This window comes from Piliocolobus tephrosceles, chromosome 10 (genome assembly GCF_002776525.5).
Source record: "Piliocolobus tephrosceles isolate RC106 chromosome 10, ASM277652v3, whole genome shotgun sequence".
NCBI lineage: Eukaryota > Metazoa > Chordata > Mammalia > Primates > Cercopithecidae > Piliocolobus > Piliocolobus tephrosceles.
The window spans coordinates 66,864,688-66,936,078 of NC_045443.1; the positions used below are offsets into that span (position 1 = coordinate 66,864,688).

Sequence of the window (71,391 nt, forward strand, 5' to 3'; positions counted from 1 at the left end):
GGCCTGTTACATGGCAAATGATCACCTTGGAGTAGTGAGTTGGGCTCCCCCTGCTGTTTAGAAACAGACAAGCCTTAAGTGTGCAGGTCTTGATTTCATCAGCTTTGTTTTGGGCCATCTCCCTTAGACAAATGAAAATTATTCTGTGAACTTTTGGCGGGGGCTTGTTTTGAAACAGGGAATAACCATTAATTTATCAGATATTTATTTTAAAGGGATTTCTTACTCTTGGCACATAGAATGCTTACGTTGCAATTCTGCTCTTTGTCAAATGTTCCCATAGTTTTTCCAAAGGTATGTTAACTATTTTTCCCTTTTGGTTTATATTTGTAGGAATCTTTGCCTTTAAGTGTGCCCGTGCAGAAGAATTATTTAACATGTTGCAAGAGATTATGCAAAATAATAGTATAAATGTGGTGGAAGAGCCAGTTGTAGAAAGGAATAATCATCAGACAGAATTGGAAGTCCCTAGAACACCTCGAACACCTACAAGTAGGTACCCATTTTCCCTCTCACATTTTGAATAACAGACATTTAGTTGTAAGATACAGATTATGGATATTTAGTCAATAACACACTATAAATCACCGTTGGATAACAGAAGTATAATGGTTGTCAGTTTTTAAAAACAGCTATAGGTCGGGCACGGTGGTTCACGCCTGTAATCCCAGCACTTTGGGAGGCTGAGGTGGGTGGATCACAAGGTCAGGAGATCGAGACCATCCTGGCTAACACAGTGAAACCCCATCTCTACTAAAAAAATACAAAAAAATTAGCCGGGCATGGCGACAGATGCCTGTAGTCCCAGCTACTCGGGAGGCTGAGGCAGGAGAATGGCATGAACCCGGGAGGTGGAGCTTGCAGTGAGCCGAGATTGTGCCACTGCACTCCAGCCTGGGCGACAGAGTGAGACTCCATCTCAAAAAAAAAAAAAAGCTGTAGTTCTATGTACTTCAAATATTTTAAAAATGAAAACATGCAGTATTTCATATTATCTAAAATATGGAGTGGGAGTAATACTATTTGTGCTCTGATTTCTGCTGTCTTGGCAGAAAGACCTCTTATAATCCTCTCAGTACAGATTCGATTCTTAATCGTTTTTATTCTCTCTGCCCCCGCCCCCCTTTTCCTTAAACCAATAAACAAAAACTCAGCTCCAGGATTTGCTGCTCAGAGCTTACCTAATGGATATCCCCGATATCCCTCATTTGGAGATGCTTCATCCCATCCTTCAAGCAGACATCCTTCTGTGGGAAGTGCTCGCCTGCCTTCAGTAGGGGAAGAATCTACACATCCTTTGCTTGTGGCTGAGGAACAAGTAAGCATATGCTACAGTGTAACAGCAATAATGATTGTTCAGAGTCAGGGTATCACTGTGCTAAAACTAGACGATTTTATTCAGCTTGAAGTTTATCTGTTTGTAAATTACTTTTGTAGTGAACAATCAGAGGAAATAGCATATATTTGCTGGCTTATGCTCAAATATATGCGGGCATTCAGGGAAACTTAGCATTACAGTAGCTTGTGGGTTCACAGAAGAGGTACATCTATAGATTAAGAAAGGCATAACTAATGGTCAGTTCCCATTATAAGAATGTCCAGTGGATTAAGAGTTTATTCTGCTTTTCATATTTTAGCCATTATAGTCAGTGAACTACTAGTAGGAAGGTAGATTTTGCTGTTAATGTTACAGAGTTATTTAGTGTTCCCGACTATTCTAGTTTTCATGTGTGGAATGAAGTATCTGGTTGGAACCTCTGTATTAATTAGTTATACTTATGTTTTGTAAACCATATGTCATATTAAAAAGTTTTTAGTGTTTTTAAAATCAGTTTCTTTGTGTTCTGTACATAATGAGTTCTTATATTATTTACCGTAATTATGTGACTCTTTATGTGTCGCGCAAGCTGGAGTGCAGTGGCGTGATCTCAGCTCACTGCAATCTCCACCTCCCGGGTTCAAGCAGTTCTTCTGCCTCAGCCTCCCAGGTAGCTGGGATTACAGGCACAGGCCACCACACCCGGCTAATTGTTTCGTATTTTTAGTAGAGACAGGGTTTCACTATGTTGGCCAGGCTGGTTTTGAACTCCTGACCTCAAGTGATCCACCTGCTCCAGCCTCCTGCTCCAGCCTCCCAAAGTGTTGAGATTACAGGCGTGAGCCACTGCCCCCGGCCCTTCTAAATATTTTTATATTATCTTCCCAAAATACCATTAAGCTTTTCTAAATAGTGATAATTTCTTACTAGGTGGCATTTATTTTATATCTATGCATTTTACAGAACTCTGATTAAATCTAGTAGAGTTTATCTTATATAGTCAGATCATCAGTAAATAAGGATAAATTTATCTCTTTTCAAAGTTGTTATTTATTTCTGGATCATATTTTAATGTTTTGAGAACCTCTACAACAGCAGCAAAATGATAAGCCCTATTTTGTTCCTGATTTTTATTTTTTGCATAATTATCATGTTTAACAATCAAATATAATGCTGCATGTTATTTTATTTTTTGAGATGAAGCTTCACTCTGTGCCCAGGCTGATATGTAGTGGTGCAATCTCGGCTCACTGCAACCTCTGCCTCCCGAGTTCAAGTGATTTGCGTGCCTCGGCCTCCAGAGTAGCTGGGATTACAGGCGCTCACCACCATGCCCAGCTAATTTTTGTATTTTTGGTAGGGACGGGGTTTCACCATGTTGGCCAGGCTGGTCTCGAACTCCTAACCTCAAGTGATCCACCCGCTTCAGTGTCCCAGAGTGCTGGGATTACAGGCGTGGGCCACCACACCCAGCCTGCATGTTATTTTAAAGTCATTATTCTTTTATCAAATTAGGAAGACATTTCTACATTTCTTCTCTCTACCTTTCTATTAATAAAAAAATAGTTGCAAAAGTTTTGAAGTAAGAGTACATTTGAGAAAGTTAATAAAATTAACTGATGTGGTCAGGCTTTTTTTCAGTTTTGTTTTTTTAAGTAAGTTAACTAATTCACTTTCTGTTTTGTTTTAGGTACATACCTATGTCAACACTACAGGTGTGCAAGAAGAGCGGAAAAACCGCACAAGTGTGCATGTTCCATTGGAGGCGAGGGTTTCTAATGCTGAAAGCAACACACCAAAAGAAGAACCAAGTAGTATTGAGGACAGGGATCCTCAGATTCTTCTTGAACCTGAAGGAGTCAAATTTGTTTTAGGGCCAACCCCTGTTCAAAAGCAATTAATGGAAAAAGAGAAATTGGAGCAACTTGGAAGAGATCAAGTTAGTGGAAGTGGAGCAAATAACACAGAATGGGACACTGGCTATGACAGTGATGAACGAAGAGATGCACCCTCTGTTAACAAACTGGTGTATGAAAATATAAATGGGCTATCTATCCCTAGTGCCTCAGGGGTCAGGAGAGGTCGTCTGACATCCACCAGTACCTCAGATACCCAGAATATCAACAACTCAGCTCAGAGAAGAACTGCATTATTAAACTATGAAAATCTACCATCTTTGCCTCCTGTTTGGGAAGCCCGCAAGCTAAGTAGGGATGAAGATGACAATTTAGGACCAAAGACCCCATCTCTAAATGGCTACCATAATAATCTAGATCCAATGCATAACTATGTAAATACAGAGAATGTAACAGTGCCGGCAAGTGCTCACAAAATAGAATATTCAAGGCGTCGGGACTGTACGCCTACAGTCTTTAACTTTGATATCAGACGCCCAAGTTTAGAACACAGGCAGCTTAATTACATACAGGTTGACTTGGAAGGTGGCAGTGACTCGGACAACCCTCAGACTCCAAAAACGCCTACGACTCCCCTTCCACAAACCCCTACCAGGCGCACAGAGCTGTATGCCGTGATAGACATCGAGAGAACTGCTGCTATGTCAAATTTGCAGAAAGCACTGCCACGAGATGATGGTACATCTAGGAAAACTAGACACAATAGTACTGATCTGCCCATGTGAGCCTGGAAAGCATTATGTTGTTTGCACCTTTGTGAAGTTTTTAAAAATGAAGATGCAAGTGCTTCATTTTCATTTCTAAATACTAACTCCTTTTATAGACTGATAAAATTTTTTTCTGAGTATTTCATGTGCATCTTTAACTAAAGGGAATTAATGTAGAGCAGGTACTCCTTAAAGAACACTAATTTCATTATATACTACTCGTTGTACAGCAGCATTCCTGTTTTCACAGTGCCTATTTAAAATGAGAGTTGAAGTGAATGACATGCTGGTTGATTTTTATCAATATTCTGGACTTAACACGTATCTTTCATGTCTAAGTCATAGTTGGCTTTTAAAACTTTTTATAAAGCCTCTTGACAATGTGCATTGCTAACAGATAACTATAGGCTTTGAAAGTAATGCTCGTAGATTCAGTGTTCACAGTATGTGGCCTCCAGCATGTAACATGAGGAATCCTTTATTTCATTAATTAAAGGCTTTTTTACTTGAGCCAAAACATATGTTAAGGAAACAAGTACCACACCTCCTCTTATACCAGTCAGCTCCTTTGCCTTCAGTGTTACTAGAAAGCAGCCTGTGTCCACGAGTATGGTTTGCTGTTGGTGCACTGAAAGGCAAGAAGGAGACAAGATTTTCTATTTACTCATCTCATGATGTCATTTGAAGGGCATGTCCACATATCTTACTCAGAATTATAATAGGCTCAAGAATCAGTCTCAGGTCACTTTCCCCAAAAACATTTGAAAATCTGAACCACAATCTCTTGAAAGTTTTTCTCCTATAGATTATTGACAAAACATTGTTTTCTGGAGGCATTTGTGCCATTAGGTTTCCATTTATCTTCAGTTTTTTCTTTGGTGTTTGGGATGTCTTATTTTGTTGCCTTACGTCCTTTTCAATTTAAAATGTTTGAGATTGTATATAGTTTTGAAATTGCATTATGTGTTCATTGTTGTTTAGTTTGCATTTTTGTCAAATTATGGTTTTGAAGGTTCATTTGGAACTTACTGTTATTCTATAACAGGGTTGCCCTTGTCCAGTATTTATTTATATGCTGTTTACTTTTCAAGTTGATAAAAACATTCTCTCACTTCTAAATTTACTTGTGTCCACAGGTGATCTCTTTAGCAACTGAGAATAAAAGGAAGATACTTTTAATATGCAAAGTTCCCTCAAGGTGTACCGTGTTTTCTCTGTGGGCACTCTTCCCCAGCACTTTAGCAGTTATTCCCCCAGCTACACGCTGCAGTTGTACTCTGCCCACTCTAGTGTTCCTCAGCTCTGCTGTCCTTTTACTTGTAGCTGGATCTTTGATTATCCTTTGATTTCCATGAAATACTAATATTGTTGCCAGCATAGCAGGTACAGTGGAAGTCTTGTAGCAATGAGATTGTATTATAATTTAGGATTTAAAATGAATTAAAGTTTATATAAACTGAAGAGTCTCCATATGTCAAACTCTTGGAAAATCAAAAGATGTTCCAATTTTCTAAACACTAGAGAATATGAGAGAAGGTAGAGAGGAAGAAGGTTAGGTAACCTTGCAAAATATTTTACTATTTTCTCTAAATATGAGGAAGTTTGAGATTATGATCTGGATCTACCAGATATAACTAAGGTTAATTTAGCATGAAAAAGTTTTAGTCATATTAGCATCCAACCTATTCAGTAAATAACCAAATCATAGGACAGTGATGGATTAGGAGAACAGTAGAGTGGGATCATTATAAAGAAAATAAATTATTAAAGGTGTCTTTATCGTTTTCAGTGCCATTTTAGTGTCTTTATTATAAATCAATATCAGTGTATTTTATCATTCTATGTGCATAGCAGAATTTTCTTTCCCCCCTTTTGTTCCCCTGTGAACTTGGTGCTTATTAAAGTGTTCACTGTTCCCTTAAAAGAGAGCAGTGGTATAGGTGTGCAGTTTCCGTGATGCAGGTTCCGTTTTTAATACATTGTTCCACTATACTTTCTTCTGAGTAAATTGCTAATTGTGCCAAATTTATGTAATAGTTTTTGTAATGTGGAATAAGAATTATGATGGAACCAATGCACATAGTTTTTTCTGAAACAACCAGTCAAGGCAGAACATTAATCTCCAAATGAAAGGGCTGATCTATTTATTCATTTTGGAGGTTGGATACTTTATTCTTTCCGTCATCCTTTTCATTGTTTCCTCCGGATTCTAATTAGTTTTTATTTTTTTAGATAACTCCAATATAATCATTACAGTTTATGCTTTAAATACTGTGTGCTTTAAAAATGAAAATGGGACCAATTTGCTAAGAATTTGATTTTAGGTACTATAAGAGTATTAGGAAGATATATACAACTGGTGTTAATTTCTAGATGTCTTCTAGAAATCACTTGTGTTCCTATTTAATAAAAGGTAATTTAGAATACTACTTGTCCTTTGCAGTAGTTTAGTAATGGGCATTAAGCTGTGTCCTGGAAGGATGTACCTATTACTAGGTGCATTTTAGAATGAAATATTAATATTTTATTAGCATATAATTATGGCCATATATCTCAGATTTTCTGAGGCAGATCTAATTTTAGATAATTCTGTTGGTAGACCATGTGATCCTTCTTTTTGGTTTTGGAAATATAATCATTGTTAATGTTTTCCCTCCAAATAGAATACTGTTTTATCCATATAAATCATAACAGCATCTATCCCATGCCAGGGTTGGAAACTGATATTGGTATTACCTGTGTTTTTTCTTAGTATGTTTTATTTCCCAGTTTCATCTTATTTTAAAAATGAAAATATGGTGCCTTCCCTCCCTCCAGGAAGACTGGCAAATAGTTCCTTTTATTTACTGCTGCTGTGGAGTGATGAGATATGCACTTTACTCTTGAAGATTCAGCAAAAAGCTTTTCACTTCCCAGTGTATCCAGAATACATCACATCTGGGACTTAGGAAAATTTGCCAAGCAATCTTTGTTTTTATAGATACTAATGTTGACCCTCTCCACCGTTCAATGTTATAAATAGAACAAGTCAAGCTAGTGTTTGTTAATCTCCTTCCCCTCCCCAAAACTGTGGCACAGCATATAAAAATGTACCTCAATAATGTTCTATTAAAAATGGGACAGGGGCCTTATGTTTTCATAATTTCCCAACAATGTGCCGCCATATTTTTGCCTCAAGGTAAAGGTTTTAACAGATGAAAAAGTACTTCCCAATTCCCCCTGTGCTATTCCTAACCTGTAATGCCCAAATGTTTTGTGCAATGTGTAGTGTGTGTGTATAAATACATATATTCTTGAAGTAGACATACCATCAGAGACATCATTCACAAGTAACTGATGTATTGGCATCTCATTCATATTTCTGATGTGTGAGGTATATGGTACTAATTACCTTTTCCTTGATGTTTGCCAAATTTGAATAAAGGCATTGGTACGAAATTACAGAATGTAAAGAAAATGTTTTTGGCTGGAAAAATTAACAAATATTTTATGACATACCACAGTATACTCTGCCCAAACCAGCCCCCTATCTATCTTTCCTGTTCTTTACATCCCTGTTCCCCATCCCTTCTTCCTCATTTTTTGGGGGTATAACACAGTTCTTTTGTAGCATCATTATAATTGCAGCTCTATGGCAATTGGACAATTATAGCATGGAAACAGACTGGTATTAATAGTACAGTAGTCACCAGTGTGCCACATTTGCATTAGTAATGCAAAATATACATTTTATAAAGGACAAACTTTGTGTTATGTTTTATTTTCATTACATTGTATAATATTGTAAGATTGTATGTCCTCATTTGCATTATAAATGTTTTTTTCCTACGTAAAGGCATAAATATAGCAACTTTGTATAAAGGTAGCTTATTAGATTTTTAATTTTTTCTTTTATAAAAAATTGTCTAACAGTGGGACTACCATTGCCAAATTGTATATGAAATATGAATTTTACCCCCATGGTTAATTTCTTTTATAAACATTCCATATTTCTCTAATAAAGGACATAAGTGATACTGTACTATGCATAAATTGTATCAATGCTGTTTCAGATCAGCATTTTAAATTTTGGTTTGCATTTTTAATATTGGCAAAACGTAACCACTGTTAATTAAAATAAAACCTTGTATATGTAACAACATAATTTGCCCTCTATCCCTTCCCACCCTTTGTTCTCTATTTCTCCCTATCAGTGCCAACTTCATACATTTTGTAGCATGGCAATAAAATATAACTTTTACACTGAGGCCGAGTGTGGCTTTTTGGAGGAAGTGGGGATGGGACAATTGCCCTCTAGCTGTCTTTTGCATATGACTGTTTTTGCATATAAGCCATGTCATCAGGCATGAAAAGTTCTCTCATATATGATGTAAACATGCTTTTAAGGACAAGTGTGAATGTGCTTTTTAAGCTTAATTTTTGTCAAGACAACTAATTTTTTTATCTTTGGAGAAGTCAGAGTTCTTTAAGTACAATCAAACGTTTATTAACTGGAGTACTTAGAATAAGCTAGTAATTGAATTTAGTTCAACAAGGGCTAAGCAACACATTTTTTAAAATCCTTATTGTAGAGTATTATACTGTCCTACAAATTATGTAAAATATGGTTTAATATTAGATGACTTTGGATTTTGCAATGCCTTACTGTTGTCATTCTAGCATAAATATCCATGATGAGGTACTCAAGTTGATACTGGAAGCTGAGCTGATCATACACTGACCTGAAGCATTCATGAAAAGCTGCTTTGTTGAATAAAGTCTGATTGGAGTTCTTTTCATGCTCACTTTCCCCTTACTGCCGAAAGTAGATTGCAATAAAACCCCAATAAAACATGTGGTTGGATATCTACTTAAAGTTTTATTGTATTTATATTTCACATACTACTTGAAACTTCATGACATTTTCTTTCCTAGTCTCATATCAGTGCCTCCGTTTTCAAAATGAACATATCATCAAAATGAAATTGTAACTATTTGACAGGCTCTCTCACAGTTTTATCTGTGGGATCATTCCAAATAGTGGTTCTCAGCTCTGGGACTTCAAAACTGTTTTTAGCCACTGAGTGACATTGCAAAGCCTTAGTTGAGTACAGGTCAAGATGGAAATTATTTAAACAATGAAGGAGATGGACATGTCCCAAATGATCAATGTAACTGGCATGATAAAGACACAAAGGAAGGGCATCCAACTCAGCCTAGGGGTGGAGGTTTTCAAGCAAAGCTTCTTGGAGGGGGTGATCCCTGAGGTGTTTTGTTTAAAGTCTTTGTAGCTTAGAGAGGATGTCTTAGGGAGAAGGGATGGCATGTGCAAAGGCACAGAGGTATAGAAAGATCATGACATTCAGTGGTTGCAAGATGTTCCAAGTGACTAAGCGCATGGAGAGCAAAGGCAGGCTTGGGGGATACAGAAGAAAGGACAAATGAGAAACAGATCACAGAATCCATAGGAGCTTTTGTTTAGGTGAGAGAATTTGAAGGATTTTAAACACCAGAAAGATAATAGTTTAGACAGATTACTCTGACAACATGGATATCTGAAGGGCACAGTATTTTATTTTTATTTTTATTTTTTATTTTTTGAGACAGAGTCTCGCTCTGTTGCCCAGGTTGGATGGAGTGCAGTGGCGCAGTCTCGGCTCACTGCAAGCTCCGCCTCCCAGGTTCATGCCATTCTCCTGGCTCTGCCTCCCAAGTAACTGGAACTACGATATTTTAATAAAGCAGGGAGACTGGTTAAGAGGCTTTTTCAGAAATGGAGCCAGATCTGATAAATGCGTATTCAAAGGCATTGTTAAAGGACTGTTGTTTACTGCTGTGCAACAAAGCACCCTAAAATTTAGTGGCTTAAAGCAGCAATCATTTTATATCTCAAGTTGCTATAGATCGGGATGTGCAGGGCACAGCAGAGATGACTCATCTCATATGATGATGTCTGGAGGCCTGGCTTCCTCACATGTTTTGTGCCTCAGCTAGTATGGTTCAAGCAGCTGAGGGCTGGCTGGACCAGTTCCACTAGGTCATGTCTGGAACTTCTAGCTGTCAGCTGTGCTCCTTAGTTTTCCTCCATGTCGTCTTGGGTTTTTCTTCATGTCATCTTCTTACATGGCAGCTTAGGGTTCCCAAGAGCACAAAAGTAGAAGCTGCTAGGCTTTCTTGAGGCCTAGGCCCAGAACTGGCACAATGTCAATTCTGTTCTATTTTGTTGAATTACAGTGGCTCATATAAAACCATGAACATCAAAAGTGTAGTTTATTCAGGGCCACCAATGTAACAGAGGACCTAAAGGAGGAAGAATTAACACCTCTGATTGATAAGGGGAATGACAGAAATGGAGGGGTCAAAGATGACCCCAGTTGTCTGGTTTGGGTGACTGAGATGGTTGATGGTGTCAGTTCACTGAGATTTAAAATATATTTGGGGGCTAGGCATGGTGGCTCACTCCTGTAACCCCAACACTTTGGGAGGCTGAGGAGGGTGGATCACTTCAGCCCAGAAGTTTGAGACCAGCCTGGGCAACATGGTGAAAACCTGTTACTATGAAAAAATACAAGAATCAACTGGCATGGTGGTGTGTGCTTGTAGTCCCAGCTACTCAAGAGACTGAGGCAGGAGGGCAGATTAAGCCTGGGAGGTTGAGGCTGCAATGAACTGTGATCGTGCCACTGTGGTCCAGCCTGGGCAACATAATGAGACCCTGTTTTGTTTTTGTTTTTTTAAGTGCTACTTTAAGTGTGCTCCACAGACTGGTTCCTGTGTACAAATTATCATGGTCTGCAACACGAGAATTATCAAATCTTCTAACCTCCCTACTACCCAAACACTAGGTGTCTGGATCAACCCAACTCAATGCGACTCTGGATTCCTGGTCCTTTATTTGGTTTCCTTCCAGGTATTCTAAGTGTTCCTGAGGAATGTTGACAAGTCCCATAACTGTTCTGGTGGTTGTTTGCCTCTTCGGCTAGTTATTTCACTCCAGATAATGCATCTCCCCTTGCTCCCAAATCACCTCTAGCCATCAAATCATGGTATGCTACAGTGCTTTCCTACTTCCATATCATGCCAAGCATACCCACCCTCGGCTACTATACTTAACAAAGTCTATTAGAAGACTTGGGACATAATGATAACAATAGCTAAGCTAAACAGGCAGGCACTGTTCTAAGCGATTTAATCTTTGTGATGATCATCTCCATTTTACACAAAAGGAAACTGAGGCACAGAGAGATTATATAACTGGAAGCTGACCAGTTAACAAAAAGCCAACTCACAGAAAGCCAAATTATACCAAGGGGAAGAGAGAGGAGGACACAGGGTCATAGAGAGGAGAGGGTCACAAAGACTTTGAGGGAGGAAGAAGGGTTAACTAAAATAAGCCAAGATCAAGGGACTTGCGAGTAGAGGACAGAAGAAGAGCCAGGGGAAAGTTGCACAACGTGTTTAACCACAGAAACATGGATTCCCAAGGTCTCACTACCTCCATAGGCCCTGTAACCTATCTAATACAAATTACTATAAAATGTATAAATAGACTGGGCGCAGTGGCTTCCACCTGTAATTCCAGCACTTTGAGAGGCCAAGGTGGGCAGACTGCATGAACACAGGAGTTCAAGACCAGCCTGAGAAACATGGCAAAACCCCATCTCCACCAAAAATACAAAAAAATTAGCCGGTGTGGTGGCGCATGCCTGTATTCCCAACTACTCGCGAGACAGGTGGGAGGATCGCTTGAAGCCAGGAGGCAGAGGCTGCAGTGAGTGGAAATCGTGCCACTGCACTCTAGCCTGGGTGACAGAGTAAGACCCTGTCTCAATTAAAAAAAAAAAAATTGGTCAGGCGTGGTGGCTCATGCCTGTAATCCCAGCACTTTGAGAGGCTGAGGTGGGCAGATTACTTGAGGTCAGAAGTTTGAGACCAGCCTCGCCAACGTGGTTAAACCCTGTCTATACTAAAAATACAAAAATTAGCCAGCCGTGGTGGTGCATGCCTGTAGCCCCAGTTATTTGGGAGGCTGAGGCAGGAGAATTGCTTGAACCTGGGAGGTGGAGGTTGCAGTGAACTGAGATCATGCCACTGCACTCCAGCCTGAGCAACAGAGTGAAACTCTGTCTCAAAAAAAAAAAGTATAAACAGCTAAAAGAGACAGTTTTTGGTAAGGTAGCACATTGATCATGCTCTGAATGGCCTTCAATGAACTGATTTAAAGAGCCTGTGAAACCCACCCAAGGCTACAAAGCCAGCACGTAAAATGGTTGAAATTCAAACTCATATAACCTGGGTCTAGAAGCTGAGTGTTTAGCCTCTGGGTGTAGAGGTGTCATCAAAGGAGGGGGAAGTAGGAAAGGAGGAAGGATCAAAAGATGCAATGGAGAAAGGACACATTTCCAGGGGTCCCATCATAGGGTCTCTTCCTGGCTGCCTCTAGCCTCAGTTCCACAAGGTGGCAGGGCCTGCCTCCTTCTCCCCATCCAAATGCCTCTGTCTACATTCAAAGCCCAGCAGGGAGCAGTCATTGGTTTCCCCATCACACAGTCTCAGGCTTGCCTACTAGAGGACATAGTAAATATCTCCAGGTATGTCATTTTGTCCACAATAAAAACAACCTTTTTCAATACTGTGCAGGCATCTTAGTTTTTCACTGTGAAATCTTCTCATTCTAGAAGGCGATTTGGGATTGGCCTAGGAAAGTACATTTCCTGAAAGAAGGCCAAGTTTTCCTACAAAGAACAGAAAATTCTTGGGAGATTTAAAAAAACAATTTGTTCAGCCTGAACTCCCCCTTTTCACGTTGGACCTGAGGAATACTGTAAACCAGTGTCAGCAAACTTTTTCTGTAAAGAATTAGATAATAAATGTTTTAGCTTTTGTGGGCCCACACAACCTGTTGTGACTACTCAACTCTGCCACATAACTCTGCTCTTGTATTGTGACAGAGTAAATATGCATGGGTATGCCCATGGAGTCCAACGAAGCTTTACGGACACTGAAATATTAATTTCACAGAATTTTCATGTGTCAGGAAATTTTTTATATCTTTCAACCACTTAAAAATGTAAAAACTATTCTTAGCTCTCAGGCCATACAAAAACAGTTGGCAGGCTGGGTTTGACTCCTCACAGCTTGCCAACCCCTGGTGGAAATCAACCCACTTAAAGGAAATCTGAAGGGTAGAAACAACTAAAAATTGAAAATTCCGGTTAATGTTAGCAATGTCAAAAATCCAGGAGACCCCAGCTATTCAGGAGACTGAGGCAGGAAGATTGCTTGAGTCCAGGAGTTCCAGGCCAGCCTGGGCAACATGTGAGACCCCGTCTCTAAAACAAAACAAAACAGAAAAAGAAAAATCCAGGAGCTTGGGTTTTTTTTATGTGTTTATTTTTTAGACAGAGTCTCGCTCTGTTGCCCAGGCTGGAGTGCAGTGGTGTGATCTCGGCTCACTGCAACCTCTGCCTCCCGGGTTCAAGCAATTCTCCTGCCTCAGCCCCCTGAGTAGTTGGGATTATGGGCATGCGCACACCACGCCCAGTTAATTTTTTTGTTTGTTTGTTTGTTTGTTTTTTTGAGGCGGAGTCTTGCTCTGTCGCCCGGACTGGAGTGCAGTGGCCGGATCTCAGCTCACTGCAAGCTCCGCCTCCCGGGTTTACACCATTCTCCTGCCTCAGCCTCCCGAGTAGCTGGGACGACAGGCGCCCGCCACCTCGCCCGGCTAGTTTTTGTATTTTTAGTAGAGACGGGGTTTCACCGTGTTAGCCAGGATGGTCTCGAACTCCTGACCTCGTGATCCGCCCGTCTTGGCCTCCCAAAGTGCTGGGATTACAGGCTTGAGCCACCGCGCCCGGCCAATTTTTGTATTTTCAGTAGAGATGGGGTTTCACCTTGTTGGCCAGGCTGGTCTCCAACTTCTGACCTCAGGTGATCTGCCCGCCTCGGCCTCCCGAAGTGCTGGGATTACAGGCGTGAGCCACCGCGACTTGCCGAGGAGCTTGTTAAGTGATCAAAGGGAGAAGACAGGGTATCAGTAGATGACAGAAAAATTTTTTAGAGAACAAATTTTGCTTTAGACATCCGTCAACTTAAAGAAAGTAGAAAACTGTCTATAATAAACTGAAATATTTGGGACTGATCTTGATGTCTGCCAAAACATGTAAGAGTGTCAAGATCAGTCCCAAATATTTCAGTTTATTATAAACAAAGACTAGCAAGTCGTCTCTACTACTGGAGGAAAAAAAAAAAAAGACTGAAATGCAAACATTCCTGAAAATGAGTAAATAGGGCAAAGATAAAATACTATAAATGTCTCTGTCAATTCACAAGACCTTAGCCTGGGCAGTCAACGTCCAGTTAGAAATAACGTTTGAAAATTCAGTAAGAGAAAAGTAAGTCTTCTTCTGTAATACTCAGTAAATAATGTTTACAATTAACATAGCAATATTATTATCTGGGAATATGATAGTAAATAGCTCCCCCAAAAAACTGAAAAAGTTGAAAGCAGTTTTCCTGGAGACAGGAAGTGGTGAGGTAGGTAAATTACGGTTTCATTATTGGCACATAACACTTTGAACTGCGTACCTGTGTGATTTTAATACAAATGTTTAAAGATTAAATTTAAGAAAACAAAGTGTGAACAAGAACTCCATTGCTATGGTAACCCGTGCGGCAGCCGCCTCTTTGTTCTTCGGTTGTTCCTCTCTCAACCGCCCCATTCCTAGTCCTCGACCGGCGGCCACGCCCCCTCCAGTGTGAAAGGCTGCGTTTCCGGCCCGTGGGGCTCCAATCAAAATGCCGGAGGGAGGTGAAGGCCGGGGCCCCGCCCCCGACAGCAGGGTGTGTGACGTCACTTCCGGCTTCCTTCTGTCTGCTGGTCGTGAGCACGAGCTGTGAGAGGATTCACTTGTGTGCGGAACTCCTCGGAACTATGGTGAGCCTGACCCCCCTGTCTCTTGTCCTGCTCCTGCTCCGCCGTGCTCTTGCCACCCCACTGCTTCCTCTCTCCTGCTGGGGTTGTAGGCTCCGTTTCTGGCTCTCCGGCCCGCCGCACATGGTGCGAGCCGTGGGGCGTGCGGCCTGTGCCAGGCCAGCCGGTGGAGCCCACACGAGGGGGAGGAGACGACCGCAAAGCCACCGTCTCCTTCTGCCCAGGCCTTTGCATAGTCCCGGGAGCCCAGGCCCGCGCCTCACCCCGAGCGAAGAAATTTCTAGTGTGGGACCCGCTCCGCCCTCCCTCTAGGGGCGGAGCCTGGAGCGGCGGGGCCGGAGGCACCCGAGGGTGGAAGATGGAGGCCGCGTTCCCTCGCCCGCATGGCAAAAAACCCCTCCCTGCTTCATTTTTAGTTCAAGATCGTCTTTAGTCTAGCCGTAGGTAACTGTCAGTCTCGCTGGTGTATAGTTTATACTCCTGGGGCCTTGTAAATCCGAAAAGCCATGTTGCTCTCCTACAAGTCCCTCTCTCCCACTTAAATGCCTTCTCCGATCGTGGAAGCTTCATTTGTTTGAAAACATTATTGTAAATGAATTTTCTCTTAGATATCCACTTGTAAAACAAGTGGAAGGCACCTCAGTGTATGTGTTAGAGTATTGGTACTTAAACGAAATGCCTCTTGGTTTTCTTTTTTAGGCGTCCCTTTCCCTTGCACCTGTTAACATCTTCAAGGCAGGAGCTGATGAAGAGAGAGCAGAGACAGCTCGCCTGGTAAGCCTTGTTCTAACCTTTGTTTTAAAGATAAAACTGGAGGCCAGGTGCGGTGGCTCACTCCTGTAATCCCAGTACTTTGGGAGGCCGAGGTAGGCAGATGAACTCAGGCCAGGAGTTCGAGACCACCCTGGCCAACATGGTGAAATCCCGTTTCTACTAAAAATACAAAAATTGGCCGGGCGTGGTGACGGGCGCCTGTAATCCCAGCTACTTGAGAGCCTCAGGTAGGAAGATCGCTTGAACCCAGGAGGCAGAGGTTGCAGTGGACTGAGATCGCACCATTGCACTCCAGCCTGGGCGACAGAGCGAGACTCTGCCTCAAAAAAAAAAAAAGTAAATAAAGATAAAACTGTACTTGAAGACGGTAAAGTTGATTCTGATAATCTCCTTGGTTTTTACTCCAGACTTCTTTTATTGGTGCCATCGCCATTGGAGACTTGGTAAAGAGCACCTTGGGGCCCAAAGGCATGGTAAGAAAAATAGAAAAGTTTTATGTTTTAATATTGTTTTAGAGTCCTTAGTGGAAATATAATTAATAACAAACATTTTAGAATGCTTTTTAATCTTTAGAATGTTTAATTATAAAAGACAAGTATGTTCTTAGTAAAAATCAGAGTCCCCAGAATCACCATCCCCAATCCCATGCGCCTCCTCAGTGACAAGTAGTGTTATAATTTGCATGTACTACTACTAATTTTCTGTTTATGTTGAATTATGTGTACTTTATTATGTATTTTATACTCATGTAACAGATACTGTTTTATAAAACATAGATACTATTTATCAGTACTGTTTTGTAGCTTGGTCTTTTAAATTCCTTTCAGTGTAAGTAGATAATACTGCCTCCTCTTCAACTGTCAAATATTATCCTGTACCTTAATTATTTTATAATTTAATTATGGCTGTACTGATAGTTTCTTTCCATTGTTTTTGCAGTTAACAGTGTTGAAACAAAAAACTAGTGTCTCCCTGTGCTTCTGATGTTTCTAGGGGTAGATACCACGGTTTGGTTAACATGGTGTTTGTATTGAAAACATTTGATGAATGGATACCACAAAATAGCCATCCGGGGTATTAATACACTAGCACTGTATGAGAATACTGATTGATCCATGCATTCTTCAAGATGTACTTATATCTTAACTTGAACCAATTATGTTCCCTTTAGGACAAAATTCTTCTAAGCAGTGGACGAGATGCCTCTCTTATGGTAACCAATGATGGTGCCACTATTCTAAAAAACATTGGTGTTGACAATCCAGCAGCTAAAGTTTTAGTTGGTAAGTCTGAATATACTTTTTCACCAACCTAATAATACTATTGGTTAACATTTTTGAAATAACTTTATAAATAGGCTGTGTTGACCAATTGTACTGTCAATTGATGTCCACTGGGTTTTAATTATCATTGTTAAAATACAAGCTTCAGGAGTGCTGTATATTGGTGGTAAAACTGTTGCATTTCAGACCTCAGAGTTCCAAAGAATTTGTTGTATGAGGAACCGTGATAAGTTTAGATTGGTAGTGAATATTTTTGGAGAATTTAGTAAGCAAAGAAGCAATTTTGAGTTAATTTATTTCTTTTTCTAGATATGTCAAGGGTTCAAGATGATGAAGTTGGTGATGGCACTACCTCTGTTACCGTTTTAGCAGCAGAATTATTAAGGGTAAGAGCAACTGAGCAACTCTGTTTTTCCTACTGTTTTTGAGTATCAGAGGTAATCAAGTCCTTACTTCCTCCATCTTTACTGTTGAGGAGTGCTTAATAATTTTCTATTTATAACTTTTATTTTATAACTTTATTAATAGGAAGCAGAATCTTTAATTGCAAAAAAGATTCATCCACAGACCATCATAGCGGGTTGGAGAGAAGCCACAAAGGCTGCAAGAGAGGCGCTGTTGAGTTCTGCAGTCGATCATGGGTTGGTACACCAAAGTACTACTGTTCTAAACATTTAGTGTTCTTTCATAACATGCTTAATGCAGGTAGAAAAATTGTCTTACTTGAAACCAGTCCCTGGTGCCGAAAAGGTTGGGGACCACTGTTTTAAGGCACTTTTACTAATTTTCCCATTCGCAACTGTATAATATTACTTGTTTTTCACATTCTTTTTATTTATTTATTTATTTATTTTGAGGTGGAGTCTCACTCTTAAGAGTTGCCCAGGATGGAGTGCAATGGTGTGATCTCGGCTGACTGTGACCTCTGCCTCCTGGGTTCAAGCGATTCTCTTGCCTTGGCTTTCCAAGTAGCTGGGACTACAGGCCTGTGCCACCATACCCAGCTAATTTTGTATTTTCAGTGTAGATGGAGTTTCACCATGTTGGTCAGGCTGGTCTTGAACTGACCTCAAGTGATCCACCCTCCTCAGTCTCCCAGAGTGCTAGGATTACAGGCCACCCTCCTCAGTCTCCCAAAGTGCTAGGATTACAGGCGTGAGCCACTGTGCCTGGCCATTTCTCACATTCTTGCCAATACTAGATTTTTGCTTGCTTGTGTGCCCCATCCCCCGGTCCCCGGTTTTTGGCATTTTGCCAGTTTGCTGGGGAAAATAATTCGTGTTTCTTGATTACTGCTGAGGTTTAATTCTTATAGCTTACAGACTTGACTAGGGTAAAATTATCTATTGACATGAATATCTAGATAAATTTTGAAAAGTAAAGTAAGGTTAATATGTGTATTTGGTTGGTTTTATTTAGTTCCGATGAAGTAAAATTCCGTCAAGATTTAATGAATATTGCGGGCACGACATTATCCTCAAAACTTCTTACTCATCACAAAGACCACTTTACAAAGTTAGCTGTAGAAGCAGTTCTCAGACTGAAAGGCTCTGGCAACCTTGAGGCAATTCATATTATCAAGAAGCTAGGAGGAAGTTTGGCAGATTCCTATTTAGATGAAGGTATGTATGAATATCAGATACAAGAAGCTTTGATTAGATGCTGAGGGCTGAATACTGAGTGAATTCTGTTTTGGGACCAGTGACACTTTACAAAGCCAGTGAACTTGAATTTAAGGACATACCATATGTGCAGCCATTTTTGTCATTTCATTGACTGTATTCCTCTTCCCACACTATTCCAGCATTGTTGATGATCTCTAGAGTTTACTTAACTACCATGAAGTTATTTGCAGTCTCTGATAAAGAGGAAATGTAGTTTTCTTTTTTTTTTTTTTTTTTTTTTTTTGAGACGGAGTCTCGCTCTGTCGCCCAGGCTGGAGTGCAGTGGCCGGATCTCAGCTCACTGCAAGCTCCGCCTCCTGGGTTCACGCCATTCTCCTGCCTCAGCCTCCCGAGTAGCTGGGACTACAGGCGCCCGCCAACACGCCCGGCTAATTTTTTGTATTTTAGTAGAGACGGGGTTTCACCGTGTTAGCCAGGATGGTCTCGATCTCCTGACCTTGTGATCCGCCCGTCTCGGCCTCCCAAAGTGCTGGGATTACAGGCTTGAGCCACCGCGCCCGGCCGAGGAAATGTAGTTTTCTTTTGCTAGAAATCATTTATTCTCAAATGGTACTTTTACCAGGATTATATGTGTATTCTCCAGGAAGGGTTTGCTGGTTGTGTTTGCTGGTTGTCGAGGATGTACAGTTGACCATTGAACAACATGGGTTTGAACTATGTAGGTTTACTTAACGCAGGTTTTTTCAATAAATGTAGTCAGCCCTGTGTGTCCGTGGTTTGCACATGTGCAATCAAATGTGGATGGAAAATGCAGTATTTGCAGGACTTGAAACCCATGTATATAGCAGGCCAACTTTTCAAATCTACTGGTTCCAGTCAGCCTGGAACTTAAGTATGTGTGGATTTTGGTGTATGTGGGCATCTTCGAACTAGTATCCCTTGTATACTGGGGGATGACTAGTTTTTTTAGAAAAGAATTAAAAAAAAATTAACAAGTAATTTATGTATGTTTATAGGGCAAGAGGATCTAGTTCTTTTTTTTTTAAGTGAATGAATGAATGATGTTTTAATTCTCGGGGTATTTACATATTTTTTTTTATTCTACTTTAAGTTCTAGGGTACATGTGCATAACGTGCAGGTTTGTTACATATGTATACTTGAGCCATGTTGGTGTGCTGCACCCATCAACTCGTCAGCACCCATCAATTCATTTATATCAGCTATAACTCCCAATGCAACCCCCCCCCCCCCCCCATGGTAGGCCCCAGTGTGTGATGTTCCCCTTCCCGAGTCCAAGTGAGCTCATTGTTCAGTTCCCACCTATGAGAGAGAACATGCGGTGTTTGGTTTTCTCTTCTTGTGATAGTTTGCTAAGAATGATGGTTTCCAGCTGCATCCATGTCCCTACAAAGGACACAAACTCATCCTTTTTTATGGCTGCATAATATTCCATGGTGTATATGTGCCACATTTTCTTAATCCAGTCTGTCAAAGATGGACATTTGGGTTGATTCCAAGTCTTTGCTATTGTGAATAGTGCCGCAATAAACATACGTGTGTGTGTGTCTTTGTAGCAGCATGATTTATAATGCTTTGGGTATATACCCAGTAGTGGGATGGCTGGGTCATATGGTACATCTAGTTCTAGATCCTTGAGGAATTGCCATACTGTTTTCCATAATGGTTGAACTAGTTTACAATCCCACCAACAGTGTAAAAGTGTTCTTATTTCTCCACATCCTCTCCAGCACCTGTTGTTTCCTGACTTTTTAAAGATTGCCATTCTAACTGGTGTGAGATGGTATCTCATGGTGGGTTTGATTTGCATTTCTCTGATGGCGAGTGATGATGAGCATTTTTTTCATGTGTCTGTTGGCTGTATGAATGTCTTCTTTTGAGAAATGTCTGTTCATATCCTTTGCCCACTTTTTGATGGGGTTGTTTGTTTTTTTCTTGTAAATTTGTTTGAGTTCTTTGTAGATTCCGGATATTAGCCCTTTGTCAGATGAGTAGATTGCAAAAATTTTCTCCCATTCTGTAGGTTGCTTGTTCACTCTGATGGTAGTTTCTTTTGCTGTGCAGAAGCTCTTTAGTTTAATTAAATCCCATTTGTCAATTTTGGCTTTTGCTGCTGTTGCTTTTGGTGTTTTAGACATGAAGTCCTTGCCGATGCCTATTTCCTGAATGGTACTACCTAGGTTTTCTTCTAGGGTTTTTATGGTATTAGGTCTAACATTTAAGTCTCTAATCCATCTTGAATTAATGTTCGTATAAGGAGTAAGGAAAGGATCCAGTTTCAGCTTTCTACTTATGGCTAGCCGATTTTCCCAGCACCATTTATTAAATAGGGAATCCTTTCCCCATTTCTTGTTTCTCTCAGGTTTGTCAAAGATCAGATGGCTGTAGATGTGTGGTATTATTTCTGAGGACTCTGTTCTGTTCCATTGGTCGATATCTCTGTTTTGGTACCAGTACCATGCTGTTTTGGTTACTGTAGCCTTGTAGTATAGTTTGAAGTCAGGTAGCGTGATGCCTCCAGCTTTGTTCTTTTGACTTAGGATTGTCTTGGCAATGTGGCCTCTTTTTTGGTTCCATATGAACTTTAAAGCCGTTTTTTCCAATTCTGTGAAGAAACTCATTGGTAGCTTGATGGGGATGGCATTGAATCTACAAATAACCTTGGGCAGTATGGCCATTTTCACGATATTGATTCTTCCTATCCATGAGTATGGTATGTTCTTCCATTTGTTTGTGTCCTCTTTGATTTCACTGAGCAGTGGTTTGTCGTTCTCCTTGAAGAGGTCCTTCACATCCCTTGTAAGTTGGATTCCTAGGTATTTTCTTCTGTTTGAAGCAGTTGTGAATGGAAGTTCATTCCTGATTTGGCTCTCTGTTTGTCTGTTACTGGTGTATAAGAATGCTTGTGATTTTTGCACATTAATTTTGTATCCTGAGACTTTGCTGAAGTTGCTTATCAGCTTAAGGAGATTTTGGGCTGAGACAATGGGGTTTTCTAAATATATAATCATGTCATCTGCAAACAGGGACAATTTGACTTCTTCTTTTCCTAACTGAATACCCTTGATTTCTTTCTCTTGCCTGATTGCCCTAGCCAGAACTTCCAACACTATGTTGAATAGGAGTGGTGAGTGAGAGAGGGCATCCCTGTCTTGTGCCAGTTTTCAAAGGGAATTTTTCCAGTTTTTGCCCTTTCAGTATGATATTGGCTGTGGGTTTGTCATAAATAGCTCTTATTATTTTGAGGTACGTTCCATCAATACCGAATTTATTGAGCATTTTTAGCATGAAGGGCTGTTGAATTTTGTCAAAAGCCTTTTCTGCATCTATTGAGATAATCATGTGGTTCTTGTCTTTGGTTCTGTTTATATGCTGGATTACGTTTATTGATTTGCGAATGTTGAACCAGCCTTGCATCCCAGGATGAAGCCCACTTGATCATGGTGGATAAGCTTTTTGATGTGCTGCTGAATCCGGTTTGCCAGTATTTTATTGAGGATTTTTGCATCGATGTTCATCAGGGATATTGGTCTAAAATTCTCTTTTTTTGTTGTGTCTCTGCCAGGCTTTGGTATCAGGATGATGTTGGCCTCAGAAAATGAGTTAGGGAGGATTCCCTCTTTTTCAATTGATTGGAATAGTTTCAGAAGGAATGGTACCAGCTCCTCCTTGTACCTCTGGTAGAATTCAGCTGTGAATCCATCTGGTCCTGGACTTTTTTTGGTTGGTAGGCTATTAATTATTGCCTCAATTTCAGAGCCTGCTATTGGTCTATTCAGGGATTCAACTTCTTCCTGGTTTAGTCTTGGAAGAGTGTAAGTGTCCAGGAAATTATCCATTTCTTCTAGATTTTCTAGTTGATTTGCATAGAGGTGTTTATAGTATTCTCTGATGGTAGTTTGTATTTCTGTGGGGTCGGTGGTGATATCCCCTTTATCATTTCTTATTGCGTCTATTTGATTCTTCTCTCTTTTCTTCTTCATTAGTCTTGCTAGCGGTCCGTCAATTTTGTTGATCTTTTCAAAAAACCAACTCCTGGATTCATTGATTTTTTGGAGGGTTTTTTTGTGTCTCTATCTCCTTCAGTTCTGCTCTGATCTTAGTTATTTTTTGCCTTCTGCTAGCTTTTTAATGTGTTTGCTCTTGCCTCTCTAGTTCTTTTGTGTTTTTTTTTTTTGAGACAGAGTCTCGCTGTCACCCAGGCTGGAGTGCAGTGGCCGGATCTCAGCTCACTGCAACCTCCGCCTCCCAGGTTCATGCCATTCTCCTGCCTCAGCCTCCTGAGTAGCTGGGACTATAGGCGCCCACCACGTCGCCCGGCTAGGTTTTTGTATTTTTTAGTAGAGACGGGGTTTCACCGTGTTAGCCAGGATGGTCTCGATCTCCTGACCTGGTGATCCGCCCATCTCGGCCTCCCAAAGTGCTGGGATTACAGGCTTTAGCCACCGCCCCTGGCCGCCTCTCTAGTTCTTTTAATTGTGATGTTAGAGTGTCAATTTTAGATCTTTCCAGCTTTCTCTTGTGGGCATTTAGTGCTATAAATTTCCCTCTACACACTGCTTTAAATGTGTCCCAGAGATTCTGGTATGTTGTATCTTTGTTCTCATTGGTTTCAAAGAACATCTTTATTTCTGCCTTCATTTCGTTATGCACCCAGTAGCATTCAGGAGCAGGTTGTTCAGTTTCCATGTAGTTGAGCGGTTTTGATTGAGTTTCTTAGTCCTGAGTTCTAGTTTGATTGCACTGTAGTCTGAGAGACAGTTTGTTATAATTTCTGTTCTTTTACATTTGCTAAGGAGTGCTTTACTTCCAGTTATGTGGTCAATTTTGGAATAAGTGCGATGTGCTGAGAAGAATGTAGATTCAGTTGATTTGGGGTGGAGAGTTCTATAGATGTCTATTAGGTCCGCTTGGTGCAGAGATGAGTTCAATTCCTGGATATCCTTGTTAACTTTCTGTCTCGTTGATCTGTCTAATGTTGACAGTGGAGTGTTGAAGTCTCCCATTATTATTGTATGGGAGTCTTAAGTCTCTTTGTAAGTCTCTAAGGACTTGCTTTATGAATCTGGGTGCTCCTGTATTGGGTGCATATATATTTAGGATAGTTAGCTCTTCCTGTTGAATTGATCCCTTTACCATTATGTAATGGCCTTCTTTGTCTCTTTTGATCTTTGATGGTTTAAAGTCTGTTTTATCAGAGACTAGGATTGCAACCCCTGCCTTTTTTTCTCCATTTGCTTGGTAGATCTTCCTCCATCCCTTTATTTTGAGCCTATGTATGTCTCTGCATGTGAGATGGGTCTCCTGAACACAGTAGACTGATGGGTCTTGACTCTTTATCCAGTTTGCCAGTCTGTGTCTTTTAATTGGAGCATTTAGTCCATTAACATTTAAGGTTAATATTGTTATGTGTGAACTTGATCCTGCCATTATGATGTTCACTGGTTATTTTGCTCGTTAGTTGATGCAGTTTCTTCCTAGCCTCGATGGTCTTTACATTTTGGCATGTTTTTGTAATGGCTGGTACCGGTTGTTCCTTTCCATGTTTAGGGCTTCCTTCAGGGTCTCTTGTAAGGCAGGCCTGGTGGTGACAAAATCTCTAAGCATTTGCTTATCTGTAAAGGATTTTATTTCTCCTTCACTGATGAAACTTAGTTTGGCTGGATATGAAATTCTGGGTTGAAAATTCTTTTCTTTAAGAATGTTGAATATTGGCCCCCACTCTCTTCTGGCTTGTAGAGTTTCTGCCGAGAGATCTGCTGTTAGTCTGATGGGCTTCCCTTTGTGGGTAACCCGACCTTTCTCTCTGGCTGCCCTTAAGATTTTTTCCTTCATTTCAATTTTGGTGAATCTGGCAATTATGTGTCTTGGAGTTGCTCTTCTCGAGTAGTATCTTTGTGGCTTTCTCTGTATTTCCTGAATTTGAATGTTGGCCTGCCCTACTAGGTTGGGGAAGTTCTCCTGGATGATATCCTGAAGAGTGTTTTCCAACTTGGTTCCATTTTCCCCCTCACTTTCAGGCACCCCAATCAGACGTAGATTTGGTCTTTTGACATAATCCCATACTTCTTGCAGGCTTTGTTCATTTCTTTTTCTTCTTTTTTCTTTTGGTTTCTCTTCTCGCTTCATTTCATTCATTTGATCCTCAATTGCTGATACTCTTTCTTCCAGTTGATCAAGTCGGTTACTGAAGCTTGTGGATTTGTCATGTATTTCTCGTGTCATGGTTTTCATCTCTGTCATTTCGTTTATGACCTTCTCTGCATTAATTATTCTAGCTATCACTTCTTCCACTCTTTTTTCAAGATTTTTAGTTTCTTTGCACTGGGTACGTAATTCCTCCTTTAGCTCTGAGAAGTTTGATGGACTGAAGCCTTCTTCTCTCATCTCGTCAAAGTCATTCTCTGACCAGCTTTGATCCGTTGCTGGCGATGAGCTGCGTTCCTTTTCAGGGGGAGATGCACTCTTATTGTTTGAATTTCCAGCTTTTCTGTCCTGCTTTTCCCCCCGTCTTTGTGGTTTTATCTGCGTCTGGTCCTTGATGATAGTAACGTACTGATGGGGTTTTGGTATAGGTGTCCTTCCTGTTTGATAGTTTTCCTTGTAACAGTCAGGACCTTCAGCTGTAGGTCTGTTGGAGATTGAGGTCCACTCCAAACCCTGTTTGCCTGGGTATCAGCAGCAGAGTTTGCAGAAGATAGAATATTGCTGAACAGCGAGTGTACCTGTCTGATTCTTACTTTGGAAGCCTCCTCTCAGGGGTGTACTCCATCCTGTAAGGTGTGGGGTGTCAGACTGTCCCTAGTGGGGGATGTCTCCCAGTTAGGCTACTCAGGGGTCAGGGACCCACTTGAGCAGGCAGTCTGTCCCTTCTCAGATCTCAACCTCCGTGTTGGGAGATCCACTGCTGTCTTCAAAGCTGTCAGACAGAGTCGTTTGCTTCTGCAGAGATCTCTGCTGCTTTTTTTGTTGTTGTTATTTAGCTGTGTGCCCTGTCCCCAGAGGTGGAGTCTACAGAGACAGGCAGGTTTCCTTGAGCTGCTGTGAGCTCCACCCAGTTGGAGCTTCCCAGTGGCTTTGTTTACCTACTTAAGCCTCAGCAATGGCGGGCGCCCCTCCCCCAGCCTCGCTGCTGCCTTGCAGTTAGATCGCAGACTGCTGTTCTAGCAATGAGGGAGGCTCCATGGGCGTGGGACCCTCCTGGCCAGGTGTGGGATATAATCTCCTGGTGTGCCCGTTTCCTTAAAGTGCAGTATTGGGGTGGGAGTTACCCGATTTTCCAGGTGTTGTGTGTCTCACTTCCCCTGGCTAGGAAAAGGGATTCCCTTCCCCCTTGTGCTTCCCGGTGAGGCGATGCCTCGCCCTGCTTCAGCTCTCGCTGGTCGGGCTCCAGCAGCTGACCAGCACCGATTGTCCAGCACTCCCTAGTGAGATGACCCCAGTACGTCAGTTGAAAATGCAGAAATCACTGGTCTTCTGTGTCACTTGCGCTGGGAGTTGGAGACTGGAGCTGTTCCTATTCGGCCATCTTGCTCCGCCCCAAGGATCTAGTTCTTAAATAGTGGTAAATGAGACGTAACAAGTACTGTTTTCTTAGTAGTACATTTTTGTTTATAGATTGAAGTTTTCCAGATCATGTTCACATTGAATTTACTTCACAAAATGACCTGTCAAAAAGTATAGGCATTCTCGTATAGAGAAGGAAAAAAAAGAATTAGATGGTGCTTTACAACTTCTGCTTTTACCAGTGGTTTCGAGTCCTGGTTTTGGTGTATGTTATAGGTCTTGATTTATTTTAAGAGAATGTCATGATTCTGAAAATACTCTTGGTTAAGTTTATATACAAGAGCTGTGTAGCATTTCTTTCTTTTCTTTTTTTTTTTTTTTTTTTTTTTTTTTTTTTGAGATGGAGTCTGGCTGTGTCACCCAGGCTGGAGTGCAGCAGCATGGTGTTGCCTCACTGCAACCTCTGCCTCCTCAGTTCAAGCGATTCTCCTGCCTCAGCCTCCCAAGTAGCTGGGATTAGAGGCGTGTGCCACCATGCCTGGCTAATTTTTTTTGCATTTTTAGTGGAGACTGGTTATTGCCGTGTTGGCCAGGCTGGTCTGGAACTCCTGACCTAAGGTGATCCACCTGCCTCAGCCTCCCAAAGTGTTGGGATTACAGGCGTGAGCTACCACGCCTGGCTGCTGTGTAGCATTTCTGATAGAAGCATTAAAACAAGAATAGTAGCACAAGCAGCACCATTCGTGAATGTCTGCTGTGTACTAGGAATTGTAATAGGAACTTTAGTCATTTAGTCATCATGACCTGGTGAGTGAGGATTAGGTTCACTTGAATAGAGTAGAAAACCCAAGATAAAGGTGGCTTCGTAAGAGAAAAGTTTCTAACATAACCAAAAAAGGCCTGGAGAGGTAGGTGGTACTGGGTTTGTATGATGGTTCCAAAGCAACAGTACTAGGCTGGTAACTAGCACCTCTGCCACTGGTTACATTCCTGTTTTACAAATTAGCATCTCTGGCTGGATAATTTGTCCAAGGTTATATAGCCAGCAGCAGGGGCATGATTGGGGTCAGGTTTATCTGACTCCATTGTCCATGGTTTTTCATTTTTACCACCAGCCTCAATACCTGAATCTTCAGTTTTTCTCTTGTGGTGGTGATTTCAAGCTAATAAAAGTGGACTTAACCTATTGTCTTTATTTTGCAACCCATACAGATGTGGGTGTAGTATATATCTGAAACAAAAGTTTCAAAATACTGTTTAATTTTACTGTCTGTACTGTGTTCTCATATTTCCTGTTTCTTATATTATTTTTTAAGTAACCCATTAAATGAATTTTGTAATAACTCTTCTAGTGGGATGCTTTATACCAGGAGTGTCCAAGGAAGAGAATACAGTCATGGGTTCCTAGTTTCTGTTTCTGGTTGGGCCAATAAAGCCCCTTCCTCATCCCTCTTTTCTTATCACTAGAGACAGAAGCTAAAATCCATGGCTTTCAGGCGCTAAAAGCCTAAAACAAAGCAAAACAACAACAGAATAAGGTGGGTTGTACAAGTTTGCTTTCATACCTTCTAAGAGCTTGGTAAATTGGACTTAAATAGCTTCTTTGAAATAGTGATATGATAAAGCAGACAACTTTATAAGATTTACTAAGGCTGCTTTGAAGTATTAAATATGATACTGTTCTTATATTTATTGTAGGCTTTCTGTTGGATAAAAAAATTGGAGTAAATCAACCAAAACGAATTGAAAATGCTAAAATTCTTATTGCAAATACTGGTATGGATACAGACAAAATAAAGGTATGTAACTGTACTTTGTTTTTTTTTTTTTTTGAGACGGAGTCTCACTCTGTCGCCTGGGCTGGAGTGCAGTGGCCGGATCTCAGCTCACTGCAAGCTCCGCCTCCCGGGTTTACGCCATTCTCCTGCCTCAGCCTCCCGAGTAGCTGGGACTACAGGCGCCCGCCACCTCATCTGGCTAGTTTTTTGTATTTTTTTTTTTTTTTTTTTTTGAGACGCGGTCTCGCTCTGTCGCCCAGGCTGGAGTGCAGTGGACGGATCTCAGCTCACTGCAAGTTCCGCCTCCCGGGTTTAAGCCATTCTCCTGCCTCAGCCTCCCAAGTAGCTGGGACTACAGGCGCCCGCCACCTCGTCCGGCTAGTTTTTTGTATTTTTTAGTAGAGACGGGTTTTTTGTATTTTTTAGTAGAGACGGGGTTTCACCGAGTTAGCCAGGATGGTCTCAATCTCCTGACCTCGTGATCCGCCCGTCTCGGCCTCCCAAAGTGCTGGAATTACAGGCTTGAGCCGCTGCGCCCGGCCGTAACTGTACTTTTTAAAAATTCAAATTGCTGGCCAGGCAGAGTGGGGCAATCTCGGCTCACTGCAACCTCCACCCCCTGGGTTCCTAGCAGTTTGGGAGGCCGAGGCGGTGGATCATCTGAGGTCGGAAGTTTGATATCAGCCTGACCAACATGGAGAAACCCTGTCTCTACTTAAAAAAAAAAAAAAATTAGCTGGGCGTGGTGGCGCATGTCTGTAATCCCAGCTACTTGGGAGGCTGAGGCAGGAGAATCGCTTGAACCCAGGAGATTGCGCCACTGCATTCGAGCTTGGGCAAGAAGAGTGAAACTAAGTCTCAAAAAAAAAAAGGAAAGAAAAATTGCTGGCTTCTATAAACTCAGGAATCGCACTAAAAAGCTTGGGATAAGTGTCTATTGTATATATATACATGTATATACTTTTTGATATATACATTGGTAAAAATGTTGAGATATGCTGTGGGACTCTAAAAAGAGTAATGAGGACTGGCATGGTGGTTCATGCCTGTAATCCCAGCACTTTGGGAGGCCAGATGGGCGGATCACAAGGTCAGGAGTTCGAGGCCAGCCTGTCCAGTATGAGATGGTGAAACCCCATTCTACTAAAAATACAAAAATTAGCTGGGCGTGGTGGCACGCACCTGTAATCCCAACCACTTGGAAGGCTGAGGCAGGAGAATCACTTGAACCCCAGGGGTGGAGGTTGCAGTGAGCCGAGATTGCCCCACTGCACTCCAGCCTGAGCAACAGAGCGAGACAATCTCAAAAAAAAAGTAATGAAACTGATGCTCTCTTTATGCTTTTCTTTATTTTAGATATTTGGTTCCCGGGTAAGAGTTGATTCTACAGCAAAGGTTGCAGAAATAGAACATGCGGAAAAGGAAAAAATGAAGGAGAAAGTTGAACGTATTCTTAAGCATGGAATAAATTGCTTTATTAACAGGTCTGTGCTTGTAAGAAAGGATTTTTTTCTATGAAAGTTTAAGGAATACTTTATATTTACTTATGTTGAATTACTGATTTATTACTTAGGAACTGCCTTACATAACTTCACCTAAATTATGGATTTTCATAATCTGTAAACTGTGATTTATGCACACTTACAGTGGCCAGAATTATGGGATTGATTTATACAGTTACTATAATAAAGAACACCTGTTTTCAATGCTAGTAGTGGATGCATTAGTACTGTAATTGATAAATTCTAATTATACAGGTAAGAATTGCAATCTTGTTCTAATGTGCATTTCTTTTACTTGTGTGGTAAAAATGTTTACTTGTTTTTTAGTCTAATGTAGTTTATTTTGTAATAGTTTTGAGCATAATGTTTTCATGTATTTTATTTACAGGCAATTAATTTATAATTATCCTGAACAGCTTTTTGGTGCTGCTGGTGTCATGGCTATTGAGCATGCAGATTTTGCTGGTGTAGAACGCCTAGCTCTTGTCACAGGTATGGAAAAAAGGTATTGGTTTCTAACAAACACAATAGTCACTCTTGGATTTATTATTTGTTACTATATGCAACTCATTGTTAAGAAAATAAAGGAAGGAGTCCCTTTAAGGAGTTTAGAATTTCAACAGTTATTCTGAAATCTATACTCTTGGATATCTTTAATTTAGATATGCAGATACATTACATTTACTATACCAAATTATATACCACATTTGCTGTAGGTATAGATTTATTTCATTGTGTCACTGTTTTAAGGGTAGATTTTTGGCTGGGTGCAGTGGCTTGTGCCTGTAATCCCAGCACTTTTGGGAGGCCAAGGCAGCCAGATTTTGAGCTTGAGCTCAGGAATTTCAGACCAACCTGGGCAACATGGCGAAACCCCATCCCTACAAAAAAAAAAAAAAAAAAAAAAAAATTGGCCAGGTGTGGTGGCGAGCGCCTGTGATCCTAACCACTTGATAGGCTGAGGGATGAGACTTTCTTGAGCCTGGGAGGCAGAGGCTGCAGTCATGGCGATCATGCCACTGCGCTCCAGCCTTGGCGACAGAGTGAGACCCTGTCTCAACAACAATAACAAAAAGATACATTTTTTCGCACAAACCTGTAAGACCATTGTTAAAATCTGAACAAACTAGAGCTTTAAAAAGTCATGTCTATTTTTATTTATCTAGTTTGTTCATTTGTTTTTATTGCCAAGTAAGTAGTTGAATGCTTTGTGTCCTTTGTAGTAGTACAGTTAAAATAGTAACCTTTATTGAACACTTACTGTATGCTGAAGAGTGGGTCAAGTACTGAAACATTACTTTTGTTAATTTTTTTAAGTTTCTGGAAGTAATAAAGGTTAGCATAAGTGAAACAGTCAACATTGTGTAATGGAAATTAGTATACTCAATACCCTTTAATAGAAGTATGAGTGATATAATTCCAATTGTGTCAAATAGAAACTGTGTTTGTAAATCAGACATGTCTGTCTACATCAAAATGACATAAGAGTTCAGGCTGGTTGCCGTGGCTCATTCTTGTAATCCCAGTGCTTTGAGAGGCCAAGGCAGGAAGATTGCTTGAAGCCAGTAGTTCAAGACCAGCCTGGGCTGTATAGTAAGACTGTCTCTACAAAAAATTAGCCAGGCGTGGTGGCACATGCCTGTAGTCGTCTACTTGGGAGGTTGGGGCAGGAGATCTCTTCAGCCCAGCAGTTCATGGCTGCAGTGAGCTATGATTACATCACTGTACTCCATCCTAAGTGACAGAGCAAGACCCTGTCTTTATTTTTTTTTTTTTTTTTTTTTTGAGACGGAGTCTCGCTCTGTCACCCAAGCTGGAGTGCAGTGGCCGGATCTCAGCTCACTGCAAGCTCCGTCTCCCGGGTTCACGCCATTCTCCTGCCTCAGCCTCCCGAGTAGCTGGGACTGCAGGCGCCCGCCATCTCGCCCGGCTAGTTTTTTGTATTTTAGTAGAGACGGGGTTTCACCGTGTTAGCCAGGATAGTCTCGATCTCCTGACCTCGTGATCCGCCCGTCTCGGCCTCCCAAAGTGCTGGGATTACAGGCTTGAGCCACCGCGCCCGGCCCAAGACCCTGTCTTTAAATTAAAAAAAAAAAAAAAAAAAACGTAGCTTGTTTGCTCTTTATTGTGGTAACTAACGGTTTAAAAATTTTTGTTGATTAAATTTTTATAGATTTAGGGGTATAAGTATAGTTTTGTTAATGGTTTTCATGGTAAACTCTAAGCCCTAGAAGACTAAGTTTAACTGATTTTTCTAGATTTTAGGTCCTTGAAAATGAATGAATAGGTTGGAAAGTGGGTTTGGGAATGGGAATTAAGGAGAACTGGAGATGTGGGTTATGAGTTGTGATGTCAGTAGGGCTGCCACACGGTTTGGAACTGCCACGATTATTAGAAGAAATTTAGTGTACTAACCTTTGGAGAGTGGACTTGGTCTCATCCCAGAATGATCTCTTAAGACCTTTTTTTTTTTTTTTTTTTGAGACGGAGTCTTGCTCTGTCGCCAGGGCGGGAGTGCAGTAGCCGGATCTCAACTCACTGCAAGCTCTGCCTCCCGGGTTTACGCCATTCTCCTGCCTCAGCCTCCGGAGTAGCTGGGACTACAGGCGCCCGCCACCTCGCCCGGCTAGTTTTTTTGTTTTTAGTAGAGACGGGGTTTCACCGTGTTAGCCAGGATGGTCTTGATCTCCTGACCTCATGATCCGCCCGTCTCGGCCTCCCAAAGTGCTGGGATTACAGGCTTGAGCCACCGCGCCCGGCCCGACATTTTTTTAAATCATTTGAGAAGCATAGTCTTCCTCTAACTAAGAGACATTTTCTTCTAATTACTTGAAGTGGGTTTACCTGCTTTAAAGTTCTTTAGGAGCCGCTGCATACTTGATCCTTTAAGGCGACAAATAAACAGAATTTAAGATGCTCATGTTTATGTAATTCATTCTTTAGTTCCACAAAATAAAGATGTAAGAGGCTGGGTGCGATGGCTCACGCCCGTAATCCCAGCAGGGAGGCCTAGGTATGTGGATCACAAGGTCTGGAGTTTGAGACCAGCCTGGCCAAATATGGTGAAACCCTGTCTCTACTGAAAATACAAAAATTAGCCAGGCGTGGTGGTGGGCGCCTGTAGTACCAGCTGCTTGGGAGGCTGAGGCAGGAGAATCACTTGGACCCAGGAAATGGAGGTTGCAGTGAGCTGAGATTGGCGCCACTGCACTCCGGCCTGGGTGGCAGAGCAAGACTCCATCTCAAAAAAAAAAAAGATGTAAGAAGTAAATGGTAATAATATATTGATGGGATAAACGTATCGTAAAGTCATGACATGAAATTGCTATATATAGCCGGAAGAATGTTTATTTAAAGTGCACCAACTCTACGTCTATGAAGTTGACTACATGGTGGCTCCCATCCTTAAAAGCTCAGTAGTTGTCAAAGGTGTTTGATGACATTGGTTCTTGCAGGTGTCATTAAATGTCTTGAGCTGGGCATGGTGGCATGTGCCAGTAGTTTCATCCATTCAAGAGACTGAGGCAGAAAGATTGCTTATGCCCAGGAGGTTGGGGCTGTAGTGTGCTATGATGGTGCCTGGTGAACAGTCATTGCTCTCCAGTCTAGGCAACATAGTAAGACACTGTCTCTTTAAAAAGAAAGAAACAAAGCCTTACATGTAGAAGGATGAAGTGAAAAGTTTCATAAGCGAAGTTAGTGTTATTTTTGGATATGACATCTGAAATATCTGTTGTGTCTCACATCTAGAACACAAAGCAGTCTCAGAATTTTCTCAGCCAGAAGTAAAAAGAACTTTATACAAATTATGAGTATAAATTAGTAATTTAGAAGACCAGAGTCTTTATGAATTTATTGTAAAATAAATAATAGAGCATTGACAGATTTATCAGTAAGGAATAGGAAGAGAAGGGTTGATTGATAATATATGCAATTCACATTATGAAAAGAGTAGTCAGCTAGAGAAAAGAATTTTGAAATGGAAACCTGACTTGCTTAGTTAGGAAATAGGGAATGAAGTGACTGACCTGTTCAGTTTACAGCATGGAAGATGGAGGGAAAATAGGAATAGAAATGAGACATAAGGACTAAAATTAATTTGTTCTTATTAAATTTAGTCTGGGAAATTCTTAGTATGCATTTCTCTTTTTTTAGGCCTTAGGACATTTCATTTGTGATAGAGATACCAGGTTGTTCATGAAGTGTATAGTGGTTGACATATAGGACAAATATTTTCATGTCTTGTGCTGGGAATTGTATCATGAGGGCTTAGTCTTATAGATTGGATTCAGAAGAGAATCTGAATTTCAACTCAAAAGTAACTGCTTTAAGACTCAGTTTAACCTTTGGGAGGTAGTATTGTATAGTGTGTGCTTATAGATCTGAAGCCAGACTGCTTGGGTTTGAACCAACCCAGCTTTTTATGTTCATCCTAGTTGGGTAACTTTGGATAGGAAAGTAAACCTCGTGGCCTCATTTTTATCGTGTGTAAAATGGATAGTAATGGAGCCTATCCAAGAGGATTGTTTTAAAGATTAAATTATTAGTCAATATGAAGTATTTAAAAAGAGTGCCTGGTATATAATAAGCAGTCAATCTTCAAAATGTTAAACACATCACCTATCATTATCCATTACTGCTTATTAGAAAACAGGAATTTTCAGCCTGCCGTGCATTTAACTAATAAATGTTTATGTTTATAGGTGGTGAAATTGCCTCTACCTTTGATCACCCAGAACTGGTGAAGCTTGGAAGTTGCAAACTTATCGAGGAAGTCATGATTGGAGAAGACAAACTCATTCACTTTTCTGGGGTTGCCCTTGGTGAGTGATTATGTAGATCCTGGTTAAGGTGTCTAAATTCTTGCTAGGCTCTGTTTAAGTAAAGGTTATTGTAATTATTAGAATAGTATATCTTACAAGTCTTAACTCTTCAGAAGCAGGATACATATTTTGTTTCAGTCTCTTGAGGTCAACCTCATATTACCGTGTCTTTGTGAAAAGTGCATGTTCAACGTAGTTTTTTTCCTTGATAACTTAGAACCATTATGAACCTTAATTGTTGGAGAATGTATCATACAGGAAGACAGATCAACTTTCAGAACCCAGTAATATAACCAACACCTGTATAAATAATAGAAGGCAAACTTTTTGTCCCTAAGTGGTCACTGTGACTTTTAATTTTAGGTGAGGCTTGTACCATTGTTTTGCGTGGTGCCACTCAACAAATTTTAGATGAAGCAGAAAGATCTTTGCATGACGCTCTTTGTGTTCTTGCGCAAACTGTAAAGGACTCTAGAACAGTTTATGGAGGAGGTAAGCATTTAGAAAATGTTGAATATATTTTTATTTCTTGAAGTACAATATAAGTCATAAGTGGTTTTAATGGTTCTTATAGAAACTTTATATTGCCTTTGCACTAAATTTTAAAATGCTTGGCATATCTTAAAGTCAGTAATTCAGTGTCTTGGAGACAACTAAGTATTACAATATTTTGTTGGAAATTTAATCTATAGGCTGTTCTGAGATGTTGATGGCTCATGCTGTGACACAGCTTGCCAATAGAACACCAGGCAAAGAAGCTGTTGCAATGGAGTCTTACGCTAAAGCACTGAGAATGGTAAGTTAATCAGAATGAGAGATCTGAACTTAAGTTTTGTGGTTATTGATAGTTCTAAAATGAGTAGAAAACAAACTGGTTAATACTGCTTTTAAATTTAATTCTGGAGTTTCTCTTCTTCGTGAGCAGTAATTGAAGCAGATTGTACACTGTTTCTAAATGCATAATTTTAAAAAGCTATCCTAGTTAGGAGTAAATCAGTGGTTCTTCGAGTGAGTAATTACTTGTTTTCTTCATTTCATAGTTGCCAACCATCATAGCTGACAATGCAGGCTATGACAGTGCAGACCTGGTGGCACAGCTCAGGGCTGCTCACAGTGAAGGCAATACCACTGCTGGACTGGGTAAGCAATCAAGGGGAACTCTGTGGCCGTTGTTAAAAGTAACTCTTTTCACCAGCTCTTTTTTTCTTTTGGAACATAAAGAGTTAACAATAACCATATAAAAGACTCTTCTGCTTTGTCCTCGTAACCATTATATGTGCTGGGAAAATGTGTGTAACTTTATATGCTCAGCATTTTCCAAACTTTGTTATTCCATAAGACATATAAAACTGATTAGAAGATTTGTAACTATTTGGTATATAATGACTATAGGATTTAAATATAAACAATACTTACATTCTGGAAAATAACATAAACTATTATGTTGCTTATACAATCAGTATTAACTCCTAATTTCATAGTAAACTTACTGCGAGATAATCTTGAGTACAGATCACATATCTCCAGTCCATAGATAAAAGTGGCCAATGAGGCAGATTTAATTCATATTGAAAAACTTCTGACAAGCTGTGCTGGGTATTATAGAGTAGTCTTAAGAAGATAGATAATCCTGTCATTGAACAAGAGGGAGCACCGGTTAATCTGTGAGAAAATGAAGCAGGATTCTAACAAGAAGAGAAGTTGGGTAGATGACGTCTGAATTTTCTTCCATTTGTTTTTCTTTTTTGTTTTTGAGACAGAGTCTCGCTGTGTCTCCCAGGCTGGAGTGCAGTGGCCGGATCTCGGCTCACTGCAAGCTCCGCCTCCCGGGTTTACGCCATTCTCCTGCCTCAGCCTCTCAAGTAGCTGGGACTACAGGCGCCCGCCACCTCGCCCGGCTAGTTTTTTTATATTTTTTTTAGTAGAGACGGGGTTTCACCGTGTTATCCAGGATGGTCTCAATCTTCTGACCCCGTGATCCGCCCGACTCGGCCTCCCGAAGTGCTGAGATTACAGGCTTGAGCCACCGCGCCCGGCCCCCATTTGTTTTTCATTATTTGACGTTGTTTTCTAATTAATATGGGTGACCAGTAGTTGACATTACTATTATTATTATTATTATTATTATTACTACTACTACTACTGAGACAGTGGTCTTGCTGTTCCCCAGGCTGGAGTGCAGTGGCACCATTATAATTCACTGTGGCCTTGAACCCCTGGCTCAAGCAGTTCTCCTTCCTCAGCCTTCCAAGTAGTTAGGGCACATGCCACAATGCCTGACTAAATTATTTTTATTTCTTAAGAGATGGGGGTGATCTCACTATGTTGTTCAGGCTGGCCTCAAGCAATCCTCCTGCCTCAGCCTCCCAAAGTGTTAGGATTATAGGTGTGAGCCACTGAGCCTGGCCCCTTTTATTTTATTTGTGTATTTTTTGAGATAGAGTTTTGCTCATGTTGCCCAGGCTGGAGTGCAATGGCATGATCTCAGCTCACTGCCACCTCCACCTCCCAGGTTCAAGTGATTCTCCTGCCTCAGCCTCCTGAGTAGCTGGGATTACAGGTGCCCGCCACCATGCCCGGTTAATTTTTATATTTTTAGTAGAGACGGAGTTTTACCATGTTTGCCAGGCCAGTCTCCAGCTTCTGATCACAGGTGATCTAAAGGCTTTCTTTGAGCTCATTTGTAGGCGTATCCACCTACTGAGTAAAGTAATTGGGTGTCCTAATTTTATTAATAACAGGATTAATTTTTATTATAAATCATTAGAGATGTTTTGATACTTTAGTTAAAACTACTTTTTAGTAAAGATTTTTTCTTTGCAGATATGAGGGAAGGCACCATTGGAGATATGGCTATCCTGGGTATAACAGAAAGTTTTCAGGTGAAGCGACAGGTTCTTCTGAGTGCAGCTGAAGCAGCAGAGGTGATTCTGCGTGTGGACAACATCATCAAAGCAGCACCCAGGTACCCTAACACTTTTCTCAGAAAAAATTATTAACAGCAAAACAAAAAAATTAGGGAGCTGTATTTATTTTATAATTAGAGTTAATGAAAAGCAGAGACAGTTTTGCCTGGATAAAAGTATTATGTAAGTTATTTAAAATATCACAACTCTTTTTTTAATCTTTTTTTTTTTTTTTTTTGAGGCAGAGTCTCGCTCTGTCACCTGGACTGGAGTGCAGTGGCCGGATCTCAGCTCACTGCAAGCTCCGCCTCCCGGGTTTACGCCATTCTCCTGCCTCAGCCTCCCGAGTAGCTGGGACTACAGGCGCCTGCCACCTCGCCCGGCTAGTTTTTTTTTTGTATTTTTAGTAGAGACGGGGTTTCACCGTGTTAGCCAGGATAGTCTCGATCTCCTGACCTCGTGATCCGCCCGTCTCGGCCTCCCAAAGTGCTGGGATTACAGGCTTGAGCCACCGCGCCCGGCCATCACAACTCTTAATACTTAAGCCAGAAAAACTTAAGAGGATGGGCAGCTGAGGTAGCCCTTAGGATTGAAAAGGCACAGAAAGAGCCATGCTTGGAAAGGTCAAGTACTGAGGATAATAGATGCTGTGATGCTTTCTGTTGTCTTTAAACAGAATTATAGCAAAAGGAAACTGAGTTCTGTAAATAAAGTGTTCTGATTAGGGGCAATGTCATATAGCCACACCTACTCCCAGAAATCTTCACAATAAGTCAATGCCCTCAGCCACAATTGAAATACACTTAAAAATGTATAATACCTTGTTTGGTCTGATACTGTTTTAGAGATTAGGTATCTTTTATTAGCAAATTCTGAGTAATTTGCAGTAAAGAAACTCAATTTTGTTTAACCCAGCCTTCCAAACTTACCAGACTGTGGGCTTCTTTTTCATGTTCTTTATTAATCTCCAGAGGATTTGTTTTTCAGATCAGTGCCCTGTGACAGCTGCTTCATAACTCTTTTGACAGTGGTTAGCATCCTAGTCCCCCTGTAAGCTACTAAGGTTGAAAAGTTTATCTCTTTATATGATCCCTGTATAATGCTGTACTCTTTAATCTGTTCTTAAGCTTCTTCAGCTTCTCTTAACTGTTGTGTTTGCCTCTAAAAGCAGTGTTTCTCAAGCTTTAGATCCTTGAACAAGCATTAAGTAAAAATTTACTAGTACCCTTATCCCATCTTTCCAAAAGATTGTTCTATGCCCCCTTATTGTATGGTCACCAAAGAATAAAAGATGAGAATAAAAGGTGCTTCTTCTTGGTGGGGGTGTCTGCAGAGTCCCAAAGCAGAACAGTCTTGATGTGCTAGGGCATCACACGGAGAGGGGCTGAGTGGCTAGCTCAGTCTCACTTGAAGCCAGCAGTCCCATTGCTGTATAACCCATTAGTCCATGACATAACCTGGTCACCTCTTAAAAGCCCAACTTCCAATACTGCCACATTGGGAATTCAGTTTCAATGTGAGTTTTATAGGGGACACACATGCAAACCATTGTGGAGTTATAACAGTTTTAGTACAGGATTCTAGTTGTGTTTGTATTTAGTATAGTACTTTGGATAAAATCATGCTGATTTTTCACTATTGACTTTTTTCTTTCTTTCATAGGAAACGTGTCCCTGATCACCACCCCTGTTAAGCATTCCCACATGCCGTCGATCTTTGGACCAGTTTCTAGCAAAGTTGTGTTTGAAAGGTAGTCTCTTAAAGAAGACTGTGGAATCTGTTTATTGGTGCCCATTGTATCCTTAAGTTTGGCTATTTAGCTGACCTTCTCTTTAACATAGGTCTAATTTATTTGCCGTGTCATTTTCCATACAAATCAGTTGATTTAAAAGTTCATTTCTCATACTGTGCATTAAAATAAACATTTGAACAATTACTTGGTTCTTATGTCTTATATATGTGTATTCTGTTTGAACTCTACTTAATGGAAATTAATGATTATTTTAAATATGGCATTTTCCAGCTTAATGATTGGCCATCTACATTTTTGAAATAATTATCTTGATTAATATAAGCCCAAGTTAAGTGTGATAAACACACCATATATTATTCTTTTGGTTTTGTTGCTGAGCCGTAAGAACCCTCAGTTATGGCCAGGCGTGGTGGCTCATGCCTGCACTCCTAATATTGGGAGGCCATGACAGGTGGATCACTTGAGGTCAGGAGTTTAAGACCAGCCTGGGCAACATGGTGAAACCCCATCTCTACTAAAAATACAAAAATTAGCTGGGCATGGTGGTGGGCGCCTGTAATCCCAGTTGCTTGGGAGGCTGAGGCAGGAGAATCACTTGATCCTGGGGGTCAGAGGTTGCAGTGAGCCAAGATCGCACCACTGCACTCCAGCCTGCGTGACAGTGAGACTCCCATCTCAAAAATATATTTATAAATTTCATTACCCATTTAATTTTGTTTAGTGAAAATGCCATAAACTAGTACTCATTTAATTTTGTGTAGTCCAAATGCTGTCTCCTGCATTGGAAAAAATTACAATGCTTTCTGTGATGTGATTTTTTTTTTTTTTTCTTTTTTTTGAGACGGAGTCTCGCTCTGTCCCCCAGACTGGAGTGCAGTGTGACGCGATCTCGGCTCACTGCAACCTCCACCTCTTAGCTTCAAATGATTCTCCTGCCTCAGCCTTTCGAGTAGGTGGGATTACATGGTAGTCTGCCACCATGCCTGGCTAATTTTTGTATTTTTAGTAGAGATGGGGTTTTGCCATGTTGGCCAGGCTGGTCTCTATGTTATGTGATGTTCTTATGCTTGAAAAAGTCATTAAATGTTGCAAGATGATGTGCTCTAAGTACTTTTTTTTTTTTTTTAAGACAGGATCTCATTCTGTCCGCCAGGCTAGAGTGCAGTTGTGTGATCGCGGCTCATACGGCCCCTATCTCCTGGGCTCAAGTGATTCTTTCGCCCAAGTAGCTGGGACTATAGGTGCATGGCATCATGCCTGACTGATGTGTTTTTTTGTTTTTGTTTTTTTTTTAACTTGTAGAGACAGACTTTGCTGTGCTGCCCAGGCTGGTTTTCAGCACCTCTTTCCAATGCTTTGTAAGGTAATTTCTCTAAAGAAGAGTATGGTTAGACTTAAGTATTGTTACTGATTGGGTTTTTTTTTTTTTTTTTTTTTTTTTTTAAATAAAGGGTTTTTGTTTTGGGTAAGTGGATAAGAGAATGAGAACGGGTGTAAGTATGAACTGAGTTCGCTGGTTTAAAAGGCAGCTGTAGGTTTGGAGGCTGTTACTGCATCAGTATGTAGCAGAATACACAAGAAGTAAGAGCCCAATAGGTTGAGTTTTTATTGGACAGCTGTGCTAACATGGAGGGACATTCCCATAAAGGAGCAAAGGATTTTTAAAGAAACACTGATAGACCAAACATGTTTTTGTTTCAGGGTCAGGGGAAAAGTTGAGACATCTGAGAATTTGCCTCAATATTTTAATATTTGTAGATGAGATTAAAACTAGAGAAATGTGATATCAGAATTACACTGATTGAATAGCAGTACCATCTGCTGTGTGATTTTTTTTAAGTGCTTTATCACACATTAGTTGTAATCCTCACAACTGAGGTAGGTGGAGCAGGAGAGCATATGAGAGAACCCACAAAGGATATGGTGGGACAGGTGAGTTTATCCTGAGGGACCAGATGGCATGGAGTTACACATATTTTCTTAGGTACTTAGGCATATTTTCTCCAAAGACCTTAAAACAGATTGGCCAATGAAAAAGTTTAGAAAAGTAAAAATATGAAAACTACTATATTCAAAAATAAAGCCATACCTTGCTTTCATATATTTTGAAGCCTTTACTGATTGTTGTCTTTAGAAAAATCTCAAGTTCACAAATAATCTTTTCAGTTTCAGAGGTAAGTATGATCTAGACCTAACTCCTGTTAATGGTTTTTTTTTTTTCCTTGAAACGGAGTCATGCTCTGTTGCATAGGCTGGAGTGCAATGGTGTGATCTTGGCTCACTGCAAGCTCCACCTCCTGGGTTCACAGCATTCTCCTGCCTCAGCCTCCCAAGTAGCTGAGACTAACAGGCGCCCGCCACCACGCCTGCCTAATTTGTTTTGTATTTTTAGTAGAAACGAGGTTTCACCATGTTAGCCAGGATGGTCTTGATCTCCTGACCTTGTGATCCACCCGCCTCGGCCTCCCAAAGTACAGGGATTACAGGCCTGGGCCACCACGCCTGGCCTGTTAACAGTTTTAGGATGGAGTTTTTACAATTTTAGATTTGGGGTACATGTGCTGCTAAGTTACAAGGGTATTATGTGTGATGATGGCGGTTGGGCTTCTAGCATATCCATCACCCAAATATTGGACACTGGACCCAGTAGGTAACTTCAACCCTCATGCCTATCTTACCCTCCATGCTTTGGAGTCCCCAGAGTCCATTTCCTCCATATTTAAGTCCACGTGTTGCTTTTGTTTAGTTCCCACTTAAAAATGAGAACATGTGATATTTGATTTTCTGTTTCTGTGTTCACTTAGGATAATGGCCTCTAGCTCCATCCGTGTTGCTGCAGAGGACATTTGTTTTTCTTTTTTATGGCTGTGTTGTATTCCATAGGTGTATATGTACTACATTCTTAAAAGTCCAGACACCTTTTGGTGGCTTGTGGTTGGCTTTGTGATTTTGCTACTGTAAATAGTGCTGCAACTGTAGGTGTCCTTGATAAAATGATTTCCTTTGGATAGATACACAGAAGTGGAATTGCTCGGTCAAATGATAGTTGTAACTTTATTTCTTTGAGATACCTCCATACTGTTTTCCATAAAGGTGGAGCTAATTTACATTCCCACCAACAGTGTATGAGTGACGGAAGGAGTTTCTTTTAACTCAGAAATAGCAAGCATGGAAGTCGTGAGTTTTTGTTTTCACAAGACTTGTGACCTGAAAATAGAAATTTGGAATGGTTCTAAGTGCTTAGGAGCTTAAAATCTATCCTAGTTAACCTTCAGTTTTTCTCTGAGGAAGGATAATTTGGGTTTGATGTTTTACACTCGTCAACCGCAAATCCAATCTTCCCCTGCTAGCTGCCTTGCTCACAGCTCCCTGTGGATTGGTTTTCTATTGCTTTAACTGAGGATGCGCTGGCAGGAGATAGGGAGACAGAATCTATTCTCTTCCTGTCTTTGCTCTTTGTCTCTGGAGGTAACTGCATCCCTGCAAGACCTGCTACTATATCTTTGTTAGGCAGCACCTCTACACCTCTACCACGGCTCTTAGCTCTTAATGGATTTGGGAAACGGCGTTTTTTTTTTTTTTTTTTTTTGAGAAGGAGTCTTGCTCTGCCGCCCAGGCTGGAGTGCAGTGGCAGGATCTTGGCTCACTGCAAGCCCCATCTCCTGAGTTCACGCCATTCTCCTGCCTCAGCCTCCTGAGTAGCTGGGACTACAGGCGCCCGCCACCTCGCCTGGCTAGTTTTTTGTATTTTTTAGTACAGACGGGGTTTCACCATGTTAGCCAGGATGGTCTGGATCTGACCTCGTGGCCTACCTCCCCTCGGCCTCCCAAAGTTTTGGAGTTACAGGTGTGAGCCACCAGGCCCGGCTGAAAGTTTTTTTACCCTGTTCAGTCTTACAAGTGATGACAGCTGCTGCTATTGTGTCTGGGTTGCTATTGTTTTTTCCCCCACTTCACCCTGTCTTCACTAAAGTCTCTCCATGTAATCACATGGGGTGAATGCAGTTTCTTGCCAGGGCTCCGAATAATAGAAGTCAACAAAATACTCTGTACAAAATCCTTTATAAAAGTCTACCGTATGCCCTATTAGCATATTAGATCAATAGAAGATATAAAGAGAACCTTTTTAAAAATCAGAATTACTATGGAACTTTTCAGATTCTCAATATGAAGACTAAAGATAACTCTGATTTCACTTGTGATTTTAAAATTGTGAGCAGTATATAATAGCACTTTTCAAAGGAGTATTGAAAAGATTACATGAATTAACTTAACCTGAGGAAAGTACCTGGCCTGGCCTCTAGCAGCGCTCCACATGTCAGCCTTTCCTCCTGTCCCGTGGGCTAGGTTCTGACAAAATCTCCCATCTTCAAGAAGTGTAGTGGAACTGTACAAGGCACTGATGATTCAGTGGTAAGACCTGCTTAGTGTTTGCCAAAAGTGGACAGTCCATAAGGAAAGAAAGGCATGCATTTGTTGTTTTCAAATAGTAGTAGTATCCTTTCTGTGGTACTGAGATGACAAATAGTATGCTTAAAAACAAACAACAGGCAAAAGGCAGAGTAAAAGTATCTAACAGGACCCATGTCTTCAGTCACATGCTTCCTGCCCCTTAAGAAACAGATTTAATGCCAAGGAATAGTCCCGTGTTTTCAAATACTTTGGTGATTAAGTTAATTCTAGAATAATAGATAAGGATCAAAGTATATTCATTTAGAAATTTGCAAATGCATCTTTGGTAATCATGTCTGTGTGTTTTTCTATTTTGGTAAGCCAGGAGCATTTGACCAAATTGTGGTTACATTTCTTATATTCAGGACTTTAGATATTATGGTTGAAAATTTTCTGAAGGGAAAATAGCTTTGTTGTTCTATTGCCACTTTTTTTTTCTCCTGCAAATCATGGGATGCCCCTCCCCCCCCCTTTTTTTTAAAGCAAGGAATTACACTTGCTTTTAGGGTAAATATAGGTGTTGTGCTGCCTGGTGTAATACTTAGTAAAAGAACGTTTTATGTAAACCTTCACTGTCACATGCCAGGCACTGTTCTATGCATTTTATACACAGTAATTGGTTTAATCCTTACAGTGCCCTGCCAAAACTGTTACCATTTTACTGATGAGGAAACTGAGGCACACAGATGATAACTGACTAGTTCTTGGCAAACCTGGGATTTGAACCCAGGTAGTCTGAAGGGCCATGTTCTTAGCCACTATGCTACTTTGCTTCTGGTTCACTGTGTTGGATACATGCCTTTAGTTTGAGTTCAGTTTTTATTAGGGCACAAACCCACTTTAAGTGTAAAATTACAAACTCTAGAGATGTTGCATTTTAGGACAAAATAAAGAAGCAAACTTGGTTGCTGATTCATTTCCATTGATTCCATGTTAAAGATTTCAGTTGGCATCACTCTTGTTTATGGAGTCTAAAATCCTATGTAAACTTCTGGAAGACGTTTTCCCTTTGATGCATTAACACTTTGAGTTTGAAGACTTAAAATCAGGAGCAAAAAAGTTACATTTGGTGCTTCAACATTTTCTTATTTTACTTTCTAATTACGTCAGCATTTCCAGAAAACATTAGAAGGGTTATAGAAATGTAAGTATGCATTTATATACTTTATAAAATTGATTGAAAACCTACAGTGAAAACTTTTTGGAAAGCAAATTCAACAGCCAACACTTGACCGTACCATTTGAGAAATGTCTGTTGTGTATTGATTGTTTTAGAATAAAACAGCTTGATGATGGGCCAAAATGTTTATAATTTGACTACTGATTCAGACCAGTTAGCTCTGTAGATGAGATCAATTGGCTTCACTCTGTTTTATGGTTATAGTCTGCAACTACAGAGTGGCCAATTAATCTTGGGAAGGGGAAGATAGGGTCAAACGAAAGTCAGCAATCGATAAACCTTGCTATAGATTAAGCTTAGAATGTAAGTTCTGGTGACAAAAGTTTCTATCATCAGCTGAATATAATTTGGCTTCTGTCATTAGGAATGAGAATCCTAACTATCCAACAAAAATCTGGGCTTGTTTCTAAAGGAGTTAAATATGTTTGACCTGAAAGTTTAAACCTATTACGTTAAATGATTAAAGGGGCCTCTTTCCGCAGTCTGATCAATGGGTTGCAAATGCTCTGCAGATGGGAGGTGGCAGTAGGAAGGAATTATGCAATATCATGGAACTTTCTCTTCCTCTAGTTTAGCAGGAAATACTTCTGGTAGGAAGACATACATGAAAATAGGTCTGCTGTGTAATGTCATTTTAGAACCAAACTTTGTTGGGTTAAGATGCTTTTATGGAAAAGGTCCTTTTAAAAACTTGGTACTGTATGTTTTAGTTAAGATGACACTTTTTGTGTCCTTGTTTGCTGAAAAGGTTCAAGTACATAAAGAATTGTGTTATTAAAGCACCCACTGACAACAATTTCTTTAAAGTTTTTGTATTTGTGAGAAGGTCACAATTTGCATATTTTCAAAAAACAAAATACCTTGGTTTATACACTGTCAAAACAGTCTATAGAAATCAAAACACATTGAAACAAAGGCAGAGATACTAGGCGAAAGAGGCAGAGACTTCCTATATACACTACAACTTGCTATTCAAATTTCAAAGTACTTGTTTCAAGTGATCACATTTCTCACCTACTACCTTTAAACTAAATGCTTCTGGAAATGTGGTTTTCCTCCAAGGACAAGGATTCAATTTAGCTCAGCTCTGGCTCATTAGTGTGAATAAACAGAAGGGCTTTGCTTCAGGGAGGTAGACAGGAATCACAACAAGGCTTGACTTTAATGAGACTGCATTGCCACAGAGGTTATCTTTTCCAGATGACTTCCAACATTGCCAGTGACAGTGAACTGTTGGGAGCAGATCTTGGCTCAAACCTTTAGGGAAAATGAACTAAATCAGCATGAGCCATTGTCAAGTTTAAGGTGACAGCTGAAGGCTGCGTGTGGTGGCTCATGCCTGTGATCCCAGCACTTTGGGAGGCTGAAGCAGGAGCATCGCTTGAGCCCAAGAGTTTGAAACTAGCTTGAGCAACATAGCAAGACCTCATCTCTACGAAAAAATTAGAGACTTAGCCAGGTGCGCACATCTGTAGTACCAGTTACTGGGCAGGCTGAGGCGGGAGGAAGGCTTGAGCCCAGTAGTTAGAGACTGCAGTGAGCTGTGATTGTGCCACTGCACTCCAGCCTAGTAACAGAGCGAGATCTTGTCTCTAATAATAATAAAAGGGGCAGCTGGAGTCCACCAGAGATATTGTCCATCAGGGATCTTTTCAGCAGGCACTAAACTGCTGGGGAGAGTTTCATCTTGAGCCTTTACAACAACAAACAACTTTTTTCTGTGAATCTGACTGATTGCCTGGGTAGAAATGTCCTTTTCAGTGGCCTCAGTGATACATTGATACTGTTTGTGGTCATTTACAGTAAAGAAAATATGTCCTGCAAAGGGACAGACCACCAGAATATTTAATTCTATGACAAATACCTTATTTGAGGAGCTCTTGAGCCTCATGACCAGTCACTTCTGGAGAGTGCAGGAGTTCAGAGTGTCCCAGCCCTTTTTGCTCTTCAGTGTTTCAAAATATCTGCGTGGAGAAGCTGTTTTCTTGCAAACAAGAATTCTCTGGATTCTCATGCCATCATTGGCACACAACTCCCCTCTGGAAGAAGAGCTGTTGGCCAGAAATATTTTCTCAGTGTGATTTATGACATTCCACCTGGCTGTCTCCATCAGTCTCTACTAGCAGAGCCACCCCCAAATGACCCAGAGCCATCCTTTCCACTCCAATGAAGAGGCGTCCAAAACATGCTGCAGTTGGGTCCCTGGCACTGACTTGCAAGTGAAGCTCCTCAGGAGTTCGTAGGAGGAGGTGGAGGAGGTGGGACTGGTGCCTGTAGCTCCTGGCTTTCCTCTCTGACCAACGCATAGCGTCTGGCTTTTCTAGGGTCAGGCTCTGGCGTCTCCTCTGCCCATCTCCCCACACGGCGCACACCTTTGGCCACCTTGGGTGCGTTCCTGCAAGGATTGTGGTCATAGATGACCAGCTTCAGACTTGACAGATGGGCCAGGCTGGGGAAGTAACGGATGCTGTTCTGGTCCACATCAATCACCTCCAGGAAGGGCATGTGAAGCAGCACAGCGGGGAAGTCAGTCAGCCGGTTGCCCGAGAGCCAGATGGTCCTCAGCTCCTGGAGGCGCTGGAGCTGGCCTGGCAGCAAACGCAGGGCATTAGAGCCGGCATGCAGAGTCTTAAGGAGACTCAGCTCACAGACAACCTCTGGCAGCTGGGTGAGGCAGTTGGCCTCGATCCATAGGGTCCTGAGGTTCTGGAGCAGGCTCAGCTCACTGGGGAGGTCGCAGAGTTTGTTGTTGCCCAGGTAGAGGATGCAGAGTTGTTTCAAGGTGCACACAACCTGGGGCAGAGCCTTGAAGTTGTTGAAATCCAAGGCCAGAATCTGCAGGTTCTGTAGCTGCCCCAGCTCCGGAGGCAGGCTGTCGAGGTGGTTGTCGCTCAGGTAGAGCTTGACCAGCTCCCTGAAGGAGCACACGTGCAGGGGGAAGCGGCGTAACTGGCTCCCACTGAGATCCACCATCTTGTCCAGCGGCATCTCACGGAGGTCCCTGACCACATAGTTCTGGCAGCGGTCAGCAGGGATGAAGGCCACGAGGGCCCTGATGGTGTTCCCCATGCAGAGGCTGGGGGTATGGCAAGCCCCAGAGGACCAACTCAGGGAGTGGGGCTGGCTCAGCTAACTGCTCTGGGGCCTATCCTACCCTCCCATTATAACTTGGGGATTGCATGACAAAAGCCAGTCACTTTGACAGAGAAAAGTGCTCCTGATAGCAACTTGAGTGTCTGGCGACAGCGCAGCAGTCGGGCAGGAGCTGGGAGGCCATGTCTGACTCACATGCTTGCCTTTAATCACCTAAGTAAGCCCCAATCCCCTTTATCAACTTTTTTTTTCATTTCAAGCTGAAAATAGCTTTGCTGTTTTTTCCCTAATGATAAAATATTAACACATCACATAAAGGTGTAAAAGAAGAAAATGAAAAACACCCATAGTTGTGTTATGCAGAGATAAATACTGTATACATTAGCATGTGTCCTCTAGCCTTTTTGCTATAAGTAATCATTTGTTTTTTAAAATTGCACTTTAGGAGCTTTTTTTTTTTTTTGAGACAGGGTCTCGTTCTGTCACACAGGCTGGAGTGGTGCAATCTTGGCTCACTACAGCCTGACCTCCCCGACTCCAGCAATCCTCACACCTCAGCCTCCTGAGCAGCTGGGACTACAGGTGCACACCACCATGCCCGGCTAATTTTTGTATTTTTTGTAGAGATGAGGTTTCGCCATGTTGCCCAGGCTGGTCTTGAACTCCTGGGCTCAAGCGATCTGCCCGTCCCGGCCTCCCAAAATGCTGGGATTACAGGCGTGAGCCATGGCACTTGGCCAGGAACCTTATTTTTTAATCATGACATATCATGAACATATTTTTATGTTTGCAGGTATCTATGCAATTATTTTTAACACCTGCATCGTATTCCATTATATGGATGTACAGTAATTTAAACAGTTCTCTGTGGTTAGGTATCTAGGTTGTTTACAATGCACGACTATTATAAACATCCATGTGCATACAGATGTGAGCAGCAGTCCACTCATTTCTTTGGAAACCATCCTTAGAAGTGTTGCTGGAGCAGGCCAGGTGCAGTGGCTCACGCCTGTAATCCCAGCACTTTGGGAGGCCGAGGCGGGCGGATCACTTAAGCCTAGGAGTTTGAGGTCAGCTTAGGCTACATGGTAAAACCCCGTCTCTACTAAAAACGCAAAAATTAGCTGAGTGTGGTGGCACGCACCTGTAATCCCAGGTACTTGGGAGGCTGAGGCAGGAGAATTGCTTGAACCTGGGAGGCAGAGGTTTGCAGTAAGCTGAGATGGCACCACTGGACTCCAGCCTGAGTAACAGAGTGAGACTCCGTCTCAAAAAAAAAAAAAAAAAAAAAAAATGTATTGCTGGATCCTAGATATGCATCATTTACAGGTGTTTCATTGATGGCTTCTCTGTACCCCACCACATCTGAACCAGTACACACACCCACCAGCAGTGGTTTACAGGTGTCTACTTTCTCATGTCTTCGTTCTTATCAGATGATATCTTTCCACAGTTTAAAAACTTGCCTTTGACAAAAGGTAAGCAGAAGAGAAGAAAGCTAGCCTTCTGAGTGTTAGATAAATTCGGATGTATTCCTACAGTGCCTCTGTGTCAGGTATGTTTGACCACCCATGAAAGGTTTGTGCTTCCCTTCCATAGTGTCCAGTAGTTCCAGACAAGCAGCTGTCCAGCTGGGACAATTTCCTAGTGCTGGTCTACAGGGGAAAGTCTTCAAGTTCTGGCCAAAGTAATGTGTGCAAAAGTGTTAGATGTCACCTCTAGACTTGGCTTACTGTAAAACAAACCTTTCACCCTTCTCCACACACTCCTTCCCCATCTACTGGCTGGATATTGTTACCCAGAGTGACTTTAGGAGCCACCAAGTATGTGGAAGTCATATGTTGAAGGTGGCAGGGCCGTGGTCATCCTGGATCCCTGAATAAGTGCTAAGAGCAAAACATCTCCTTACCCTCCTCACTCCCACTTGATCCCCAGTTGGATTGAGGTAAATGAGAAATAAATATTAATTATGTGACGTGATTGAGATTGGGGGCTTATCTGTTATATTACTTTATATATACAGCAGTTGTTAAAAATAAGGAGGCAAATCCATATATACTGATATGGGAAGTGATTCCGGATAAATAAAGTAGGAAGGGAAAAAAGCAAATTTCCCAATAGTTTTTTAATGATTCCCATCTGTGAAAAAATAAACGTATATCTTTGTGTGTGCATAAAAATATCTGTAAGAAATAATGGTGATTAACTCTGAAAAATCTACCTGAGGGTCTGTGGGTGATAGGGATGCTGACTTTTCCATTTAGATCCTTTTGTACTCTTGATTTTTTTTTTTTTTAACTAGAGGCATTTATCATTTTACATTTAAAAACTCTAGTCCAAAAACAACCAATCCATCAGCCTACCTGCTCTCTGAATAGAGTTTCAGGATGGGTGAGGGGGCCTGGCACACCCTTGCTCCGCATCCCATGAATTTGCTGCTGAATTGCTTGTAATGGACCACACCATTGAGAAGCACCTTGTGAATGGTGATTCTACAGAGCTGTTTGGTGATGCAGCAGAGCTACCCACTTTCTGCTCACAGGTCATGACTGAAGCCAGTGTTCTTCTGGGAGTTTCTACACACTGAATGTCAAGGGCTATTATCTTGAGCCCTCTTCTTGCTTTGCTTATTTGTATTAAAATAACTGGCCTGTTAACTCTGCTTTGCTGCTATATTTAGCATGGTGAGTGGTGACCACGAATGGTTATGAAGCAGCTGCCCTAATGTCATCCCTAGACATGATGATGATAATGTTGCTACCAGATGCCTTATATATATTATCTATTCTTACAACACCAGCCAGATAAATATGTTTTACCTTACTTTTCAGATGAGAAAACTGTGTGTGGGTCAGAGAGGTTTAATTATATTATCAAATATTGACTGAACGCCTACTATGCTGTAGATGCAGGTAATCAAGCGACTAACAAGATAGATAAAACCCTGATCTCACACAGTGTACGATTCTATCAGGGTGGGTTTCTGTTGAACCACACAAGGTGACAAACTTTGCCCCGCCAAACGGAATTTCCATGCAGCACTTTAGATAACAAAACACTTGAAGAAGATCTCTTACATGAAAATCAGAGATTGAAATAAGAATGTTTAAAATCAAGACAAAAAATCAAGAGACTAGAAGAAAATAATAAACTATAACATAATATTTTCAGAGAGTTAACTATAGCACTTGCATGTTGGGTGTGGTATTACTAGGTCATTTCATCCTTACAGCAATCCTAAAATTTATGTACTGTTATTGTTTCCACTTGATAAAGAAAGAAATGAGGGAACAAGGAGTTTATGCAACCTGAACAAGCTAGCGTGTAGCCGAGCACGGATCTGAACCCAGATCATCTTGCTCTATAGACTGTGTTCCAAATACTGTGCCTTTCTTGGATGACGTAACATCCATGAAAAGAGTAAGATGCTATTAGAAAGAAAGAAAGATTCTAAGAATAAGAAAGGGCTCTTAGAAATAAAGATATGAAAAAAGCACAATTAAAAATAAAATAGAAGAAAAACAGTAGGTGTTTCCTCAAAAAATTAAAAACAGAATTACCAAATGATCCAACAATTCCACTTCTGGGTATATACCCCAACAAAATAAAAATAAAAACAGGATCCTTTTTTTGAGATGGAGTTTCACTCTTGTTGCCCAGGCTGGAGTGCAGTGGCATGATCTCGGCTCACTGCAACCTCTGCCTCCCATGTTCAAGTGATTCTCTTGCTCAGCCTCTCGAATAGCTTGGACTACAGGGGTGCGCCACTATGCCCAGCTAACTTTTTTTTTGTATTTTTAGTAGAGACGGGGTTTCACCATTTTGGCCAGGCTGGTCTTGAACTCCTGACCTCAGGTGATTCACCTGCCTCTGCCTCCCAAAGTGCTGGGATTACAGGCATGAGCCACTGTGCCCAGTTAAGATGGGACATTTTTGCATATTTTACCACAATTCAAAAAATAAAATTAAAAAAATGTAATAGAAGGCTTGAGAACATTTGGTCAAAAGTTGAAGAAAAGGTTGGGTGTGGTGGCTCATGCCTATAATCCCAGCAATTTGGGATGCCAAGGTGAGAGAAGTTTAAGACCAGCCTGGGCAACATAGGGAAACCCTGGCTCTACAAAAAATACAAAAAAAAATTAACTGGGTGTGGTGGCGTGCTCATCTGTAGTCCTAGTTACTTGGGAGGCTGAGGTGGGAGGATTGCTTGAGCCTAGGAGGTCGAGGCTGCAGTGAGCCATGATTGTGACACTGTGCTCCAGACTTAGTGACAAAGTGAGACCCAGTCTCAAAAATAAAATTTAAAAAGAGAGAGGCTGGGCATGGGGGCTTACCCCTGTAATCACAGCCCTTTGGGAGACTGAGGCGGGGGATCACCTGAGGTCAGGAGTTCGAGACCAGCCTGACAAACATGGTGAAACCCCCGCTCTACTAAAACTAAAAAAATTAGCCGGGCATGGTGGTGGGCACTGTAGTCCCAGCTACTCGGGAGGCTGAGGCAGGAGAATCACTTGAACCCAGGAGACAGAGGTTGCAGTGAGCCAAGATCATACCACTGCACTCCAGCCTGGGTGACAAGAGCAACACTTCATCATACACACACACACACAGACACACTCTCTTTAAAAAAAAAAAAAAAAAAGACAATTATGAAAGAAGCAAATAAAAGAGTTTTCTAGGGCTGACATATATGAGTTCTCTGATGAACCTGTCAACTTCATAGCACAATAAATGAAAAAGACCAACACCACTGAAAATTTCAGCACACTGGAAAGAAAAGCCCAAAGGTTTCTAGATAGAAGACAACAGAGTACACACATACAGAACTAGAAACGAGAACATCATTGGGCATTTCAGTACCACTATTGGAAACCAGAAGATAACAGAGCAATGCCTTCAAAATTCTAAGGTTAAAATAATGTCCAGTATAGAGTCTCACATCTAGTAAAAGTAGGATTTAGAATGATTTTTTTTTTTCAAGCAGAAAAGATGTCAAAAAGTTTCCCTCTTATGCACAAATTATCAGAAAGCAGTCAAGGAAGTGCTTTATCAAAGTGGAAGACAGAATCCAGGAACCAACAGCCCCAGCAAAGGAAACAGGAAGATTTCAGGGAGCAGGGAGAGCCACAGGAGGCTGGCCAAGAGTGCATCGCTGTCCCGAGGAGTGCAGTGAGGAGTGCCCCCGATGGAGGGTGTTTCCGAAGGACCCACCAGAGCACCTCCAGGAAAGGGTCAGTATTTGTGCATCTGCTGCAACAGAAGGCATGTATCTGCCTGAGGGGAACTGAAAACAGAACCAGTGAGCGAAACAGTCTCGCCCTCCTTCTGTGCCCAAGCCTGGAGGATCTAGGAGCGTGGATCACGGGAGAGGATGTGGAGCAAAGAAGGAAAACAGTAAGCTTTGTATCCCCCTTCCCCTCACCACCCTCCCACCCCAACTCAGCCCTGAGAACCTCTCCCCAACCCCAGCTGTTTCTCATTGTTGATCCCTAAGCCACAGGCCAGGCCTCACCTGGGAGGAGAGAAGTTTTAAATTGAATGAAATATTAAAAGTTTGGATGAGATGTTAAAAGTTTGGATGAGACATTAAAGTTTGGACAAACATTTGACTGAAAATTTTAATACCTGAAAGTGTCGAGAAAGCTGTGCAATCTATCCGAGATGTGATCCAGGGGCTGGGGTGTGGGTAGGGATTTCATAGGGCATGTGTGAGGAAGGAGGAGGAGGGACAAGGCTGATGGTGGACTATTCCCCACTGGGTTCAGCCTCCATAGGAAACCTGCATTGTTGGGAATAAAATGATCAAGGTGACCCCCAGAAAAACTGAAAACAGCCTATACCAAAAGGAAGCGCGCACAGACCTACATCCCAAAGAAAAAACAATACGTATTGGTGATATTTTAACTATATATATAGGTTTTTGCCCATGGTTCCTGGCTCATAACTCCCATAGCCCTGTCACAATCCTTTGTTGTAATCCTTGGCACTTTAGGTGCCAAGAGCAGGTCTAAGGAAACAGAATCTCAGGACTCGAATCCGCTTGTGGATCATGAGACCCTCATTCCAGAGAGGATTTTGCCTCATTTCCTGGAGGAAAGAAGGCTGCACAGAGGCCAAGAAGAATGTGAACAGATGGGCCTTGCTGGGTTTAGATCATATCCTTTTTGTCAAATCTCATTTCTACAGGATTGTCAATCATGAAGATTGTCAATCAGTGAAGTCTCCATAAAAGGCCCAAGAGGAGAGAGTCCAGGGAGCTTCCAGCTAGCTAAGCGCGTGGAGGTTCCTGAAGGGCTGTGCCCAGGGAGGGCGTGGAAGCTCCACACTCCTTCCGCCATGCCGTGTCTATGCATCTCTTCACCTGTACCCTTTGTAACATCCTTTATAATAAACCGGTAACTGAAAGTAAGTGTTTCCTCGAGTTCGGTGAGCTGCTCCAGCAAATTAATTGAACCTAGAGGGGGCTTGTTGGGACCTTAACTTTAAGCTGATCAATCAGAAGTCCTGGAGGCTGGAACTGGTGTCTGAAGGCGGGGTGGCACTTTTGGGGACTGAGTCCTCAGCCTGTGGGATCTGATACCCTCACCAGGAAGGCAGAGTCGGAATTGAATTGGAAGACACCGGCTGATTTCCACGGCAACGTTGCTCCTTGCTGGCTGGCGGGGAGAAATCCCCACACATATTTTGGGGTCACAGAAGACTTCTTTGTTGATGATTGTTGTGGTGGTGGTGTGAGAACAGAGGAAAAACAGGGCTTGCATTTTTACAAACCGTATTGCAAAAGGGAGAAGAAAAAGTGTTGAAAATAAAAACCATAAAGTGACTGTTCTGTTTTCCAATTAGTTAGCTTTGAGGTGCAGCTGGCTTCTCCTTGGTTTGAAATCATGGTGACACTGGTAGTGGACACAGAGAAGAGCCCCACAGGTGGAATCCTGGGCCTTCCAGAAGAGCAATCCAGAAGCAACCTTGTCTCACCAAGCTTGGGTGTGACCATTCACACCTGTTGGTTTTGAATTCAACTGCTCCATGGAGGTGTTTGCCCAAATCTTGGCTTCAGGCTAATTAATGTTGCGTCTTCAGATACTTCAAAGTGCAGTTCTAGTGTTGCGGTTCTTAATTTCAGTGCAATATAAACTGTCTTTGAATGATTTGGATGAAAAGGAATTTATTATGTTAGGAAGCTCACAGACCTCCTTGCCTGTGCTGCAGAACTGGCCTTGGATGCTATGGCTAGGACCAATGTCCTAAATTGCAGTGCAGAACTGGTCTTGTGAAGGTATCATTGTCACCACCTCTGGGCCCAGCCCCCCACTGCTTGTACTTGTGAGCCCACTGGTGCTGGCTGCTGCCTCCAAACCTGGTGTAGCCCCCACCATGGCTACCTCCCTCTTCAGAAGGGATTTTGCCTAAGTCCTGCTTTTTTGTATCACTAGCAGTTGAATCGGGGCCAACAGGGAAGACTCGTTGATCACATGCCACAGCCGAGCCACAAGGGAGGCTGGGGTTCAGCTTTCGGCTTCTGTAATGGAGAGTGATCATTTTCCACTACCAAGATTTATAAGGTGAGAAATTCCCCAAACGTGGAAAGCTGTCAGTCAAAAAAAAATCAGATACTCACCACAACTAGCCTGTAGTTCACTCCCATCCTCCCATGGCTGTCAAGGAGGGTTTTCCTGACCACGCTGTTTAAGCTAGGCTGACTTTACTCCCAGTTTCTCTCCATGTTAGCACTTATCACAATTTGTGATGGTTTTATTTCTTAGGTCTCTTGCTTCCCTGCTGGACTGTAAACTCCCTGAGGCCAGGGATTGTGCCAATCCTGTTCACTGTTGTATTTTCAGCACTAACAACAGCACTTCAAACAACATGGACATTCATCTATTCAATAAATAAGTGGTGCACAATGGACACAATTTCCTGCCCTCCCAGAGCATCTGAATGAATGAACATATGAACAAAGGATGCATTACTCTTAGCTTGCTAATGTAAACTCAAATCACTGGCAGCCAGTGACTTGACAATACGTATTTAAATAACATTTTCCACCCTTGATTATCATTGAGATAAAGGAGAGGAGTTCTGAGAACTTATAAAATTTATCAGAAGAGTTAAAAAGATATATACAGGGTTGGAAGAATCCAGAAATGAATTCACATTTGGTTGGTAACTATAAGATAAGCTCCAATCTTTGACTTTCCAGAAAACAATGCAAGGGGGGAAGCTGAAGACTTCCCTTGAGACTTTAGCCTACCAGTATGAAAATGTGCTGAGACTGCTCTATGGACACGGCCAGAGCAGGATTCCAGAGAAGTCTCCCAAGATATTCTGTAAGTTAATTAGATTCTCTTTCAATGTTGAACTGCTGGAAACTGTTCAATAGCAACTGCTGTGCTAAGACAGTTATTCTGAGAAAAATGAACTTCAATAATCACCATGAAATGAAACTTGAATCCTGAAGGAATTCCATCATCAACTCACAGGATGAGGAGCCGGGGCAAAGTTGAGCCCAAATAGGGGGGAAGGGTGGCCTTTTTTTTTTTTTTTTTTTTTTTTTGAGACAAAGTCTCACTCTATCCCTAGGCTGGAGTGTAATGGCACAATCTTGGCTCACTGCAACTTCCGCTTCCTGGGTTCAAGCCATTCTTGTGCCTCAGCCTCCTGAGTAGCTTGGATTACAGGCCCACGCCACCATGCCCGGCTAATTTTTTTGTGTTTTTAAGTGGAGATGGGGTTTTGCCATGTTGGTCAGGCTGGTCTTGAACTCCTGACCTCAAGTAATCCACCTGCCTCGGCCTCCCAAAGTGCTGGGATTACAGGCATGAGCCACTGAGCTCAGCCAGGAGTGGCATTTTATAGCCTATATGTGCGCGAAAGGAACCAAGGTCAGGAGAATGGGCCTTGGCAGAGTTCTGCTTTATAGTCCCCAGGAACCGGCAGTGAGGGGATGTGCTCTCTGAAGCTGGGCTTCCGGATGGCCTGGAGAGAGGCCTGGCCCAGGATTACAGCCAGAGGATGCTTTGGTCCATTTTGAGGACCATCTGCTCCCTACTCCACAAAGGTAGAATTTGCCATCAGAACACACATCAGTCTCAGAGTGGCCTTTGGACAAAAACAAACAACAAAAACAACAAAACCCCACAGATCAGCACTTCTTCATCAGAGAGTTTCCATGGTCCCGTCGGGCTTAATGCAGTCTTCTAAGTATGTCCTCCAAATGTATCAGCCTCTGCCAGGGGACAGTTGGCAATGTCTGAAGACATTCTTGGTTGTCACACTGAGAGGGTGCTTCCGGCATCTAGTGAGTAGGGCCTAGGATGCTGGTAAACATCCTGCATTGCACAGGACAGCTGCCAGCAACAAAACTTATCTGGACAAAAATGTCAGTAGTGCTGAGGTTGAGAGCCCCGGGGCCATAATGCCAGCCAGCTCTCTTCCAGGGAAGTGCGTCCCCATCATCATAAAATAGATACAACAAGTAGTATTTTATCTTCCTGACTGGAATAAAATTTGTCTTCAGTCTCAGGGAAGGTTTTCTTTCAATTTAATAAAGTGGAGTGGGATCAAATACAACTATACTTTCAAGAATTTTCTTTGGCAGCTTTGATATTTCCAGATCTTCTTGACAAGTAGAGGGCTGATAATGTGCAGGCAACTTTGGGTTGGGACTCATGAAATTTGAATCAACGATAAGCCTTATAAAAGATGCATGAAGTCATCTATAAGGCTTTTTGTTTTGTTTTTGTTTGTTTTTTGACGGAGTAGGAGGTGGGGGACTGGTGGATCTTGCAATGCATTTTCCAGTAGAAATAATGCTATAAATTATGGTATTTTATATCAGTCTATAATTGGCTTAATTCATAGAGCAACAGTATGGTGTTGGTACAGTGATTGCAGTCTGACTGACTGCTGTGTGTAAGATGGTTTCTGTGTGGAAACAGATTCTGAGCTGCAGCTCAAGCAACAGGGCCAGTAGCTAGAGGTGGTTTCAGAGGATGGTAGATGCCATCTGGGGACACCAGGGGCTGTGCATATTGCTGCCTCAGTACAACCAGGGTTCTTCCAGCAAGCAAGAAAAGGGAGGTGAGGAAGGAAGCCCACAGTGCCTGGCACTGGAATGTATGATGTGTGAGGGTTGGCATTCAGTTGGATTTGGGATAGAATTTCATTTCTACCATTTTCCGACTGTATGGCCTTGGAGACATTGCTTAACCTCTTTGAAAGTCTTTCTACATATGTCAAATGGAGATAGTAATGATAACTAAATTAAACAGAGAGAAGTACATGGAGATAATAATAATAATCATGGTAAGGGGTCAGGCGCGGTGGCTCATGCCTGTAATCCTAGCACTTTAGGAGACCGAGGCGGGCAGATCACTTGAGGTCAGGAGTTCAAAACCAGCCTGGCCAACATGGTGAAACCCCGTCTCTACTAAAAATACAAAAATTTAGTTGGGCGTGGTGGTGCACGCCTGTAATCCCCAGCTACTTGGGAGGCTGAGGCAGGAAAATCGCTTGAACCTGGAAGGGAGGTGGAGGTTGCAGTGAGCCAAGATCACGCCATTGCACAGCAGCTTGGGTGACAGAGTAAGACTCTGTCTTAAAAAATAAAATCATGATAAGGATTAAATGACAGTACCTGGAATACAGCTGAAGCTGAATACATGTCAGTTTCCTCCTGCCAGCCCTCCCAACTTTCTCTGTTGCCAACATAGTACTCGCCTGGTATCATCTCACAAAGAATGTCAATATTTGCCCAAATCTGTGGTCAGCTCCAGCCATATCCATAAAACTCCTGCCAACTTAGAACCTCCTGGAATTGAGCAACCTCACAACTTTGGGAACCAATGAACCAATGAGCTACCAAGAAGCCTGAGGAGTAGAGAGAGGCTGCTGAATGAGAGCAATGAAGCCTATCTTGGTGGCTCTGCTGTGCTTTCCGATTGTCGCGGGCGTAGGGAGGTAAGTGGACCTTGGCGTAGCGTGAGGCCTTGATGTTGTCTCTCCTTGGTTGTCACCTCTCATCCCCCCCACACAGCAGGGCTGACATTGGAATGGGATAATTTGAAACTGGGCAGGGGACTGACACTGTGAGCTCACTCATCTTTTTCTCTCGTTTTAGGATTTCTTTGATTCAACTCATGTGCAGCAGGCATCATGTTTGAGAAGCAGGGACCCTGGAGGAGTTCAGGACAGACCACCAGCTGGACGTTTCTCTGTGAGCTAGCTGTCTGAGACTCTTTCCTCCGGAAGTGTATTTATGTGCCAGGATGATATAAGAGCACTTACATAATTAGAGGAGTAGACTGTGTGAGTTGACTGGGGATCTGTGGACATCTGACTCTAAAACGCCACAAATCAACCTGCCTCCCCAAGGTGCTCAGGGCGAGCTGTGCGTTCCTTCCGTTGGAGAGTTTTTCCTATTTGTGTGTGGAGGGAGAAGGGTCATTGGTTCAATATGGCCTGTCCCACGTGTCTTTCAGACGGTAGGGTTCAGTGTGGAGCTTTGCTGAATCCTGCCCTGTTGGAGTCCTACTGAGGGGAGTGGGACTGGTACTGTGGGGAGGGTCCTGGACTTGTGCTCTGAAGATCTGCGTTTGAATTTTTTAAATTGCTGTGGAACCTTGAGCAAGTAGTTTAACTTCTCATGATCTCCTCCCATCATCTGGAAACAAGAGAGTCAGACCAGATCACCCCAAAGGATCACATCAGGCTTGGCAGCCTGGACTTCCCACTGGGTGACTCTGACGTCACTGAACGTGCTGTATTGCTCAGCTGCAAACGTAGGTTAATGGTGGGGCAAGTGGGGTGGGATCATGCTTGAGAAAAACATTGCTTTAGTTTTAGTTAAATGCTGGGCCACAAAATTAAAATTGGCAAAGAACCTTTTTTTTTTTTTTTTAAAGAAGACAGGGTTTCACTCTGTTGCCCAGGCTGGAGTGCAGTGGTGTGATCTCAGCATACTGTAGCCTCAGCTTTCCAGGCTTAAGCAACCCTCCTGCCTCAGCCTCCTGAGTAGCTGGGACTACAGGTGCGCACCACCGTGTCTGGGCAATTTTTGTATTCTTTGTAGAGACAGGGCTTCGCCAAGTTGCCCATGGCTGGTTTTGAACTCCTGGGCTCAAGTGATCCACCTGCCTCAGCCTTCCAAAGTGCTGGGATTATAGGCTTGAGCCACAGCGTCTGGCCTGGCAAAGACCTTGGCCCAGCCACCCTTTTGTGTAATGGCCAAGATGCTCAGAGGGGCCAGCATGACAAATGGAAAGAGGAAGCATGGGCTTTGTAGTCAGAAAAATGTGAGTGTTACTATCAGCTCTGCCACTGACGAGGAAACATTGTTTACCTTCTCTGAGCCTCAGTTCACTTACCTGCAAAATCGGAGTAAGAACACCCACTGCATGAGGTTTTCCTGAGGTTAAAAAAAATGATAATGTATTTAAATATTTTGCACATAGAAGGTGCTTGAAAACTGGTTTGTATGATTATCCTTTTCTTACTCATGTTGTAATTAGGTATTGGGCTGTGACTATTCCAGTGTGTGCTGATAAATGCTCAAGTGAGCTAAGCCTGAGCAAGCTCTGGTGCTGACTTCTCACTTCCTGGGTCCTATCTGGCCTCCTGGTTTGGTGTCAGGAAGACCTAAAGATGGCTGGGCCGACTCTATACCTTCCTGGTTCACTCTCCCCTCCTTCAACTCTTCCTCCTACCATAACGTATAACACATAACACATAAAGTAGTCCTGTGGTCTCTGCTGTAGATATTTACCTCCTTACAAAGCAAAGACAGCTTTTTATTGACCTTGAATGGCTGAAATGTTGGCAAGATGCTGTTGTTTGAGCAGCACCTCACCATGTCTCATGTCCCCCTTTCCAGGACATAAAGTGTTATTCCACTGGGTTCCTACCAGGCAGGGAATCAACTAGCACTCAATAAACCTAGTTAAATGCCTTGAAAGGTGGTTCATAAACCTGCAGAAAACCCTAAGTCAGGCAGACGAGTGGAAGTGGCTTGGTTGTCACTGACTATGGATGTCTTAAGACCGAGTCGGCTTTCTCCTTCATCAGAAGCACAGCCCTGGAAAGAATGCGTTTCACTAAAAATAGGGCAGTTGGAGGCATGACTGCACCAGCAGATAGTCTTCCCAGCGGCTTTTGGGGCAGGCTGACTGATAAAGCTTTCTGCTCCGGGTGCTCCAGATTACTCACAGCTGTTTCCAGACCAAAGCACCCTGGGGAGGCTGGCATCACGCCGTACGTCAGGTGCTTGTTATCAAACACTGCGTGTGAGGCCAGAGTCGGCCTAATCAGCCTCCAAGCCTTGCCTGTATGGAATGGATCAGGGAGGGCTGGCAACCTGTTCTGTCACTGTATTCTTTTTTTTTTCCTTTTCTTTCTTTTTTTTTTTTTGGAGATGGAGTTTCGCTCTTATTGCCCAAGCTGGAGTGCAGTGGCTCGATCTTGGATCACTGCAACCTCCACCACCCTCCTGCCTCAGCCCCCCGAGTAGCTGGGATTACAGGTATGCGCCACCATGCCCAGCTAATTTTTATATTTTCAGTAGAGACGGGGTTTCACCATGTTGGCCAGGATGGTCTTGATCTCTTGACCTCGTGATTCACCCGCCTTGGCCTCCCAAAGTGCTGGGATTATAGACGTGAGCCACCACAACTGGCTAATTTTTAGTATTTTTAGTAGAGACGAGATTTCACCATGTTGGCCGGGCTGCTCTCGAGCTCCTGACCTCAAATGATCTGCCCGCCTTGGCCTCCCAAAGTGCTGGGATTACAGGCCTGAGCCACCGTGCTCAGCCTCTGTCACTGTATTCTAAAACCCAGCAGTTTCCTTTACGTGTGTGTGTGTGTGTGTGTGTGTGTGTGTGTATGTGTGTGTGTGTTTAACTTCTAAAAAAAGTTGGACTTTTTCCTTCCATTGTAGTTGAGGGTAGTATAGCATAGTGGTTAATGGGTATGCTTCACAGCCAGACTTCCTGGGTTTGAAGCCTGATTCTCTTCTGTTTTGTTTTAAATTAACAAAACATATTTCTATTTTTTTTCTTTTGTAGAGACAAGGGTCTCACTACTGTCCAGCCTAGGCCTTGAACTCCTGGCCTCAAGGATCATCTTACCTTGGCCTCCTAAATGTACTGAGATGACAGGTATGAGCCACCACACATGGCCTCAAACTTAATTCTTTTAGAGTAGTTTTAGGTTCACAGCAAAATTGAGCAGAAAGTGCAGAGAGCTCCTATATACGCCTTGTCTCCTCCCCTGCTATTAACATTCCCCTCCAGAGTATATTTGTTACAGCTGATGAACCCATATTGACCTGTCATTGTCACTCAAAGTCCATAGTTTACATTAGGGTTCACTCTTGGTGTTATAGATTCTATGGTTTTTGACAAACGTATAATATGTTTCCCTCATTGTGATATCATACAGAGTATTTCCACTGCCCTAAAAATCCTCTGTGCTCTTCCTATTCATGCCTCCCTCGCCCCGGAAACCACTGATCTTTTTACTGTCTCCATAGTTTTGCCTTTTCCACAATATCATACAATTGGGATCATACAGTATGTGGTCTTTTCAGATCAGCTTCTTTCACTTAGTAAAATGCATTTAAGTTATCTTTATGTATTTTCATGGCTTGATAACTCATTTCTTTCTAGAACTAAATGAGATTCCATTGTCTGGATATACCACAGTGATTTGTTCATTCACCCACTGAAGGATATCTTGGTTGCTTCTAAGTTTTGGCAATTATGAATAAAGCTGCTATGAACATCTGTGCAGGTTTTTGTGCAGACATAAATTTGCAATTCATCTGAATGAATAACAAGAAGCATGATTGCTGGATCATAGGGTAGGAGTAGGTTTAGTTTTGTAAGAAACTGCCAAACTGTCTTCCAAAGTAGCTGCAAGGTTTTGCTTTACCACCAGCAGTAAATAAAAGCCCCTCTTGCTCCACGTCCTCCAGCGCACTTGGTGTTGTCAGTGTTTTGGGTTTTTGGAGTCTGTTTTTGCTACTTCTTAGCTTTCGATGACTTGAGGCAAGTCATTAAATCTCTCTGCCTTAGCTTCTTAGTTTGTGAAACACAAAACAGTAGGACCTCCATGATTGGGTTGATGTGAGGGTTAAATAAAGAGATTCATGGAAGGCCTGAGGAATAGGGCTGGCGCCTGCATGTAGATTCAATAAGCATTAGCTATGATGTTTGGATTAGGCTGGATTTCTGTCTTAAGAAACAGCTGAGATTCTGAGTGCAAAATAGTGTTTAGGCTGGGGGATGGGTTCCATGAAGCTCTTTCTTTCTTTTTTTTCGAGATGGAGTCTTGCTTCGTTGCCCAAGCTGGAGTGCAGTGGCGTGATCTTGGCTCACTGCAACCTCTGCCTCCCAGGTTCCAGCGATTCTCCTGCTTCAGCCTCCAGAGTAACTGGAACTACAGGCATGCACCATCAGGCCTGGCTAATTTTTGTATTTTTAGTAGAGATGGGGTTTTGCCATATTGGCCAGGCTGGTCTCAAACTCCTGACCTCAGGTGATCCACCCACCTCGGCCTCCCAAAGTTCTGGGATTACTGGCATAAGCCACCACACCTGGCCTATGAAGTTATTTCTAATAATAAGAATTGACCCCATGCCATCACCATGCTGAGGGATATAATCTCATTTGAACACCACCACTAGGTGACAAGGTAGACACACGAATAGTCTCCGCTATTAGGTGAAGAAATAGGGGGCTGACATCTGGAGCAGGAGGCTCCCAGGACCCCTTGTCAGTACCATGGCTGGCCTCCTGTTGCTCTGGTCTGAGTGTTTACATAATTTGGTCTTACCCCTGGTAAAGTTCTTCCTGTGTCCTCGGGAAATAGCACAGGGAAGAGGGGAGAGCGGCAGGTGGAACAGGGGGGCCTTCAGGCAGTCTCCCTCTCCGCCTGGCACCTGAATAGTGCTGAGAGGATGCAGGGGTCTGGACATTCCAGATGAAGGATGTGCTGTTTCCACGCCCAGCTACCCAATGCACAGACAATGCTCCATGGCTTCCTTCATGAACTGTCTATATGGAGAAAGTTTCTAGAAAAACAGCCACCATTTGTTGAATCCCCACTACATGCTCGGTACCCAGGAAAATGCCCATTTAACCCTCCTAGCAACTCTGTGAGATATGAACGATTATTAGCCTAATTTTCAGATAAGGAAGCAGATCAGAGAGGTTAAATAGTACCCAGGCCCAGAGTGAGTAAGTGGCAGACTTGGGAGCCACAAGCCTTACAGGGACTATGCCCAGTGGGGAATGTCCCGGTACTACAAGAGGCAGACTCAGAGGCTTCTGACGAATGACGAAGGGGAGCACTTTTTAGGAAACTGCAGAAAAAGGAAAACAAAATTTGTGGAGAGGTCTGCTACATAGCCATGTTCCTCTGACGTCCAGAACAAAAGGATCCCAAACCACGTGGTTGGCTGCCCTGGGGCTCACCAGGCTTGGAGCCTGGGTCACTGTCTGTGCTAGCCTCTGTTGGAAGTGAGGCAGCCACAAGACCCCACTTGTTCCCTCTGGGACACCTGCTCTGAGTATAGTTCATTCAGATGGACCCCGTGACCTGTCCTGAGGTGTCACGTCCACACTCGGTCTCCTAGCTCTGTGGGAGGAGCACTAGGCCAGGCTGTGATGAGACAGAGCTCCTGCCATGGAAGTCTGGCGCAGACTGTCCTGGATGTCCAGGCAAATACCTATTGCCTTGTGATATGGTTTGGATCTGTGTCCCTGCCCAAATCTCACATGGAATTGTAATCGCTGATGCTGGGGGTGGGGTCTGGTGGAGGCGATTGGATCATGGGGGCAGATTGCCCCCTTGGTGCTATTCTCATGATAGTGAGTGAGTTCTATCTAGATCTGTTTGCTTTAAAGTGTGTGGTGCCTCCCCGCCCCCACTCCTGCCCGTGCCATGTAAAGATGTGCCTGCTCCCCCTTTGCCTTCCACCATGATGGGTAAGTTTCTTGAGGCCTCCCCAGAAGGAGAAGCCACTATGCTTCCTGTACAGCTTGCAGAATCGTGAGCCAATTAAATCTCTTTTCTTATAAAGTACCCAGTCTCAGGTATTTCTTTATTTTTATTTTTTATTTTTGACAGAGTCTCACTCTGTTGCCCAGGCTGGAGTGCAGTGGCACGATCTCAGCTCACTGCAAGCTCCGTCTCCCGGGTTCAAGCGATTCTCCTGCCTTAGACTCCCGAGTAGCTGGGACTACAGGCGTGTGTGCCACCACGCCCAGCTAATTTTTTTTGTACTTTTAGTAGAGATGGATTTTAACCGTGTTAGCCAGGATAGTCTCGGTCTCCTGACCTCGTGATCCACCTGCCTTGGCCTCCCAAAGTGCTGGGATTACAGGCGTGAGCCAATGCTCCCAGCCTATGTCTCAGGTATTTCTTTATAGGAATGAGAAAATGGACTAATATACCTTGACTCGAAACTGTGGAAATCACATTTAATAATAGAAAATGCTTGAAAAAAAATCTTTAAAAATATTATTCAGTGGACAGCCTGGGCAACATGGCAAAACCCCATCTCTACCAAAAAATACAAAAATTAGCTGCGCATGGTGGTGCACACCTGTGGTCCCAGCTACTCCAGATGCTGGGGTGGGAGGATCACTTAAGCCCAGGAGGCAGGGTTTGCAGTAAGCTGTGATCCTGCCACTGCACTACAGCCTGGGTGACAGAGTGAGACCCTGTCTCAAAAATAAATAAATAAACAAATAAATAAAAATTCAATGGAGAATTTATATTATACCTTATATATATTAATTTAGGTTATACCTTGATTACAGTTATGAAACAAAGATGAAAGGAGAAAGAAAAAGATCAGAAGGAAGCATGTTAAAACGATAATGGGTCATTTCTTTTCTTTCCATTTTTTCCAAAACGTGACACACTTACTTTTATAATGCAAAACATATAGTTAAGACGTTTCCCTTTTCCTCTTGGACAGCTTATGTCTGTCTCAAGGAGTTAGAAGGAGATTAGATAACCAGGAAGAGACTAATCTTTTCTATAAATTTCCTCCTTTGTAAAATGGAGGAAACAGTAGAAGAACAGTAGAACTTTATGGGATTAGTCTGAGCATTCAATGGGACAATCTGGGTAAAATTTTTATTATAAGTCTAGCACATGGTAAACGGTCAGTGTTAGTGATTAGCACCATCACCATCACCTTCATCATTACTGTTAGACCATCAGGACACTGGTGGACCTGGGAGTTCACCATTCCACTAGACACCACAATTCCAATATTGTGTGCCTATGGCAGGCTGAGGGATGTGAAAAGGAAGCAGAAATGCCACTTCCTAGTTTGCTGATCTGTGAGTTTCCAGCCATAAGCTGAGAAAGAAATCAGCCTTAGAGTTGAAAGTGGTGAACTTTCTCTAGCGATAGTAGAAGCTGACCTTGTCACTCCCAGAAATGCACCTGTCACTCAAATCAAACCTCCCTGTCAGCAAGGAGGGCAGGCATTCTTCCTTCAGAACAGCACCAGGAATCTCCTGGGGACAGGGGGAGGACAGATGGGGCAGGTGAGAAAGCCTGTCGTCTCTGCTGCTTGGGTGGTGTGTGAGGTTGGAAGAGAGGCAGATGCTCACTGCTCTATTAGTCACTGGCTCTGGGAGGCCACATGGAAAGAGGGTAGAATTCTGGACTTAGCCAAGGTTGAGTTCCTAGCCAAGTTCATCCAGTAACACGACTTCCTTCTTTGGGTTGATAGCTCCACTATCTCTATCCAGCCTTTGCCTTTCCTCTAAGACTTGTTTTATATACAGTTGTCTATTTGACATCTCTACTTGAATGGAGTTTAATACACCCCAAATAAAACTCTATTTTTCTCAGCACGCCCTCAACTTACAAGTCTTCCCCTCCTTTCCGTCTTACAAAGTAGCACCACAAACTACCTACTTGCTTGAGGGAAAATTTAGGAGTCACCTTCAATTCCTCCTTTCTTCAACCATATCCAGTTCATCAAATGGCTCTGATATACCCCGCTCCCCCACTCCCTACCGCCAGAGCCATAGTCCAGTCCAAGCCACTAACACCTTTCCAAACTGTTCTTCACGCAGCAGAGTGCTGCATTAACAAGGTAAGTCAGGTCATAGAAACTGGCGTAAGAACTCCAATGGCTTCATACTGCACCTGGGATAAAACCCAAACTCCCTACTCTGAACGGCAAGGCCTGTGTGATCTCACTTCCATCCACCTCCTCAAGGCTTTGATTCAAATGCACTCACGTCTATTTGTCAGATGCACAGAGCACTTACCCACAACAGGGTCTCACTGCTCCTTCTATCTGGAGTACCCTTCCGATGGCTAGCTCTTGTCATACTCAACTATCAGGTCAAATGGCAGCTCCTCAGAAGGCTTTCCCTGACCTTCCCAAGCCCCCATCACATCTGAGTAAGAAACTCCTCTGTCCCTCATGGTGACTACCACATTGCTCTGTTGATTTTCTTTATACTCCTCATTACACTGTGAAATTATCTTGTTCACTCATTTACCAGGTTTTGGCTGTTTCCCCCAAATGGGGGTAAATGCCACAAAAGAAGGGTGTTGCCAGTCATATTCATCATTGCATATCTTGCTCCTGGAACAGCATATGGGACATACTGGTTGCCAAATGTGAAAGGGAGGCAGGAGCAGATGATTTGTGTACAGGTGTGTGGTGCCCGGTTTGGGGATCAAGGTGGAGTGCAGTATGATGCCTGATAGGATGGTCATGCCTAGTTGTTGTAGATTAGACGCCGAAACCTCCACCCAAGGTGAACTCTGAAACTTCCCCGATAGCCCTACTGCAGTGCGCGGGCTTCTTCCTTCCTGGGCTTTTTTCTCACCTTTGTTACAAACAGCTTGGCAATACTAGCATTTTGGAATAAGGATTGAGAGAGTCATCTTTGAGCCGGGATGACCTTTGTCCTGGCACAACTGGACGGTGTTTGATCTGATGTACCCAGCACTGTCAGTGGGGGGATCCACTTCCTATCCCATCTTCACAAGGTGAGGGATCAAGAATTGGTGAAGAAACCAAGTTTCCTTTCTCCTGAACAGGAGAAACGTAGGCTTTTAATATCAAATGAATGTGTGAATCCGGATTATCTGAGACAGGTCTCAGTCAGTTTAGGAAGTTTATTTTGCTAAAGTTAAAGACGCATGCTCGTGGCACAGCCTCAGGAGGTCCTGACGACATGTGCCCAAGGTGGTTCAAGCACAGGCTTTGTACGAGACATGAGACATCAATCAATATATGTAAGATGAACGTTGATTCAGTCTGGAAAGGCCGGACGACTGGAAGCAGAGGCGGGGCAACTCAGTGGGGAGGGGGCTTCCGGGTCATAGATAGATAAGGGACAAAAAGTTGCATTCTTTTGAGGTTTTTTGTTTGTTTGTTTTAATTAAGACAGGGTCTTACTCTGTCGCCCAGGCTGGGGTGCAATGGCACCATCTCAGCACTGCAAGCTCTGCCTCCCGGGTTCAAGTGATTCTCCTGCCTCAGCCTCCCTAGTAGCTGGGACTACAGGCTCATGGCACCGTGCCTGGCTAATTTTGTATTTTCAGTAGAGACGGAGTTTCACCATGTTGGCCAGGCTGGTCTCGAACTCCTGACCTCAAGTGATCCACCTGCCTAGGTCTCCCAAAGTGTTAGGATTACAAGTGTGAGCCACGGAGCTCGGCCTCTTTTGAGTTTTTGATTAGCCTCTCCAATCAGACATGCATTTATCTCAGTGAGCAGAGGGTGACTTTGAATAGAATGGGAGGCAGGTTTGCCCTCAGCAGTTCCCAGCTCCACTTTTCCCTTTGGCTTAGTGATTTTGGGGCGCTAAGACTTATTTTCCTTTCGCAGATGGATCTGACGACTGGAAAATGGTTCCTCTGACTCAGAGCCTCTGCTCTGACCTACAGCTCTGTCTCCTTTATCTAGAACACTCTTCCTCATATACCATGTGACTTCCTATCCCATCTTTTATATGATTGCTCAAACATCCTGTTCTTCATCCTCAGCTACTTTTGCAAAAATTCTTTGCTTGCTCTCACCCAGCCTGCTTCGTTTTTCTCCAGAGCACTATCACCATCTCCCAAGCTATAGACTTTATTGAGTGATGTGTTTATTGCCCCCCACCCTCCAGTGTAAGCTCCATCAGTGATGAGACTTTGTTTCTTCGGTTCCCCGTGTATCTCCAGCATCCAGACCAACGCTCACCACATCACCCGTGCTCACTACATATCTGCCAGGTGAAGTAAAATCTAGGCATCAGAATCACAGGTTCATGGGGTGGGAGGATTTCTGGGCTAAGGCATCCTAATAAGAAATGGCATCAAGCCTGAGATGTCACTGAAAATGAAAGTTTAAAACAAAAAACCAAAGCACTGAAGCTAAGTACATGTCCCAGGGCTACAAAATTATACATCTCTTAGATTTAATCAAGCCACAAACCAAGGTACTTAGAATGAAAAAGATTCTTTCTCTCTCTCTCTCTCTCTTTTTCTGAGACAGAATCTTGCTCTTGTTACCCAGGCTGGAGTGCAATGGCACGATCTCAGCTCACTGCAACCTCTGCCTCCTGGGTTCAAACAATTCTCCTGCCTCAGCCTCCTGAGAAGCTGGGATTACAGATGCGCACCACCATGCCTGGCTAATATTTGTATTTTTAACAGAGACAGGGTTTCACCACGTTGGCCAGGTTGGTCTCGGACTCCTGACCTTGTGATCTGCCCGCCTTGGCCTCCTAAAGTGCTGGGATTACAGGCATGAACCACTGTACCTCGTCAAGATTTGTATTTTAGAAAGAATTTTACTTATTTTGTAATTGATAGTTGGTATGGATTGAGTGTTCGTGCTCCCTTGAAAGCCCTGTGTTAAAGCCCTGATCCCCAGTGTGCTGGTATTTGGAGGGGAGATCTTTGGAGACAATTAGGGTTAGATTAAGTCATGAGGGTGGGGCCTTCATGATGCCCTCACTAAAAGACTACGAGACAGGAGACCATGTGAAGATACAGCTAGATGTCTGCAAACCGGGAAGAGGGCCCTCACCAGATGCCACATTTTTCAGTACCTTGATTTTGGGCTTTCTGGCCACCAGAACTGTGAGAAATAAATTTCTGTTGTGTATAAACCACTCAGTCTATGGTACTTTGTTATGGCAGCCCGACTGGTAAGATACTGGTGTGGTATTGTAGAACAGTGTAATGGCCTCCTTGAATTGCAGTGCTAGTTGTAGGACTAAACTCTAGGAGGCAGTGTTGCATATTCTAAAGAAATCATTCTTTCTAACTCTCCTAAGAACACACAGTGTGACCTTAGACCAACCACTTTCCAGCCTTGAGCCTTTGAGTCCTCATCTGTGATGGGAAGGAAATAGATTGGAGATACTTTACATTTCTCGGTCAATGCTAACATGTGTAATCAATTCAGTGTGCAAGATGATGTTAATTTGCCTAGATCTTTTTTCATCTAATATTCACCTTTACGTTTATTTACCGAATGTCCTCACTTTTGGTGCAGAGTAAATTCTATCTGGAACCACTGCTTAAGATTGCTGTCTCACTGGAAAATAATTTCTTTCTTTCTCCAGGTGTCACTATTTTCCTCTTTTTAATTCCTTACCTTTCCCACAATCCAGAATTGTAAGAAAATAAGTATTAGAATAATATTTGACCAAATATCTGGGCATTATGGCCCAGCCAAGTCGACACATAAAATTAGCCATCACATAGTACCGAATACTTATGCTTTGCTTTTCTAAAAGTGTTCTATATGCTTTATCTCAATAAATACTCACAACTCTCTAATATAAGAAATGCTGAGGCCTGGGGGGATTGAAATGGCTTGTCCAAGGTCACACAATAAGTGGCACCATGGGACAAAACCCCAGGTCCTGTCATTTTGCGTCCCATGCTCTTTCTCCCTTATCCTGCTGCTTCTCCAGAGTTGGCAGTGTTCCCAGGAACGCGCCATTTGTGGTGATTTTACCTGGCTGTGAAAGGCCCTCTGGATCAGAGGCACAATCATTGTCAGTCTGATTTGGAATCCTTGGTCTTGTGACACAAAACACGATCAGCCCTAGCTCAGATGGATGGTTTTGAGAAGGTGTGAGTTTTTCCTTTTGCTTTTTTTTCATTGTTGCAAGCAATTTGGCTTCCTGATGTCTATTTTTTCATTTCTCAGCCATGGCAAAGGTCATGGTGATGAGCTGCTTCTGTGAGATATTGACCATCCCTTGTACTTGGGATCAATTCACTGGGTCAAGCTCAAGGAAAGATGTTACAGACAGATTACTGGCAGTAAATGTGAACAAAGCCACAATGATGGAAATGCATCTAAGTTTCTCCTGGGCTCATTTGCTTTATTTACCTATTGACTTTTCAGCACCATGTCTTTCAGATGTGTCTAGGAAATGCCTCATATATTTCCTTACTAACATTAGTCACAAGTATCAGCTGACAATGAATTTAGTCCTAGGTTGTTGGGAGTTGCCATGATTCTTAAGGACTCTATGGAATCAAAGAGGGAAAGTATCTTTGGAAGTTTAATTGGGTTGACCTGGAAGGACCTCTTAGGAGTAATACAAGATCCATATTAGCACATGATAAAATGACCCTGTTGTTTTGTGGAGCGTTGTTTTCTTTTTTTTCTTCTTTCTTTCTTTTTTTTTTTTTTTTTTGAGATGGAGTCTTACTTTGTGGCCCAGGCTGGGGTGCAGTGGCATGATCTCGGCTCACTGCAACCTCTGCCTCCCAGGTTCAAGCGATTCTCCTGCTTCAGCCTGCTGAGTAGCTGGGACTACAAGCAAGAGTCACTATGCCCGGCTAATTT

The 71,391-nt window shown here is 42.4% G+C and overlaps 3 protein-coding genes across 7 annotated transcripts in view; 2 read left to right on the forward strand and 1 right to left on the reverse strand.

The window, feature by feature from the left end:
• FRS2 (fibroblast growth factor receptor substrate 2) overlaps positions 1–8,789 on the forward strand; it is a 111,293-nt gene extending 102,504 nt beyond the window's left edge. For all 5 annotated transcript variants that reach the window (XM_023226538.2, XM_023226539.3, XM_023226537.3 and 2 more), the window contains 3 exons: positions 334–492; positions 1,155–1,318; positions 3,009–8,789. In XM_023226538.2, coding sequence (XP_023082306.1) covers positions 334–492; positions 1,155–1,318; positions 3,009–3,959 — 1,274 coding nt within the window. In that variant the 3' untranslated portion in view covers positions 3,960–8,789. The remainder of the gene's footprint in view (positions 1–333; positions 493–1,154; positions 1,319–3,008) is intronic.
• Positions 8,790–14,731: 5,942 nt separating this feature from the next.
• Positions 14,732–39,005, forward strand: CCT2 (chaperonin containing TCP1 subunit 2). Its single transcript, XM_023226534.1, has 16 exons — positions 14,732–14,856; positions 15,553–15,627; positions 16,035–16,100; positions 16,799–16,910; positions 17,220–17,296; positions 17,439–17,551; positions 18,330–18,532; positions 27,759–27,859; positions 29,195–29,322; positions 29,729–29,832; positions 34,044–34,163; positions 34,527–34,655; positions 34,856–34,959; positions 35,204–35,303; positions 36,987–37,128; positions 38,732–39,005. The coding sequence occupies exons 1-16, from the start codon at positions 14,854–14,856 to the stop codon at positions 38,760–38,762; spliced, it is 1,608 nt and encodes a 535-aa protein (XP_023082302.1). The 5' UTR covers positions 14,732–14,853; the 3' UTR covers positions 38,763–39,005.
• A 6,245-nt stretch (positions 39,006–45,250) lies between these two features.
• Positions 45,251–47,847, reverse strand: LRRC10 (leucine rich repeat containing 10). Its single transcript, XM_023226533.2, has one exon. It carries the CDS (start codon positions 47,521–47,523, stop codon positions 46,684–46,686), a length of 840 nt encoding a protein of 279 aa, XP_023082301.1. The 5' UTR covers positions 47,524–47,847; the 3' UTR covers positions 45,251–46,683.
• Positions 47,848–71,391: the final 23,544 nt, after the last annotated feature.

Coding starts and splice junctions, on each gene's coding strand:
- LRRC10 (XM_023226533.2), bottom strand. CDS start 47,523: ATGGGGAACACCATCAGGGCCCTCGTGGCCTTCATCCCTGCTGACCGC.
- CCT2 (XM_023226534.1), top strand. Junction 15,628..16,034: donor GAGCAGAGACAGCTCGCCTG/GTAAGCCTTGTT, acceptor TTTTTACTCCAG/ACTTCTTTTATTGGTGCCAT. Junction 16,101..16,798: donor CCTTGGGGCCCAAAGGCATG/GTAAGAAAAATA, acceptor TGTTCCCTTTAG/GACAAAATTCTTCTAAGCAG.